The 60948-nt window shown below is 47.3% G+C and overlaps 1 protein-coding gene across 1 annotated transcript; it reads right to left on the bottom strand.

Annotated features, from left to right (window-relative positions):
• Positions 1-15857: 15857 nt before the first annotated feature.
• On the bottom strand, positions 15858-35202 carry LOC146178969 (membrane metallo-endopeptidase-like 1). Its single transcript, XM_084580087.1, has 8 exons — positions 34972-35202; positions 33441-33628; positions 31700-31925; positions 30120-30293; positions 20677-21005; positions 19972-20163; positions 17372-17606; positions 15858-16355 (listed from the first exon to the last, which is right to left on the bottom strand). The coding sequence occupies exons 1-8, from the start codon at positions 35200-35202 to the stop codon at positions 15858-15860; spliced, it is 2073 nt and encodes a 690-aa protein (XP_084436213.1).
• Between the last annotated feature and the right edge of the window lie 25746 nt (positions 35203-60948).

Below are 60948 nucleotides of genomic sequence, written 5' to 3'. Positions count from 1 at the left end.
ATAAACAAACACCAAATTGTTCACCGCGGGCACTGTTGCAGTCCGACGCCTCAAGAGTCACGATGTGGCCGCCATACGAGACGAGCGCCGCTCCATTGCAGGTCCGTGGGCTTGCCAGCAGCGGGTGATCCCCGGAAGTCCAGCCGAAGCACAGGCGAGCACGTCGCAAAACACTGACGAACTGACTGACTGACTAGCGGCGCGGTCTCTTTAAATAGGGCGCGCCGCGTCTGTCTGTTAAAACGCGCCAAAGATAGCGCGCACACACACTTAGCTTCGCTGGTTATAGCGCTCCTTCTCCTCCCGTCGAGCCGCGCGTCGTCATTGGCTAGGTCCCATAGAAGATTTTGGAATTTTCTGGTGTATTCCAGGCCGATGAACCCCCGTCCTCCCCGGGCAATGGGAAACAGGGTGACGGCAACGCGTACAAAGCTACGCGCTCTCGCGCGCGGGGAAGGAGGCTTTTCTCTCCACGCATTTGCACGCGACGCCGCGCGGGCCTCGCGCCGTACCGGCTTGATGAAAATGTGCGCCGATTTCGTGACAGTGAGACAAGGCTGCATACTGTCTCCCTGCCTATTTAACATATATGCTGAGTGCATCATGAGGAAGGCCGGTCTGGACGAGTCTTCAGCTGGAGTGAAGATTGCTGGAAAACGACGTATCAACAACCTTAGATATGCGGATGATACCACTTTAATGGCAGAAAGTGAAGTGGAACTCGAGACTTCTGATGCGCGCACAAGAAGAGAGTGAGAAGTTTGGACTTAAACTGAACATTAAAAAGACAAAGATCATGGCGTCTTGCGCCCCGATCAAGTCCTGGAGCATCAATTGAGGGACAAGAAGTGGAAGCTGTGACAGATTTTCTCTTCTTGGGCTCCAAGATTACGCCGGAAGGAGGCTGCAGCCATGAAATTAGGAGACGCCTGCTTCTGGGAAAGAGAGCTAGCCTTGACCGCCTATAATTAGTCTGCCAACCAAGATCCGTATAACTCGTGCTATGGTCTTTTCAGTTGTGATGTATATGGATGCGAGAGTTGGACTGTGAAGAAGGCTGACCGCCGAAGAATTGACGCGTTTGAATTGTGGTGCTGGCGGAGACTCTTGAGTTCCTTGGACTGCCAGATCAAATCAGTCGTTATTTGCGACCATAAACCCTGACTGCTCAGTGGAGGGTCAAATTCTAATGTTAAAGCTGTGCTACTTTGATCATCTGATGAGAAGAGAGGAATCGCTGGAGAAAGATTTGATGTTGGGGAAGGTTGGGTCACCGGAGAAGGGGTAGGCAGCGAACGCGATAGTTAGATGGCATCCTCGAGGCGCTGCAGATGAAGTTATGTGATGTTAGGAAGATAGTGAAAGACCGGAAAGCGTGACGTGACATGGTCCATAGGGTCACGAAGAGTCGGACACGACTGGACGACTAAACTGAACTGAACCGCCGGTTTATAGACCATCCATGACCCATCATCATCAACATCATCATCAAAACGTTTTATTTCCACCGAAATGAGACTCCTTTTTGGACCCCCGGCACGCAAGCCTAAGGGAGCCCTACTCAGGAGCATGGCCGCTCGATGGAAGCGCACTATAGTGGAAGCGTCGGGAGCCTTCTCGAACTAAAGTCTGGTGAAGACACATTGTTGCTTCACGGCCCAGCTGCCAGGCGGGTGGCTTGTTGCTGTTGAGCGCAGTTCTCGCTCCGCAGCAAGCTAGGTCTCCCAGGCTTCTCTATATATATTTTGCTCGCGGCGCCCGGGCTGCCAGCACATTCCCAAATTATGCGGTCTAGAGTGCCCCTCTCCTCGCATGTTATGCAATACTGGTCCTTCTCCTCTTTAGAAATGGTCACGTATACCCAGAAGGGGCTTATATGATTTCCCACAGGGTCGGTGCCATGCGAAGCATATTGCTAGAGGTAAACCACAACCCTTCGTGACGGTTACACGCCGTGCAAAGAATGTGGAATGCTACGTCACACCACGTGATACGCTGACGTCACGACAGAGGAGAGAAGGGGATCCAGCTCGCGCCGTCGGCTGCGGTTGCACGCCGTGCGGACCACGTGGTACGGTGACGTCACACCAAGACGGAAGATGGACCTCTTCTGCTACTAGCACAATACCTTCCTAGATAAATTAACGCATTTCCTATCCTATCCTATCCTATCCTCCTTGCAATCTTCTCCACTCAGTAACCTCCTCGTTTTCGAGGAACGGTCGGGCGGCGGATAGACCCTCCTGCTTAGCTTTCCGTGATCTCGTTGTATGTAATCAAGCTATCTTTCGTGTCTATGCGAGAGGGCTGCTCTACGAACCATTCATGACCCAGAGCTTCAGAAGCGTGACTGCGCCTGCATCGACTTCTGGATGAGTATTATTACATTCGAGTATAATGTCAATTGTTTCACTGGAGTTACCACATACAGCACATGCGTCATCTTCATCGTTAAATTTCTTTTTGTAGCTGCGTGTAAGGCACCCTGTTTCGCACCCTAAAGGCCTAAGCATCGTGGGCCTAAGGCTTGCGCGTGGACGTGCGAAACAGCGGCAACCCTTCGTTTAGAGTGCCGGAAGTATTTCTAGGGACCCTACTTCGTTGGTGTTATATCACGTGACGGCAACACCGGCAGCACTTTCGCTACTTCCGCCGGCGAGCTGGTCGTTTCAGCAGAGTACCTAGTTTAGTTTCAGCGATGACAGGAGAGAGGGCGCTGTATGTAGAAAAGCGCATGAGCGCTGAGCGGACAGCTGTGTGAACTGCCTCCGTCCTAGTTAACTATAGTCACGGCTAGTTCTTCGCACCCTGAAGGCGCGCAACAATAAATTGTGTCGCTTTAGCTGCCACACGCTTGTTTATATGTATTAAATTGATTTTGGGCATTAATAAATGAACTATACTTCGTTCCATACATCAGGTGCAACGTAGCGAAAGCTACGTAAGTAGTCCGCAAGACAAAAAATGGAGGCGTATCGCTACGCGCTCGTTTTGTGGCCGAGTGGTTCCTGCGGAAACGGGCTCTATTCCGAGCACACACATTTGCAATAACTTGCTTCGCATGCCTAGACATCTTCGCAGTGCGGATCTTACAGAAAAGATGCGTACCGAGGAACCATTTTCTCAAAAACAGATGCGCAGCGCGGGGTACAGCTATGGTGTCTAGTACAGCCATCGCCATCTAGGGGCACAGCTGGCAAGGTTGCGGGGCAGCGAAAACGCGACACGAACAAAAACGACATAAAAAGATATACAAATTCGCCGAATCCGATCCTTTCTCTCTAAAAAAGATGCTATTTATGAAGTTGATGGCAAATGTAAGATGTATTAAGCTTGCAGACAAAATAACTAATAGTTTCTCTCGTCAAGAGCAGACACTATTTTTAATCGGGGATGCGGAGAGCGCAAACAAGAGCTGTAGCTTTGGAAGTGTTGCACTTGATGTATGAAACGGAGTATAGTTCCCTACAAAAGCGTCCATCATCGGGGATCTTATCTGCAAGCGGCCAGACACATCCGAGGCTTCTCCCACAGAAATGGCTTGGGGACAGGGTGCTAGAAAAAACTGTGCCGTCATAATTTCAATCTGCCAGGAATCCAAGAACACACCATGAACATGCGTGATTGCGTTTAATAATGCTTTTCTGGTGTCGAGTCTGATACAGATTGCCGATGAACTGACAAGCAACAGTAACCCCTGTCACAGGGACAGTTTCGATCCTCATTGAACTCGATCTGCATTCAACTCAATGCAGATCGAGGTTGTCACACGGCAACTTTCAAGTGTAATCGAGCTCGAGACTGCTTGACTTCAAGCTGCTTCCTCAAGCGTTCTTGAGATTTCAAGCACACCCGAAAGCGGTTGTCGACACCCTCGTCATCAGTGAGCTCTAAAGCGCACACCAGGAAATTTTCTTAATGCTCATTGAAAAAGGGAATGGAGGGAGGTGGGAGAGAAATCGGAAAGAGAGAAAGGGGAGCCGTAGTGGAGGACTACAGCACACGTTAAAGATCCCCCACCGGCGTTCTATAATTCGTTTACAGGAAAGCAAAAACGCAGTATCTCTCACTCGCGGAATCTCGCTATTATCCTCACGGTAGGATCAGATAGATAAATTGCGACTGGTTACAGTCTACAGATTAATAGCGCTTACAAACGTTGAATACAAAATTTTTTGCTCGAAGGTTGTAGACCGCGATTAAGGACAAAGTTGGTCATCACCAGACGTGTGATATAAAAGGACGCTCGATGCTTTCCAATATTCATAAGGCGCGAAGGGTTCGTGTAGCGATGACTGGAATGGTCGTGTAGCCATGCTCCAGATCGACTTCGAGAAAGCATTTGACTGCATGCACACGAAATTCGCAGTCCATTTTGGATCGTGTGAACGTTGGTTCTGTTATGTGCAAGGGCGTGGCTCTGGCGTACCAAAACTGCACGACAAGATTGATCGTAAAGAAGAGTCTGGGGCCCCCCATTAGCATGCAGCGTTCGGTGCGGCAGGGCTGCCCCCTCAGCCCTCTTTTGTATTTATTTACATTGAGGCCTTTTGTATGAAAATAATGAAAAATGACACCATTAAAGGCCCACTGTCCACCCTCGAGCCGGTCGAAAATATTTTCTTCCCCGGTAACTGTGAGACTTTGCCCCCAGAACACAAGGCCGGAAAATGTTTTTGAAAAGAGTAACTAATAACGCAGTTACAGCCACCGCAATCACCCGATTCTGTCGTGTTTCTCCTCTCCCATTCCCTCGCAAAGGTTTTTCACTCTCCTGCCCGGTCGTCTAGCCTCCGCAAGACAAATTCCCCTTCCTCCTCGGCGTTTGGCGGGAGGTGGGGCGTGGCACTCCGCGTGCGCAAAAAAAAAAAAGAAAAAAGAAAATAGAAAAAAAAAAAGGCGAGGGAGCGCGCATTGCTGGATTCAGTCTGGCCGTGGCGAGGGAAAAGCGCGCAGCGAGCGAGAGACACCCATCCTTCACCCTCAGATAGCGAGATGGACCAATGGACGTCGTTCTCGATAAATACGTCATTGCTGCGGCTCGACGGGCCAGCGCAGGAAACGGGAAAGCTGGCTTCCCGAAGGAGAGCATGAGAGAGCTTTGATTTGTATTTTCGTTGCCTTGCGGTGCGTGTGTCACTCTAGCATTTTGCATAGACTATCTCCGGTACCTGATCTAAACACTGGGCTCCTTCGATTAAAAGGTCCTTTCTTGGACAGTGGCCCTTTAATAGGTTTAAGTTACAAGCAATCGATGTGAAGTTGGCGTACGGACGATGTTGCTGTTTATACGGTTGACCAGGAAAGCGTACTTGAGGCTGTCAAATGTGTCCGTGAATTTTCCCATGTTACCGGGTGAACTGGGCCAAGTGCCTTGGGCTATGGAATGGACAGTGGCCATCGAAGCCTGACCACTTTGCCAATGTGACGTTAGCGATGATCCCGACCAAATACTTGGTTATCGAGCTGATAGTTATCGCCAAAGCGAGCAATATTGGAAAGGGAAGGCGCGAGAACTAAGGGCGAAAGCAGAGAAATGGAAAGGCGCCAACATATCCATTTTCCCCAGAACTACAGTATGTAAACTTTTTTTCATCAGCAGCTATGGTACGTACTGCAAGTGTTGCATTGTTCGCGGGTAAACTTACAAAAGCTTCATAGGATTTTTGCCGTTTTCATTTGGGCGGCGGAATGGGAACGCTGCAGCAAGACGAACCTGTCCAGCGGGTTAAATATGGGGGTTTGGGGCTTGGGCATCTCTTTTGAAGCGAAAAGCTTCACTAGGCTAGTCAACATCGGGGTTAGCGTGGCATCGTCGTCAGAAAAAGCCACAGCTGCGCATGCGCGAAACTGCGTGACGTCAGATGAGAGGTGCACGTGGTCGAGCCGCCGCTGCGGCTGCCGCAGCATCTACCTTGTGAGAGGCGCATGCTGGCTCTGCCGGCTGACCTTTAGCTGCTGCCGCGCGCTGCTGCAGATACGCGGCTGTGGTCGGAGCGGTTGGTATATTGTACGAGCGCTCTAAGGGGAGCGCAGGCGGCCATTTAAGAAGACGATGCTGAAGTGGTGGCGTGGAAATTGAACGAGAAGGAGCGGAGAAATGCCAGACGTAGGGCTCAAAAAGCTACTGAAACGCCGGAAGAGCGGGAGGCTCGCCTTGTTACACGGCGACAAAGAGACGCTGAGCGTCGTTTTAATGCGGTGAGCACGACAACTAACGAAGATTCTGAACGCAGAAAAGAACGATATAATGAGAGGCGTCGAGACAAACGAGCAGTGGAGACCCCTAAGCAAAGAGAGGAGCTACTGGCGAAACGACGACGACAAGAGGTTCAAAGACGGCTTTCAACTACCACCAGTTTTAACAGCGAGCAGAGTGAAAGTGACGATGCCATCGATGACGAACGGAACAGTCGCCGGTGTAGAGACTACACATTGAAAGTGTGTGAAAGCGCTAGTGCTACAAAGATGTTTAAGACTGAGTTCGAGGACAATCCGTTTGATCATATATGTGACGTCTCCGAAAGACTGTGGCATCTACGAGATTTGAGACCGGTAAGTAATGCCATGCGCGTAACATGGCATCGCCGAAGCTTTTCACTTCTGATATCCGGGCTTAACCGAGCAAAGCCCACCGAAGAACATGCACCCGGAGTATAACAAAGGGAGGAGAGCAGCGAGAGCCAAGGCGCTGATAGACCAGCACGCGGCCGACACACGGGCACGCTACGTTGACGCCGTGAGTGTACGCCAAGATACACGGCTTCACGACGGTCGTCGTCGACGCGACCGGCACCGTTCGCACGACCACCAGCACAAGATGCACCAAGGCAGAGCAAGCGGAGGAGGTGGCCATCGCCCTGGCCAACGCCGACCGCAACTGCCACACAGTGCTATGCGACTCGAGGCAGGCGGTGAGAAATTACGCCAAAGGCAGGATAGCGAAGGAAGCGGTGCGCATACTGCAGGCAACCAAGAACGACGATGGCAGCAAACAAATGAAAATCAAGTGGTTCCCGGTGCACGCGGGCGAGGCGTCAGACCGCAACGCCAACCACAACGAGACGGCACACGCCGAGGCGCGCGCGCTAACGGACCACGCCTCGGTCGACTGGCCGCTGTGGTTCAGCACCAAGGACCGAATGACCGACTACAACGAAATAACCAAGGCGTTCCGCCTAGCTCGCAGAACTCTTCGACCCCCTTGCTCGGAGCTCAGTCGAGAGCAAGCCGTTTTATTCAGACAGCTACAGACGGGCTCACTCCCCAGCCCGTCGCTGATGCACACAATGTATCCCGAGACGCACCTGAAAGACAAATGCAGAGTCTGCCGAACGGAGACGGCCGGCTTCGCACACATTCTGTGGAATTGCAACAAGTACCAGGAAGAAGCTAAGCCTGGGAGGATCCCGCCGCGACTGGAAGCAGCCGCAGGGAGCGAACATCAAAAGGAACAACTCTGGGCCGTCCAGCAGGTCATCAAGGTGCTGGCCCGGCAGGGAACCAGCGAGCCGGCAACGGCGAGCGGGTACCCAGGCCGGGCGGCCGGTGCCCAGAGGACGACGTAGGCCCCGTCCGGAGCGCGCGTTCTACTGCAGGCCCCAAATAAACGTTTTAACAATCCAATTACGCGATGTTTCCGACCCATTCTTGAGCACCGTCTGCCAAGTTAGGCTGCGGCGCCTGTTGCCTGAGTTCGTTGTCTCCACCGAAGACGTAGCTTAAAAAATTACAAGGGTTTAACGCTGCTAAACCAAATTCTTCTTCTTCTTCCTTGATATTTGGCACATACCCACGAAGGGGGATTGGCCAGGGTTCAGTGTGGACTGCCAAATGTCCTACGCAAACTGAATTAGTGTATTAAAGTAATTGACAACTAATTGACAACAAAGTAATTGACAAACAAAAACAAAAGATTTAAGATCACAACAGTTATTGAATGAAAAGATATGAAGCAAAAATTTGGAGTTTTGTAACTCTCCTTCGGTGTGAGTGCGAAAGGATTTGCGTTGCCTCAAATTTGTTAGTACTTACATAACTACATCACAACTACGGACAGATTCCCTTGCTAATTGCATTCCAAATTGTTGATTGTTGTTGATGTTGATTAGTTCACAGGAAGGGAAAGGCGCAGTATCTGTCACACTTGCTCTGTGGACACCTGAACCGCGCCGTAAGGGAAGGGAGGAAGGTGGGAGTGAAAGTGGAAAGAGAGAAAGGGGAGCTGTAGTGAAGGGCTACGGAGTAATTTCGACCACCTGGGGATCTTTAACGTGCGCTGACATCGCACAGCACACGGACGCCACTTCGTTTCGCCTCCATCGAAACGCAGCCGCCGTGGTCGGGTTCGAACCGGAGTTCTCGGGTTCGAACCCGACCACGGCGGCTGCGTTTCGATGGAGGCGAAACGAAGTGGCGTCCGTGTGCTGTGCGATGTCAGCGCACGTTAAAGATCCCCAGGTGGTCGAAATTACTCCGTAGCCCTTCACTACAGCTCCCCTTTCTCTCTTTCCACTTTCACTCCCACCTTCATCCCTTCCCTTACGGCGCGGTTCAGGTGTCCACAGAGCAAGTGTGACAGATACTGCGCCTTTCCCTTCCTGTGAACTAATCAACATCAACAACAATCAACAATTTGGAATGCAATTAGCAAGGGAATCTGTCCGTAGTTGTGATGTAGTTATGTAAGTACTGAGTAGAAGCGGGACCGATAACGTAAATCCCAAGCGTGCAATTGGAGTTTCTAAATGCACCCTCCTCTGACGTGAAAACCTTCGGTAAGCGAGAAGGAAGTGATCAATATTTTCAATTTCACCGCAAGCCTCACAAAGGTTTGTGGGGCTGATCCCGCATCTACATAAATAAAGATTTAGGCGAGGAATCCTGCATCTCAGGAGAGTCGTCGTTACCTCACTCACTGAACCAAATATTGAGCAAAAGCATTAGCTGCGGGTGACCGAGCGTTCTTCTTCTTCTCTTTTTCTTCTTCCTCGGCCCACATATAAAGCCCCGTTTTAACCAACCCATATGAACGTGCCTTAGTTGCCTATAGGGGTAACGTAAATGCCAGGGTTTTAGCAAGCTGATTCTGACATAACCGTCCCACGTGAAACGAGAGACCCAAGTTGGCAACTCTTGCCAGCCGCTTGAGTTGGTGTCACGTGGGGTGTGACGCCACAGCGTCACGTGGGTAAGACGTGGCTACCGACCGCGATACGCTGAAGGCTCGAAACCTAGAGTAGTATTGCTTTCGCAATGAAAGGCTGTTACACCGTGAAAATTACGTAATACTAATGGCGTTTCGAGTGCGCATCAGTGGGCAATAAGTCACATATTTCATTTTCGATCTCAGTAGTACAGTCACCTTTTCGAGCTGAAGAAAAGCTTGTTGGGTTCAGTTCAGAGCGCTGAATTTTTGGCATAGCATGCGTGTATCTGCCGTTCTTTTTGAAGCGAAAAGCTTAACTACGAGGGTCGAAGCCGAGTCAGCCGAGCTTCGAGTATGCCGTATGCCGTGACGTCACATCCAAGACCAGCTGCGCAGCCCCCTCGCCAAGCTCTGTCGGCGTTGCCTAGCAACGCTTACGAGGTGTGCGAATCCTCCTCATTAAAAAAAAAATATTCCCCTTTCGGGAATAGAACCTCCATCCCTCGGATCTCCAGCCGAGCGCTTTATCGCTATGCCACGCCCCGCGTTTTTATTATCTTTTCAGCATGGTATTTATTACACGCGTTTACATAGAGAAGAGAGCTATATATATTACTTTTTTTTTGTACGCAAGCTTGCCATAAGGCATATTATATAAACTCATTTAAATGGTTTTCCGTGAGGAACCGGAGCAGACTCCCGCTCTTAGCGTTGTCGGTGAGTCATTTAGAAAAGTCCTCTTCCCTTGTTGTGGTTAGTCCCACTTCGCGCAGAATCTGCGTCCTTGATGCCCTTGTCCATGCACAAGTCCATAGCAGGCGGCGAACATCCACTTCTGCAGCTGGTGTGGAACACTTCGGGCATGTCGTTGGTCCGATGTCTGCTTGCGATTCCCATCGGCATTTTACCGACGGGGTAAGGGCCGCCCCAGCTCTTATCCTTCTAAGGGAAACCTCCTCCAATCTCGTTAAGTTACGAGGGAGTGGGAATGTACACGGGGGAATGAGGGCACGTGTACTTTTCCTTAAAGAGGATGCTAAGATGGGAACAGCGGAGCGGGCATCGAAAGGGAGCCTGGTGGGGGCGCATTAGTGTTTGGAACTTCGTATATATATTACTTACAAAGTAATCAGTGTGTATCTGAATAAATTCAGTTGAAATATACAACACCACACAACTAAAATACGTCTTAACACAACACTAAACAGTCTCTAAGAAAACACATCAATACAAAACACCAGCATAATTATACGACACCACAGAACTAAAGCAAATTTTAACACAACCGAACTAGAACGGCGGCAAAGAAAAGCAACACATCAATAATGGCAGCCAGTCTGGTTGAGTCACCATTTTCTGTGCCACTCAGCTGGTACACCATCTGGCTGAAATGAGTGCTAGGGGAGACTAGAGGCTCAGCATTCCGGTCCAGCATCCGCGTTTATCACAGGCTGCGCAGTCCAAGGAGCAAAATCATGTCAAAGGATTCATGGTCATGTTGGGTGGTCATTAGGTACCGCACACTGAGCATTCAATACAGTCTTTCTTCAGTGTTCTTTGTAGAACGTCTCAAAATAATATCGCATCTTTGCAGGCAATAAAACAGTGTTCGATGGTTTCAGTTTTGTCACATCGCCGGCAATTAATAGAAGAAACAAATATTTCGAGGACACTTTGGCGTCTAAAGTGATGAAAGGCGAAGAATGCTGCATTCCGCTATACGACTGTTCCGCATGTAGCGATGAATATTGCTATGAGAAAAGCGAGCGACTACTCTTTCATATTCTGCGAGTGCATTTATTCAGTGAATTCTGCTTGGCAGCGACGAGGCCGCACTCCTTGTATCTTCGCAGTTGTTCTACGTTTACTGTTGCGTGGTTGATTTTACCGGATGCGCGGAATTTAGTAATTAATTATTTGATTACGCAACTGGCACTAATTAGTAAGTAGGAATTAAGTAGTATTCGGTAAGCAGTAGTTGATTAATAATTATCCAACTGGCAGTATTTCGTAAATAATTAGTAAGCAGTGAAAAATGATTATTAGGTATTAGCAATTGATTGTTCAGTAATTGCTAATTGCTTATTGATTGCCATATGCCCCTATAAGGCACACATTCGCGCATGCTGTGGTGGTGCTCTGTGATTGGTCTAGACCTCCATGACGTCACCCGTCTCGACCAATCAGAGCCGCCGCAAAAGCGTGACATTTTTGCTGACGACAACGATGAGGCAATGAAGGCTTTCGCCTTAAAATATTTTTTTTTTGGGAAGCCACACTTCCCGTGAAGCTTTAAAAAAAAAACGTTTTAGTACAGAGCGAAATAGGCATTTTACTTACTCTTCTCAACACATTATGCCCCATACAATTTGAATAGAGATCGATATAATGAAGGCGGGGACAGCATAGATATCAATTCTTTGTATAAAATTTGCCTTGAAACAGAGAATAAGTACTCATAAGAAAAGCGAACTGCCAGAAAACGCACTGAGTTATAAACTTCCTTCATAAAGGGTCGATCGATAAAATTGGAGGAGACCTCTAAGTTGGGTAGAAGGTTCACAAAGTTAGTTTGCAGGGATGCTCTGATAATTGGATGTGCTTTTACGGAAGAAAGAAGAAGTGAGAAACTAACTGTCCGACATAGAGATATGTTAAATCCAGACCGTCAGCAGAAACAGGCCTCAATAGGTTATCGCACCGCATCGGCTCAAAACTGGAGCACCATATGAATGTCGCAAGCGTTCGGTGAAATCTTTAGAGCAGTGCCTCGCACAATGAAGTACTTGCAAAACAATAAATTTTTGTCGCCAGAAATATGTTGCAGGCCTGCGCTCGGCCAAAAATTGATAGGCGGTGTGGACTAATGTCTGAGCGTAGTTCTGAAGGGCTGGGACCCGCTCTCTCCAGTAGTGCCCACTAAACTTGAATGCATGAAGGGGAATTGCTAGGTATTTAGGGGGGACACGAGACCATTCAATTCCAGCATAATGAGTCGGCATTGATTCGCATGAACCGAACCACAGCCCCGAACCATCGTCGCTGGCGCTCAAATGAACAGCTCAAAAAGTGCCACGCCCCGCGTTGAGAAACGCTCTTCATAATTCCGCTTGAGGTTGATAGCGGGATTCCGCGACAGATACTGTGATTGGCACGTAATTTGAAAGTACCAAAGTCTAAAATAGTTGAGCCATTCAATTAGGGTGACATCAAGGATGTGACGTCACCCACCTGCCGTCAGCTATAAGGACCAAGCGGGAACAAGTGCGCTCCAACGCCGCCGGGCGGCGCTTCTTGCCTTCCGCGAGTGACACATGCTGCGCCTTTCCTTTCCTGTAAACGAATTATAGAACGCCGGTGAACTTAGACGCGCTCGGCCGGAAGCCAAGGAGAGTTTAGCTGCTGGCGAACGGCGCAGAAGACTGGAGAAAAAAATTTCTTCTGATACCGAGGTAGTCACTGCTTTTCGCTACGTATAGTCAGGCATAGCAGAGCTAAGCAGTCTTTCATTGTTTCTTCAGCGTCCTTCTGAAAGGACCGTGAAGAGCAAACGAAAATAGACCTCCTAGATATGGTACACCGTCCTGATCAAATAGCCTACTCTCACAGAAAAAAGGATATTGCAAGTAAAAACTAGAAAACAAAATTTGCAGCTGCTTATCATAGTTAAACATAGTTGTACGAGCTAAAGCTCTTTTATACCCCTGTAACACTGTCGTTTTCAAAGGCGATTGAGTCGATATCCTTCGCGATTTTTAATTGCGATAGAACTCGAAGGAGCTGTGCCGCTGGTACACGGCAAAACTCGAAGGCTGTTGAAATAGTTCTGGTGTTTGGAGCCAAACTTATATGGCGCCATTATCGATGCTTTCGGTTTTGCTTAAATAACTAAAATCTCTCTGTAAATGCAAAATAAAATATAACTGTTTATCTTTCTTTTTAACAACAGCATGGCTGTGCATTTCATTGTCTTTGCTTTTCTCGGCGGCGCAGGTTGCAGTGGTAGAGACTACATAAATAACACGCATTAAAAGGAGCGATGATATTTTAAAATTATTACGGACATTAATATTTGACCGCGTAAACTAATGATATAAAATAATAACACTTGTTCATGTTTTTGTATCTTAAACGCTCTGTGCACGTGTGCGCGTGATGCTCCTCGGGTCAACCCTAGCAACCTTGCACGGCGTTCGGAGGCCTTCGAGATCTCGATACCATAGAGTTCCGAGCTTCTCCGTTGACTCGATAGACTATCGACTTAATAATGGTCATTGAAAACGCTCGTGTGGCAGCTTTCGAAGGACTTCGAGTCGATAGAGAGTCGGTTCGAGGGCCTTCGAAATGCCCGTGTGACAGCGGTATTAAGTATGGTCAGGCATAGGTAGCTTCGTTTAGCTGAGCATTTTTCTCTTCATTGGTTTTGACTGCCAATTTAGCGCGCTTCTCTCTCAGTACTTTTTCACAGTGAGCTATATAGTCGGGAACGTCAGAAGCAGCCTGGCGCTACGCCAGAGAGTCGACGGGCACGGCCTGGTGCGCGCCTTATGGCGAGACGGGAGAAGCGAGCGCCGGTGAAGGAGTTATAACTCCCCTCCTTAGTCACGTGACACAACAGCGGCGAGGTTGAGTGAGCGTAGCAGCTGCGGCTCTCATGTAGAGTTACCTGGTATTACATCACAGGCACACCTCCTCTCCGCATACGGCTGAATGTGAAATTGCACCAAACTTGGCCTTGGGAGTTGTACCTTGAAAATAGTAGAGTCTTCGCTTCAAAATTGATTTCACCATGGCGGGCCCATTTCGCAAGTTAAGTCCATGCGTCGACAGGGATTTTTGGATGCGTATACCAAGGGTATGCCACCATCATTTTAAAACGGAATCAGCTCATCTTTATGGAGAATGGCAAACACTTGAATGACTGCCAAAGACGCAATTATTCCATGTTTCTCGGCGATAAATACATCGTTTACTGCTGGATAACTGTTCACATAGGCAGAAAAGTGCAAAGAATCAGTTTTTACTGAACGATATTTCCAATTAGTTGACCTCGGTGACAATTCTTGCACCCTCCCTCGCTGTGCCCTAACGCTTCCCTTATAAGCGTGCTTTGCCGTCGAAGAAGTTCTTATGAGGGAAAGCCAACATAACAAGTGGTGTATGTGGCACAGTGCTGAGGAACCCTATAACTTTAAGGCTCGTAGAAGTGGTGCTGACAAAAGCGATACGAACAGGTGAAAGGAACGTAATTGTCACCATTTGCAAAGCTTCACGCTAGACTGCAAATTAATTTCTAATTAAGTACGGTAGCCTTATCTCGCACTACAGCAACCACCTTCCTCTGTGGTGCGCTTTCTGACCGCGGTAGCTTATGTCGACCAGTTGGCTATTGTCCGCTGTACGGTAGACCATATCGAGGTCTTGGTTTTACCGCAAGTAAAATATTTCTTCCCCTGTCTCCCTATTTTAAAAAGCACTTACCTTACAAAATTTTAACTGCGTAGAGAAAACAGCGAATGCAATTTCTCCCTGTATATTCGCTAACTCGAAGCTAATTTTGCCCACTTTTATCAGGCATGCGAAATCCAGGACAGTGTTGCCATGTATTTATGTTTATTGTAGCATTAGTTAGCAATTTCTGTGATTAGGAGCAACCAGTCGAGGCGTGTGGAGAGGTTGAAATATACAACAAGGTGCATATAGGACAAATATAACTTGGCTTATATGGACAGGGCACCTTGCTGTAATTGCATAGAGGAACACTTTTATCGAAAAAGCAACTCTTACGAGCAGCAAAATGAAGAGTAAAAATTATTGCTGCCGTAATTCCTGGCAGATTTCTCAAGTAAACTGCACGTGTCAACTGGGCGAGCATGCGAGAAGGCACGCGGAACGTCATTCACTCCAGGACAGTGACAACCGGAAATTTCCGTTAACGGTGTAAGTTTTTCAACCGACTGGGGAGCAAAAAGTCTCCTTGCCGATAAATGAGTATTTTCCTCCTCCCAGTTTTCGGTTTGGTTTCGGCTCAATACCCTCATTTCATAGTCTTCTTTTGCTGTCTTTTCATGGCAGCCGCTTACCGGTTTCTCTCACTATTGCCTACAAGTAAAGAACACACTATTTCGTCACCTGACATGGAAGGTGGTCCTCGCCAGCTGGTATGTGAATGTCACCATACGCTAATACCGAGTTTTTTCTTGTAGTGCCCTCTAATTTTAACGAAATGAGAGTACAATAGGAAGGGGATGAAAGAGAACTGATGCCGGTTAAGATTACATTGACTTGTGCTATAGTCGCTCGCTTTTGTTGTGTTATGGTCGCTTCAATTAATTTTTAACATGATCGCTGAGGAGAACTATTACCACATTTGGAAGCAGCTTTACTCAAGTTCTATTTTCCTACCCGCGTTTGGCTGCGCTTTAGTACCATAGTAGCCTGCCGGCTAGACTAGATGTCTGCATGCCATTATCGTTAACGAGTGCCTCCACTTCCTTATGTGAAAGCAGTCTTGTTCATCGTAGCCTATAGCTTGTTATTCATCTTGATGTTGTTCCAAGAGTGCATGGAAAGCAGGGATAGAATATTCACCTATACCTACGTGACCACGCATAAACTACACGCTTTATATGACCACGGAGAGAGCGTACGTCGCTTGAAGACATTTGTGGAGTGAATGTTTTTTTTTTTTTTTTTTTTTTTTTTTTTACTATCCTTGTCGAGTGTGGTTTGCGTATGAACAGCGCTGTGGGGGATTCATGTACGACCCTTCAGCGCACTCGAATGCCTGGGCGAAAAGAGGAGAGTTCCTGGCGGCCAGGTTACAGCGGTGGGAGGCCGCTGGGTCGTTTTTGGCACACATGCCGGCGCAGGCGCTGACGAAGAACAGCGCCTCCTCGCTGATCTCTTCCAAGCCAGGCAGCGAGATCGGACGGCCCACCTTGAGGTGGCGGTCGACGAACGCCAGCACTACCTCAGCGGCGAGTGCCAGCCGTGCTGGGGCGTCGTTTTCCCCACGCAACGCCAGTCGTGGCTCGAGCCGCTCGAGGCATTCGAGCCACGATGCGTCGAGGGGCACTCCCCGTGGCAGAGCAGCAGCCAGTTCGAGGCCGAAACCGCCGTAGTTTAGAGCAGGGGGCAAGTCGGCGCCGAACCGTGGAGGCAGCAGCCACGTAAGGGGAACGCGGCTCTCTCCGTCCTGGGTGACCTGCGCACGTGGAAGGTTCAGGTGTTTGGCTAGAAGATGACCGTGCATTGAAGAGGTCTAGGAATAGAAGGCTTGGCTACACTGGAAGTTAGACGAACACACTGTACAAAAAATACTCGCGAAGTTTGTCATTAGCTAAGGACCAACTGTGGCTGATGTATTTTTTTTAGGTTGGAATCTCAGGGAATATGCGTTGTTGTACTAGAGACTAATGGGTCGTAATCAAAGCAGATATAGTTTGCAAAGGTATACCTCCTGAGCACTTTCCCCTTAATATACGTGGTCCGCCGAGACCAAAACGTGTGCAGGTAGTTCACGAAGAAGCGTGGGTGTCCGCGAAATAAGGTCAGGTTATGGCAAGATTCCTTATATGGAGAAGAATGCGTTTACTATATTCTCGGAGATAAACATTTCTGAGAAGTGTAGGCAGTGAGGTGTTTATGTCGATTTTGTTTACAATGATAGTTACGCCTGGAGAAAGCGGCGTCGGTGCTCTAAGTCTACACTGTGATGGAAACCATCGCCATTAACATGTTCAGCGTTATTAATTTTAATCGCGTGGGCTTCGGTCGTAACAGCTGCATGTGACAGGGGAGTGGTTGTTAACGCGTGCATTTGATTCAGTCCGCAAGTTTTACTTGTTTCCTAAATTCAAAACGTGTGACAAATTTAAAACTCCCAAAGAAATAATTACGTGCACAGGCGTATAAGTAGAAGAAATGCCTTTGTATGGTATCCGGGTGAGCTCGGAAGGAAAGAAATACGACAATCAGAAAGGCGTAGCAGACGAAGATAGTTTCAAACACGGCAGTGTCTGGAGTGGTCGATCGGTTGAAATGTTTTTCTGTAGTAGCTACAGACAAGTTTTTGCTTCTGCAGCTTAACATTTAACGCGAAAGCGTTAACGTAGCGATTACCGATAGACTATGCTATCGCATCATACCCTTAAAGGCAGAGCTTAAGTGCCCGCCCCAAATTTTATCCACGAGTTCTATCGTGCAAAACACAGAACTCGCCTGCACTTGCCGGCCTTGCGGTGGCGGTACAGGGTAGAAGGCGTTGGCATCGGCGTGGTCAATGCTGAAGAGCTCCTTGCTGCGTATCTGGGACAGCGAGGCCAGGTACGCATGCAAGAAGGGCCGCTTCTCGCCCCTCTCCTCGGCGGTGGCGTGATCGTCGTCCACCTCTAGCTCCTCGTAGAAGCTGTCCAACTGACTGGCCGTGGGAAGGCGCAGCCGAAAGCTGGACCCGCTGCATCGGCGAACATGTAGAAGTTTGCCGAAGTCGGTTCATCAGCGTAGTCCATTGATAAGTTGTACTTTAGACTAAAAATGGAGCTTTTAAAAGGTGGAAAGTCTGAGCAAACGAAATAAAATTGTCACTCCCATAGCCAGTTTTCCCAAGCGAGCTGTGAAGATGCAATTGCCACTTTTTCCCTTTTTTATTAACTTCGACTGTTAAAAAAAATCACCAAGACAACCACAATAAGTGCAAGTATCGAATTTTATTCAAAACAAAAATAACAAAATTGCACTATGTGTCCCTTAAGCGAACGATGGGAGCGTACTTACACCTCAACCGTAATACGTACGTCGACGTCTTTTGTCGTTGATGCTAATCTGCGTATGCAAGCTGTTAAGTAGCCTCGGACATCATATTATTAGTGATAGAAGTAATAGTAGTAGTCATAGGTTGGCACTTCACCTCAAAAACATCGACCTCACCCCAAATAAAATTTTATGACCTCACTCAATTACAACCTCAGGAGTTGATGTATCCTGAGGCAACCTCAATTTTCCGCATAGTACTAACGACGTAACTAAACCTCGCGTAAAACTCATATTGTGAGGTTGAGATCGAATGCTGGACGTCAAAAGAAGAAAAATCAAAATGCCAGTAAATGATCTATGTTCCGAAAGTAAAAATTAAAATTCATCTGTCCTAAATGGTGATTCAGCCACGTTGTTGACGGCCCCATTATAACGACTTATTACTGCTATAATTGCGTTTTTGTCTATTTTGTTTTTCATAACTACAGCCAAGGGTTTAAGGCATTCTTATAACCCGCTTCCATGAATAATTAACAAAGAATAATTACGCATTAAAAAAAAATATTCTTTCTAGGACGCAATGTGTTTCATTAGGTGAACGGTACAGGTTAAGAAACAATGAATCCCCATTTTCCTACCTGTACCGCCCACGTGGCCCTTTTTTTTTTACATTTAAAGCACTCCCGCAAATTATGAAAAAGAAAAATAGCCCGCGACCGCGGACGATTCGTTTATTCATAACGCTTTTTGCAGCACTGTACTGCAGTACATTACACTGCACTACAGTACAGTAGGAGAGGATAACCGGCGGTCGCCAAGGCTAACAAATCGGATTCCAAAGGAAGGAAAGGGCAGCAGGGGGCAGCAAAAATTTAAGTGGGTGAATGATGTTAAGAAGTTCGCTGTGGTCAAGTGGATGCAGCTAGCACAGGACCGGGTTAATTGGAGGAATATGGGAGAGGCCTTCGCACTGCAGTGGGTATAGTCCGGCTGCTACTGCTTCTGATGATAATGATGACAGTACGGCAGCGCAAAAGTGCAATAAAGTCGTTTTTTTAATATTTCACGGATTTTATTAAAATCCTGGAATCATGTATGAGATATATTAGCGTAAGAAATTCTGTATGCATTTTTTAACCCTCTCTAATAGTGTTGATAAAGTATTTAGGGGAATACCCCAAGGTGGAGTAGATTTGTAAAAAGGGAGTAATTACTCATTGGCATCCACCCAAGCGCAGCCATACGGCTGCAAAGGAAAGCTACACAGCTTTCTCAGAAACTTCGTAATTAAAGAAAAACTCGTCCTGATCCGGGGATCGAACCCCTTTCCGGGGCAGTCGCTCTACCAACTGAGCTAACCTGGATGGTCAGCAGATCAGATAATAGCAGACACTCAATACACGTATTGCACCTCTAAGGCCTCTCAATACACATAGTGCAGAAAACTAAAAAAATCATTGCAGCTTTTTTTTCTATATTTTTGTTAATGCGTGATTATCAGAAGCCCCATCGTCAATAAACAGGTGCCGTATGAGCAAACAAAGGTGTTTTAATTTTTAGAAGGATTTGGACAGTTTTCTTTTCAAGTTTCTATGGCGGAAATTTCACTGTGGTTTTGTCTCTCCAAGGCGTGAGGTATATAATTCCATCACCTGTGCAGTTCGACATAAATCCGAATGCTTACAAAGCACAAACTGCTCTATTTTTAAACTGCCATATTCACAAACATTCACATCATGCCCAAACGCTTAATTTATCAACTGATATGAACTGTCATGAACTGATATGAACTTAATTAATCAATTGAGCTGTTATCACTTTTTCATGCTTGTTTTTCATGTTTCATCAGAGAGCACACTTTGCCTACCACAGATTGTAGTCGCTGTGCGCTAACAGGTTCTAAGACAGGCAGTTCCCTTTTTATCAAGAACAAAAGCCTGCGCTCAGTAGTTTACCAGACACTAATTTTTTACATATCATTTCACGCGAAGGACCTATTGGAATGAGAACAGTATGAAAATCCTGCGCACATATTGACGACCTTCGGCCAGCGTAAACGCACTCACATGGTCTGGAGTCTGATCCCTTGCTTCTTCATGAAGCTGACCATAGCTTCGGAGACGTCCCTGAAGATGAGCTCAGCCTCCTCCCAGCCGCTGTAAGAATCCAGTTCCTCCATGTACGGCAGCACGCTGGGGTACGGCATCAGTCGATACACGGCCTCGAAACAGCTCGCCTCAGAGGTGCCGTACGAAAGCCTGCAATTTGTAAGCGAAACACGAATTACTTCGGTGTTACAACTGCGGTGGACAGAAAGGAGCAGCATCTGCGCTGTCCGTCATTATCATAAGCCCATGTGTGGGACAAATACGGTTCTGTGTTTCTTTAATTAGGCCTGACCCATGCTTGCTGCCACCCCCTTATCTACGTAAACTTTTATCTCTTTCCTGAACCTGATATTGGCTACTGTTCTACACAACGTCACAGAAACACTGTTTTCTGTGCATTCTCTGCCTACCGTTGAGCCTGCTTCGTAGCCGTATGCAGTAAGTACTATGATTTATATGTTCCAGTTAGTCCAGAATTGCCGACTTCAGTTCTTACATTCTCTGCACTGCAGCTTTGCATCATTTCGGTTATCGTTTGGAAGTTCGGGTCCAGGTATCTGTTAGTTTTGGACAGGGCGCTTCCAGTGCTGTTAGCGTCGTCGATAACAAGCTTCAAAGTGCGTTACAATGACCACCTGCGCCTTCAGAACAGACGCGCGAAACACTCCCCTTTGGTCCGTGAGTGGTCCGAGGTATCGCACCAGCTCCCAGGTGATGTAGGCGGCCAGGTCCGAGGCTTCTATCTCAATGATTAAAAAGTCCTGGTAGGCCAGCATGGCCGGGTGACCCACCGCTGCCTCACTCAGGTTATTCAGCGTCAGCGGGGACGACATCGAGGTTCCGCTGTGCGCAATCAGCGGAACGATGGCATGATATCGGTCGGGGTCTTCGTCGGGGATGACCGCGGACACCGCTAGAACTGAGTCTTCGGTGATCATGATGCGATGCACGGTGAAGTCGACGTCGTGGGCGACCTCGTCGGTTACGTTCTCCTGCGGCGACAGCGAGGTGCAAGAAGAGCCGAGTTTAATTTCCATGGTCTTTTGTCGTTGCTGGTTTGCAATCTTCGACATAAAATAACGCTAAATTGTACATGAAATTAGTGTTCTCAAATTGTGTGCATCGTTCGAAATGAGCAACGATGCAACACGACGCTAATTAACTAGTGCATATTGAAACGTTATTCAGTTTACACTTTATAACGTTGAGAGGTTGGTAGACACAAGTAATATTTTACGACTTGGTTGCCGGGTAATACGATATATGACCGCAGTTGTCGAGGTATTTTATTTGTGCAATATGGGGTGAAGTAAAACATTTCAGTGACATCTTTTTATACATACGCAGTTCGATCCTACTCTATATTATCCCCTATCCTTCAGCTCACACTCGATGCTTTCCCAGTTCTTGATTGTCATAAAGGAGCCACTTTAACGACTCCTGCCGCCGCCGTATTTTTACGACCTTGCTTTTGAGCGCCGCGTGAGTGACGTGGAGGCGTTTCTCTGCTTCCCAACTCATTTGCGCATTCGTTTAGCCTTGATTTTAAGAACATGATGTGACCGTGCTAATGGGTCCCACCCGAGACTCTTTTTTCCGATTTACGTCTCACGTTCATTCACTCTGCTGCTCGCTGTATCGCTACTCTCTAAATATTGTCATATCTCAAAGATTCACAGCACACACACCCGTAAGCTGCAACTTTGTGCGAAAGACTACTGGACATAGATATAACAAGATCACTGCTTTACCTAGCCGTCCTGATGTGCCGGCGTTGCGTAGGGGTTACACGACTGACTCAGTCCCCATGCTACCTTCCTATCTGAAAGCTTTCATCGCCGGGGTGGTGCAGTGGTTAGGGCGCTCGAGTACTGTGTCCAAGTGTGCGGGATCGAATCCCGGCCTTGGCGGCCGCTTTTCGATGGAGGCGAAAAGTTAGGTGCCAGTGTGCTGTGCGATGTCAGTGCACGTTAAACAATCCCAGGTGGTTGACATTTCCTGATCCCTCCACTACGGCGTCTTTCACGTTGTGAGTCGCTTTGGGACGTTAAACCGCAAAACCAAACCAAACCCTCTTACAGCTGCCGAGGTGGCGGCTAGGTACTCGGGTATAAATTTATACTACGTCCATGCTTGCAATCCGTGTGCCCTGCCAATTTTTTCACGCACGCAAGCGTGCTCGAGCATCGCCCACCGCTTTCTCTTCTCCCGAGCTTTCCACCTTACACTTCCACCTTGCCCACTTTCGCCGCTGCCCACCTCACTCTCCATCGGGCACAGCAATATCGTTCGCCATACTTGCAATAGCTTACAATAGGATAGCCACTCAGAGTACTCCATCCCATGCACATTATGGGACTTTTCACAAGCCTCGGCGAAACCGACTTTACTGGGCTGTGCGGCGGGTTTGAGGGAGATAATCCTCATCTTTCCCTATGCTACGAGCACAGTCCAGTATGCAGTATGGTAGCGTCCACGACCCCTTTTTGAAAAAGTCCAAGTGTAGGTCTCAATACCATTAAGGGGTAACTCTTAACGTAGTCATTTACCACACTGCCGAGATGTCTGTGCTATGAATGAAAATAGCGGGTTGAGGAATGCCAATCAGAATCCTGCGGCCAACGTTGGCCTGTGCCAACTTTGATAGGGTGGCCCCTTGGGCTACCCTATAGCTGCCCACCAGTTACGCCGATGGTACTCAAGCCAGGAAAGGGCGCTAAAAGTTGCGCTTTCAAAGCGAGACAGTTTCAAATAGAGCGCTAGCCTCCCTCTATATGGGATAAAGGAAACAAAAACCGTACAGTTATGATTACAATAATAATACTTGTCATAAGCTGCTAAGAACAAAAAAGTGAGGTAAGGTGCACTAAAAATGGTGACTCGCTCTCCTAGAACAAAGCTATAATAGGAATCGATGATTGTTGCAACTCGAGCAGTTGTTTTCAATCTGCTCGTCGAGGCATCTCAGAGTGGCGCCGAGTATGCAAACATATGGCATCCGACTTGAACATCGTACAGAAGGTCTTTACTGATACCGTTAACGTATAAAACAACTTATAGGCTCTAAAGGTGGCTATTGCGTGGAGGACCCTCCGGGATGGCAAACTGTGGTTTAATTATAAGAAGCGCTTTGAGATCATTTGGAACGTATCAGACAAACATATGCAAACGAAGAGGCTACGAATGCAGTAACAGTAAGTTTACGAATATTTAATGTAATTTGGGCACGGTATCTGTCAGTTCATACCATTCTCTCGGTGTGTAAGGTTGCTTGGAAGAATATTTATTATTTTAGGCGGTAATACGGAGCGGGGGGTTGTTAAGATTTCGCACTTTGGAGTTACCTTTGCATTCATAAATGTTATCAAAGGAATGAGCGTAAATGGATTGCAGAAGATGATTGGTCTGAGTAACTAGAGTTATGTGTCCGTTACAGATACAACGACAGTCTCCTGTCCTACTGATGGAAAACCTCGGATACGCCTGTCTGCTGCGACCGTACGCAGGAGTATTGCACCTAGTTGCAAACACTGCTCACAATCGGCCACATTCATTCACATGTTGTGGACATGTACACGACACAACGCAGACAATACAGCTACAGTGGATGCGTGGAAGTCCCTCCTGCGTACCACCGAGCTCGCCCAACAGCGCCAGCTAATTTTGCGCGCATTGGAGGCCGCAGAGTCCCAAGGGATCCCTGCTGACCTTCTCTAAGCAGTGCAACCAATCTTTCGGCTGGTTGCCCTTCTTTGGGAACAAATAAAGAGCTTATCATCATCATGGAGCGAAAGTATGAAGAGTACCGGCGAGAGCGGGCACTCCCCGCGCACTCCCTGCGTAAACCGAAAGCTGCCAGTAATTTGGCCATTCAGTACTAGTTCACTGCTAAGGTCTGTGTAAAGGCCGCGTAGGAGCTGAATGAATTCGTCAGGAAAACCAAATGAGCGGAGCACGGCGAACAAGTAACCATGTTCTACGCAGTCTAAGGCCTTCGCCTGTCCAAGGAAACGAAAGCTCTAGTTATCCGTTTGGAACAGGCGTATTCGAAGACGTCTCTCGTCAGTGTCAGCGAAGCGAACTCCGACCGTCCAGGTACCGTGCAAGACTAGTACGGGCTAATCAAATCCTTCAGGTAGATTCGCACCCTACGGAAGAGCAATGTGACTACGGGTTTATAGTCGGTGTTAAGGAGAATAATCGGTCGCCACGATGAGGGAGGGACTCGACGGCGTCATGCCCTACTTCAGAATTAAAACAATGCGGCCGACACTGAACGAGGGTGGCTTGGCTCCACTATCGAGGAAAGAATTTTACGAAGTTAAGTTGTTTTACACCGAAGAGAAGTTTATTACAACTCATATACATATATATACTGATATACTCGCATACATGCTAATATACACACTATATACTATACACTCTGTCCAACACTATATCAAACAATGATATACAAGATGCAGGTCCGTCCTGCACAACGACCATTGCACTAATGCCAAGCTAGAAAGCACACAACTTGTACGCGTTAAGACTTCAGCATCCCCCCTCCCCCCAAAAAAGGGGGGGGGGAGGAAGGGAGGGGGGATGTTCAGAAGAAACACCACACGACACTTTATAACACTGAGTAAAGCAGTGCCGGCATGGCGAGACCATCCGGACGAGCAACAAAGAAACGTGTATGCCAGCGCTGCAGGAACCGCGCCTCTTCATCTGTTTCCAGACGCTCGGACTGGTGCTTCCAGATGAAGAGACGGAGATTTCGAAGCGCTGGAGACATTGCGCGTGCCGGTTGCCTGAACATCCTGGACGGAGCACGCAGGAAATGGATCCGACGCCTGCTGGGAGCAACGCAGTGCTCTAGGATTGCGGCAACACTGGCGGAAGCCGGTGTCTACCCCCTGACCCTGCAGCTCCTCCAGAGAGGCCTCACTCACGTGGACCGCCTTCACCATGCCCCTGACGGAGCTTCCCTCCTGGCACGGCTGTGCAGCGCCCCCCATTCACGGATGGGGCAACTGACGGCTGTATACAAGGACTTCATCGGAGATGTCCCAGGGTATTTCATCCTCCCTCCTCCACCAACACGTCCTCCTTTACAGGTCATCCTTGACCTGGAGGGGGTCAGCAAGCGCCGCTCCCCAGTTGCTGCCCTGGGCCAGGCTGCCGCAGCCCTGATTGAAGAGTGCAAAGGGAGCACCCTCCTCTTCACCGACGGCTCGGTCCTGCCTTCCACGGGCCAGGCTGCAGCGGCTATGACGGCCCCACAGGTGGGGGTGTCCAGCTCTTGCAGGCTTTCCTTTCCAGGTAGCTCTACTGCAGCCGAGCTGGCAGGCCTCCATCTGGCAGCGGACTTCCTGGAGACTGGTCAGCCCCCAGACTTCTACACCATCCTGTGCGACTCGAGGTCGGCACTGCAGCTCCTGCGCAAGCCGTCCTGCTTCCAGCTATCGGCTTGCTACCTACGAGCGCGACTCCAGGCCCTGGAGGATGCCGGCTTCGTCATCTTACTGCACTGGATCCCGGGCCATGCGGGCATCCAGGGCAACGATGAGGCCGACGCACTTGCCAAAGCGGCCCACTCCGACCAGGTAAGTATGACTAATCATGTATCTGCCTTTGACTTTTCCAGGCTCCCCCTCAAGAAGGCCGTGAGGGCCCTGCACCCCGATCGGCGGATCGCCGAGGGGAGGACTTTCCACCGCCTGTCCGACAAGCTCGCCCGCAGGGAACGAGCTCTCCTCCTACGCCTCCGCACCGGTGGTTCCTGGACGCCCACGGAGATGTATGTCCGTGGCCGGGCCCCCACCCCAGCATGCCCCTCCTGCGGTGATGCAGGAACGCTGGGGCACCTCCTCTGTGTGTGCCCGGCACACGCCCACCACCGTCGCAAGATGGAGGCAGGCTACCGGGCTCTCGGACTTCCTGCTGCCACCGAGAAGCACCTGCTCTTCCCGGCCAGGAGCCCCCTGGCAGCCCACCGGCTCCTGCTGGCCTTCCTGGAGGAGTCCGGCCTGGCTGCAAGACTCTAGCCCTCCACCGGGCCTTCTGACCTGCTGGCCACAGCGCTGGCGACGGAGCCGATGACAAGGACGACGAGAGCGACTCCACGACGACGATGATGACCCCCCTCCCCCTCCCAACATCCCATCTCCCCTTCCCCCGGACACCAAGAGTGCCGCCGCGAATTAAGGCCGGCATAACCCGTGTCCGGTATCCCCCCCCCCCCTCCCAAGAATAACCCAAATACCCCCAACCAACCGTCAGGCAGCAGCGACGCCACAAAATAAACATGACACAACAGACAACCAGGCGCGAACTCCACGCGGGCGACGAACGCCTGGCTCGTAGTGTACAGAAAACATACGTCTCACGAGGCGCCACATGACTCGCGCCACTGAGCAAACACAACATAGTATATTGTTTCCGCCGCGCCGCAGTTGGGACAGCTGTCGCTAGGCACGACGCCCCATGAAGCTAGGCGCTGACGCGTGGGCATAACTCCCCAGCGCCGCCGCCACTCAACGTCTCTGACCTCGGGGGGCAGGCGGCTGGCTGCCGAAGGCCTCCATCTATTATTTGAGGTGCGCCGCTGATCGTCCAGGCTAAGTCGCAAGCTGGCGACTATCTCACTAACTACCGTCGGTGGAACCGCATCTATGTCCACCTCGGGTAATGTAGGTAGGCTCGGGTAGGTCGGCGTTTAGGGTCTGCCTGAAACCAGCTGCGACGCGATATAGAACGGGTGTGGCCTTTCAGCCTGTGGGCCACTATGTCGATCCCCTGTGAACACTCGACTGGCTGTGCTCATCCAGTAGAGTAAGAGCGATCGCCCCGGATACCAATCACTATCTAGCAGGTTCGTAACTAATCTAGCCATGAGGACTCGAGCCACTGTGTTGATGCAAGGCAGCCCGAGCCCTCCTCTGCTAGTAGGTAAGTGCAGGAGGTGGCGCGCGACGAGAGCCGTCCCACCATCCCACACGAAAGCGGCTATCAAAGACGCGAGACGGCCAGCCGTACGGCGCGGCAAGACGGCCACTCGCGCCACATAAAATGTGAATGCGCACGCCCGAGATTTAACTAACGCGACCCTGGAGTTGAGCTACAGCTCGAAGGGCGCGGCGTCAGCGAGCATTCGAGTCGTGCGTGAAACTGCTTCGTCCCATGTGCGAGCCGGTACTCCGCTTGGTTCAAATAGCACTCCAAGTACGCGGACCGCGTCCACAAAGAGGACCTCGCCTGGCAATGAACCCTGAAATGATCCAAATCGGAGCACAAGCTTACAAAGATCAACTCCAAACGTAACTACATAGCTATGTTGTTGTGGCTGCAGGAAGAAAGAAAAGAAAATCCACGGGCCTACTACTGGCTCTGCAGCTGAGCCACCTTCGCTGCCTCGTGCGGACAGAAGAGAAAAATAGACAAGAAAGAAAAAAGAAGAGGAAGAGAAAGACGCATGCCGCAACAACAGCCGTCGTCCACCACCACCGAGGCGGTGGCGGGTGCAATGACGGCCTACACCCGATAAAAATCAGTGGCTGGCTAGTCCCTGCGGCAAGCGTCGTTGACCTACCGTTCCAGCCCCGTAGGGCCAGGAACTGCCAACCTTAAACAACTTCCCCTACATAGCTATAATGCATACGCCAATAACTAAACCACCAGCGATGTATTTTTCTGCACACTTTAGCTTGGATAGAAGTCATCGTTGAAAGCGGATTTATATTTCTGTAACAGTTCAATAGGTAAATTGCATACGCCAATGACTTTCAAGCAAACGCGCAAAGCTAGGCAAGGTTATTTGAATCCGCTTGAAACGAAAAATTATTTGCCGAAATAAATCGGCGTAGTTGCTCTATTTGTGTAAAATTTTATTCTGATCACCCTTATACCAAGCTAAACAGTGCAGAAAAATACATTGCTGGTGGTTTAGTTAGTTAAACCTAGTGTGTACGTGATGGCTTCATTTGCGTTCCTCTCCTCGGGCTCCATGCTGCAGTATTGGCCTGGCGCTGTCTTTGTTGCGATTGTAGGAAGAAAGGAAAGACAGGCTGATAAAATTATTGCTAATAAGCGTGGGCGAATAGAGGGCAGCTAGCTAGCGTGCCGCAGGCCGTGGAGACCTTTGGCGACGCCGGCCCATTCGACGGCCTTGAACTGAATGTCAGGATCATCGTTGGACATTAACTTATTAAAAGCTTCTTTAGAGGGATCAGACAATTGTTCTGAGGGAGGCTTATGGGCTCTTCACTCCCAGTTCATATGATCGAAGTTGTCTTTCTCGCTACAAAGTCGGTAGAAGAAATTTATATCCTTATTTATGAATTTTGATATGTAGTTTGGGTTGGGGAGGGAGCCCGTCTTTAGCTATCACCATATGACTTGCTGTTGTCTGGTTAGTGTTTTATGGTGTGATGTAATGTGCAGTAAGTTCGTGGTATATTACTGGCTCATCTAAGGGCTCCGGTTCCTGATTCCTGGTTCCGGCCGGCTAATTCTCGGGCGTATTGGTGGGCAGCCTCATTACCCGGATTCACTGCATGAGCTGCGGTCTATATTAATTAGTTCGATATCTCTAAGAGAGAAGATTCTCTTATTTCAGCGAGTATTTTTCTGGCGAAATTGGAAACCCTGACTCTAGCCAAGTTACTGATCGCCAAAGTAGAGTCACTTACTGTGGTAGTTGCATTAGTAAAGGTGATATTGTTGTTGTGGCTGTAGCAAGAAGGAAACGAAAATGCACGGGCCTGCTACTGGCTCTGTAGCTGAGCCACCTCCGCTGCCTCGTGCAGACAAAAGAGAAAATAGAGAAGAAAGAAAAGGAAGAAGGAGAGAAAGACGCGCGCCGCAACAACAGCCGTCGTCCACCACCGATACGGTGGCGGGTGCAATGACGGCCTACAACAGATAAACATTCGGTAACAGGCAAGCCCCCGCCGCAAGCGGCGGTGACCTACCTATGGTCGAGGCGATGGCGGTCTCCACCGCGACTAGCGGTGTAGATGTTGAAACCATCTCCGCCATCAACAGTGAGTTAACGCTGGGGTTTGTCTCTCCACATAATGAATATTTATTAAGGTCTTCCGCGCGCTTCGTCTGCGGTGTCGACGCTTGTGCAGGCTCTTAGCTCGTGCTTCTCTTCGGCCATGATGTGCCTGGAGCTTCATGCTTCGAGGAAGAGGTTTGATGATTATCCTCTTTCGGAGGTCGCGCCGGATAGCTTGAGGGAAGTCTAACAGAGGTTCGCCCCCAATTCCTAGTTTCTCAAGTATTCTTCTACCGTCGTAGGAGAATACAACACAAACAAGGCAGGCGCCTTGTTTTGGCAGTTCGTTGTGCTTCTTTGAGTTCCGCGTAGGCATTGTGGACCCCGCGTTTGAGTAGCTCTTCGTTAATTGGGAGTCGAGCGAACCAGGCCCATGGCTGTTTTATAAGCCATTCTAATAATGGCGTCGCCTCTCTCCACTTCGTTTCTTCGGAGTTTTAAGTACGGAAGGAAGTACGTAATCCTGCTTATAATTAAGGCGTCTATGAGTTTAAATTAGAGTTCGTTTTGCTTCATGCCTCGTTTTCTGAGTAATTATTTGTATTAGTCTGACTGTTTGGTGAACCGCCAATTTGAGTTTCTTGACTGTTGGCGCGTTCCCGAAGTAAAAGTAGCCGGTGGCGGCAGACACTTGGGTGGTAACATGGGATTGGGGAATCTGCTGAAGAAGAGAGGGATCAAGATCACTGTCCCTGCGCTATTTACTTCATTGCCCCTGCGATTACTTGAATGGCGGCCGCAGTGGATTTGTTCACGTGACTGCTATGGTATTCGTGTCTATAACGGGCTTAGCATGCCAATGTAGGTTGTTTACACCGAATAACTTCTACTTTACATTCGAGGAAAGTTGTATTATCAACCTACTTATGTCCACTGAATTTTATTTTGAGACAAATTAGTTTCTCATTTGTCTCAAAATAACGTTCTCCCGCACGAGTCGCGGCCACCGAATCTCCAGCAGATTCCCCAATCCCATGTTCCAGCCCAAGTGTCTGCCGCCACTGGCTACTTTTACATTTTGTTTCCTTGAGTCTGTTTAGTGGCCCTACAGACTACCACTCACGTGTGCCACGACGGCGACGACGTATCTCTGGACGAACTCCATGTAGGCCTCATGGTGGCGCATGCGGTCTCTCTCGCGCCGCCAAGATGCCTGGTCCGGTCTCCGGCCCATGGACAGCAGTGGTCGGCCGTCGGGACGCCGCCACGTCGGATGCCGGCGTAAGTCGAATAGCGTCTGCGGGTCGCCGGAGATGGCGTAAATCCTTCTTGAAACGTTCAACGTCGATCATTTTCGCGTCAAAAACTAAAGAGAAGCGACGCCGCGGATCACTTGTTCGCCGAAAACCCGGAAAACAAATCGCATGAAGCATGAATGCCGCCGATGATCTTATTTGGAGACGAAAGGGTGGACATTAAATTCGGCTGCAACACTACCTGTTGCGAAGCTTCTCATAGGGCCCACGTGTGAGAAAGCGGTGGTTTTAATTGATCAAAAGTAGAGTTTATGGATAGTGGCGGAGCCTGCGGCCATTAAGGAAACTGCGTCTAAGTTGCGAACTTTCATATAAGTTGACAAATGCACTACTACCAAGGAAATTAATTCATGTGAAGAGGAGTAATAACGAATAAAATTAAAAAGTAAAGGCTGTAAAGATAATTCAGAAGAAAACAAAAAAAGAAGCGATTTTTCAGAAGGTAACGGCAGAAATAGCGGTAAGCTTTTATTAGTCGCTTCTAGATGACAGCACAATTTATAAGCACCCGAAAAATGCGCATACTAGAGCTAGCCACTTTTTTAAAGCGGAGTTTCCCAACTGGTCTAATCAAAAAGCTCTCATTTGGCTGCGGCCTATATAACTTAGGCGACGGAAAACTGCATTACTGCGCCATCTGCCGCAATCACGCCTGACGTCGAGACTAACAGGAACTGCGCCTGAAACCCGCTTTACGCACGTCTCTTCTTCCTTCGCTATCAGGCATGCCTCGTCGCTTGCTTCCCCGGATCCGATTTTGATGCTGTACATCAGATAAAAGATTGTAGTTTACTACGAAATTCCAGTGAATATGTAGGGAAACAGAGGCACAAATTAAGTGGTTAATGATTAAGCGATTAGCAGATTGGATTTAAGCGAATGAGGATCCATAAAAGGCCCCACGGAGGGGAGTCATGAAAGTATAGCTCATACCCATGGAGCTAAAGTGTCCCGAATTTTTTTACTCTGAGCTTTCCTGCTTACGTTCTCATCTTTGCTGTTGATGGCCCAGCGCCAAGGGGTGCACAGAGCGGCTTGCAGTGGTCGCCATAGCGCCAATACCGCCATCTAAAGATGTAATAAACGACTTCGTCGATTATTGACGGGTATCAATGAAATACTCAAATAGACTGCGACATTACCTACGCACTTTCGTGTCTCAGGTGATTAATGAATTCGCTGCAAGCACCTACAAGAGACGGTTCTGACTCGCTTCTGAGAATGTCATTGTAGCAATGACTGACAATTCAGTGTACAGTGATTTTTTGTTTCATGCTGAAGTAAATGAGCCATCCGAATGATTTCTCAAAAAGTCAACTAGCAGCGAAATATTGGTAAAAAGTGCCGGTGAAACAATGAAAAGGCAATCCAGCCATAAGAGACTTGCCTTTAGGTTGTAGTAGAGGTCGATCTTGATGGCTAGCTCGACGGGCTTCTGGACGTGGTTGGAGAATCCCAAGCCCACGTCCTTGAGGAAGACAGCCAGGGCATCGGTGCGATGCATCATAGAGGCTTCCAGGCAATCGTTGTATAACGCGGCCGCCTTCGTAGAGCTTGGCGTGGGTCGGTGGTCACCAGTGACCAGGAGTTCCTGCCTCTGTGACGCCGTAGTCCTGCACAATGGGACGAGCTACTGTGACAACGTCACCACTTGCAACATTCTGATGACAGGACTATTGAAGGTGGACTCTCCGTGTGAGTTTATATACATTACCCAAATGACAGGCCGTGAGAGCAGTGTATACTTTGGTATAAGGTGAGAAGAGGAGGGAAGACCGAGTAGATAGGCGGACGAGACGCGCTGCCCCAACTATTCTTTATTGTTTTGTCCTACGCTGCTCCATGGAACATTTCTTGGGTGTCTACCCCCCAATTCAGGCTATTTCTATTCCCTTACTCAGTTTGTACCCACCCTCCTTGTAAGCCAGCAGTCGAGGAAACTGTAAAAGCTGAATTTATACAAGTGAAAAAACAAAACAAAAAACGAGCAGAGCGCTTGAACTTTCGGCTCGTCAGAGCGGCCGAGTAGTCCAGCGGCTCAGTGGTGTCTAAGAAAGATGTACAAACAGTGCGCTACATAATTGCACCATGTCTGTGTTTAACGTAAGTTATACTGGTGACTTTCGGCATTTGATATTTTGGGTTATCATCACTCAAAATACCCTCTCTACGTACTCTCGACTGATACGGTCTGAACCGAAAATGCTCCGAAAATGATTAAAATCGATTCCCATTAAGCGCTGGCACGAGATGAAACAGACCGACAGACTTCGATGGCCACACGGACGAGACATGAAGTTTTCCCTCCTAACTGAGCGAAATATATGCTAGATGATGATCATATATTGATTACTTGCTTTTTGTTGCATTAATTTGCAATTATTTTCAATTACAATAAATTCTTCTAGTTACATGTTAACTTGCTAAACTGTGAAGCATGAAATGCTTCTGGTGAGAGGGACGACGCGGCCGCCTCCGAAGTGCGGGAGAAGACACAGGGGAGTCGAGCAGAGACGGGCGAGCAAGAAAGACGTAATATTACGCTGGTCGAGTCATCGTCTAGTAAATGATATGTCCTTTCCAGTGCGACATGTTCGATATGGAAAAGTATTTTTTTAATGGGGTGTGGGGTAATAGTCTGTTCATATTTCTTTTGCACGAGGCAGATACGTAAGCAAAAGCGCACAGGAACCACGAAACAAACAAAAAGCATTCTTATACACACCGCACGCGTGCACGTAAATCGCTGCGGGGTGGCACGCGACGCGAACACGCATCCACAATCCACACTGGGTAGGGTTCGCCGCTATGTCACTAGGTGGCGACTCTGCTCGATATCGAGGCCAATAAGTAGCCGTATGGCTGCGCTTAGGTAGATGTGCAGTGAGCAATTACTCCATTATTATTAGGGAGTAAACGTGCGAACATGTGAGTACCTGGCTGAATTAACATGTTTAATCAGCCTAACATTTTTGGCATATGGTTTCATGGCCGTTTGTGAATGTTACTAGCTCGCACTTCGCTAACTAAACTATCCACCAATTCATTTGAAGAGGAAACGGCTCTCTGACTCCTTGCATCAAGAGCGAACGAGGATGAATGAGTGAGAGAATGCGCTCTGTGCTCGCCTTGTGCCGGTGCGTGGTGCCGTCGTCACCGAATGCCGCGCGATTTCCCTAAGCCTCGAGCGTGCCCGCCAGGAGAGCAGCGCCGCCTGCGTGTCGTGGGTGCTGTCGAAGGATGACCGCCGCAACCAGCCGGAACACACGAAGGCGTAGAAGTCGTCGCACGGGCTGCCGCTGTCGTTGAGTGTCTCCTGCGATCAACGACAGGAGGCAGAACGAGTCACCAAGATTCGCGCATCGGGCGGGTAGACAATATTTCAACGACAGAGAACAAACGGAACACACAGAATGTGTACGCTGATTTCAGCTCTTGCTGTTTCTCTTTTGAACGTGTATTACGTACTGGAGCATTATTTGCCTTTTTTAAATATTTTCTCCTGTAGGACTCGATGTGACAGTGCATTGAACGTACTAAGGGCGCGCCTAAGGGGCCATATTGTCACGACATTAGGAAAGCCTTCATGCCACAGTACGTCCATACCGGTCTCTCTAAGTCCGGAGCAGAACGGCAACTCAAGCGGCGGCGACACTTGAACCGATCGGAGCTGGAGCGAGAGCCAGCGACACATTCGTCATCGGTGGCAGGCTGCTGGCTGACACGGGACGATATGAGCACTGTTAATTGTGTATGTGAACGTATGCAAGGGCTATAAAAGCACAACGCCTTTTGCCATCGAGATAAAGTTGGAGGACGCGAACAAGGATAAGTGCCCAAGTGCCTACTAATAGTCATAATGAGCTCGACTTACTTCCGCCGGCGGACGTGGCGGCAAGTAGGCTAGCGATGTAATATGTTTCTCTCGATTCAGAGAGAAGCGCACTAATCGACGGTGTCATCATTCAACTATGCAGGCGTGGCGGACAAAGAAGGACAGTGCTTTAACGTATGAGGAGAAGCTCTTGGCTGAGGTAGCTAAGTTCTGAGATCCGGAATTCGCAAAGTATATGGTCGGTGTCTCATTTTTATTTCTTACACGACGTGATGTCTGCTCACAGGTAGGGAAGAGCGAAAGCACAACGTACTTCTAAAATGTTTGGTTTGGCTTGGTATGTGCGGCTTACTTCCCAAAGAGACTCAGGCTATGAGAGAAATAACGAACTGCGTAAGTAGAAGTTTGTTTTGCCACATACTCACAATTATATTGACAGAGCACGCTTTACAGGGGAAGCTCTACTCGCCAGAATACTAAATTTGAAAGCAACGTGGATCTTTAATTAGCTGGCTATACAAATGAGGACGGAACGGAATAACAGCATTATAACCGACAGATGCGTCAACATGTGTTAGCCTTTATATACACCTCAAGTGAAAATTTTGATAAAAACAACAGCAACAACAACGTTGTGCTGCGAGCTGGCTGCTGCTTCGAAATAAGCCTTTAAAACAAAACAAAAAAACAAAAAACGTTTCACATAATTGTGCCCTACTACGCCATTGCGGTTTTAAATAAAGTCTATACAGCTGTCCTAAAACGGCTAAGTAAATAACACCACGCCAGCTTCTGAAAAGGCTCAACAACAGCAAGCATCTCGCCTTCAGCAGTGCTGCGGCCAAGCGGCACGAGGTGGCGTTGCAGAGCTGCGCGGGGTGACGGGACGAGTTCCTAGTGGCCATGTGGGCCAAGGCCAACCCGTGGTGGCTGCGGGTGAGCACCAGAAGCACGGTGGTCATGACCACAGCCAGGGCGAGCAGCACCAGCCCGGTGCGGACCAGCAGAGTTTGCTGCTGAGGGCTCAACCGCGGCTCCGTCAGCTGGAAGTCCATGTCTGCGACCGGAGGATAAGGTATTAGTGTAATTACTGTTTTTTTTAGCTAAATTTATGCCTTGCTAAATGATTATGTATAGAAGATGTAGCCTGCGTTTCAGTGTCAATTGCAAGCTTTAATTTGTATTTCAGTTTCTTTGCAGGCTCTAGCAGGAACGATTCAAGAATTGTTTGACAAGGTTTCGAATTTTCTTTGTTAATCGGTCTCGTATATGGCGAGTGCTCCCTAATGAGCTTATATTCATCAAAGCTCGTCCCGTGCGTCTTGTAATTTATTTATTTTATTCTTTTTAGTACCTACATCGTCTGTTGGGGGATACAGAAGGTAAATTATGACTTACGGCTTGCACATTTTATCTCCACTTCGGCGGCAAATTGTTTAAAAAGAGCTCATCTGCTTTGCATAAAAATCCCTGTGTGAGTATACAACATTTGGAGGACGCTAATGTTCCGCCTTTAAAAGTACGACGCGACAGCATTATGATTCCGTATGCGGTTTTTCTTACTCGCATGCATGTAGTTTGTAAGTCGCTTTATCACTAATCCCTTAATTTGAGCCTCTATGATCTCAGGTAGTAGACGTCAGGGATAGAGTCTAATATGGACAAACGCACGGAGTTCTCTAAACGCCACTAGCGTAGCATGGTCCACGGACGTTTTCGCATTTTGGCATCGTCCACATGCACATTATAAGTTCACTTGGACGGCAGATTATTGATCAATATTACTTGGCTGGCGTTCCATTCTGCGGCTTTGTGCTCAGCGGCCCAGCGCCAACGCCGCTGAACTACAGTGACAATTTCGAAATTATCGTGAGATGCCCGTAGCCTATTGAATATGAGTTGTTGCTGTTGTTGCTGTCGAAATGCATTTTCAAGGCATCGGTTGCATGCGAGAGCTTCTCCCAATTTCAACAAGGTAAAATCTCTACTCCCCTTCATGGATCACTGCCATGTCGTGGCAGAGGGGCTTGCGAAACTCGATGAAGTCGTGAGCTCTGCTGTGTAGGGCCACCCAAGATAGACAGGTCACGGCAGAGAGTTCTGACAAAATGTGATTCACTGGAGAAGGTAATGGCAACCCACTCCAGTATTTCCTGCCAAGAAAACCCTATGGCCAGTCACAATACTCTTGAGAGTTCCTTGGACTGCCAGAAGATCAAATCAGTCAATATTGTCGACCTGTCGAAAGAGTCGGACACGACTGAACTGAACTGAAAATCTCTAAATCATCTATGTTGAAGTGTTGACCACTGAGGGCAGCATCCAGCTGAGCCGCAAGCGGGTGCGCTCGACAACATGCTCTGCTTAATACTGCGACCGAGATGGGCATATCCAGGAGTCTCCTTCGGAGTTTAGGACAGAAGCTTTTGTACACAGTATCGCGTGGGTTGACCTTACGGCAGCTTCTCAAATTTTGGTCTCGGAGTGGGAGTTCTGAACGTTGAAGTTCTGTGAATCATGCGGTATCCAGGTGGCGAACGCTCTGGCCTCATAAATCCGAAAAGGGCTGCATGAAATGGCCAAGCTAGTAGGTGAACAGGGGAGCTGTAGCGAGTGTTGTGTGTGCGAAAATTGGATTGAAAGAAGAAGTAAAAGGCACTTAGGTGGACGCCTAAATGGCTCTGCCAGCGGGTGTTGCCTGCTGTGTGCGGTTAGCCGCTGTCAATGCATCGGCTCGGCGAAAGACAGTTAAGCCTGGTAGCTTTCGTGCGTCGAAGCCCTGGGTGAACTATGGATGAAGGAAGGAGGGAAGAACTCGGCTAATCACGCCGATGTGCTGTGAGCTCACCTTGCTGCGATTTCCAGCGATGTGATCGTTCTCGCTATCGTCGTTGCAGTCTGAAAGAAACAGCAGTGCGGTCTTATTGTTATCGTGACCTGACAGATCAGAAATCGACTCTAGCAGCTCACGCCTCTTCTTCTTTTCATCGCGGGCACTTGCTCAACCTGAACATTTCTTTGCGTCCTAATAAATGTTTCTAATTGTCGCATAAACCTTTATTTACTTCAAATAATTTTAACCACACTACCTCATGCCGAAAGGGTATTTTAAAAAGGGGGGCGGGAACCATATCATTACAAACGCACACTTGCAAAACTACGTTCGAATGGCTGCTCCGGTCTAACCACTGGCACGACTTACTACGAGATGCCGTAAGGGCTCCGTGCAAAGCTGACGTCGGCGTTGTCGCAGTTGTAACGCGACAATGCGCACGTGATATCGTATCAAAATGATGACGTCACCGTTTTTTAAAGCGAAAGCCATGCTTGCCTCATGAGCTCCGTGGCAGGAAGGATCCTGTGAACGAAAGCTGTGAACGGATGGGACGTTATACATTGCGAAATCATTCTTAGGGACAAACGTTCCTAGATCTAGAGACAGGCTCTTAAATCCCAAGATAATTTGTTTTACATCTTAGCAACAAATTTTCTTCCTCAATGTTTACACCTAAAATCTGATCTAGGGAGTTTATTTAGACTTAGAGGTAAACAAGAAGATACATCAATGTAAAGATGAGCTCGCTCCCAGCAGACACGAGATAGCGTCGCGATGTCTGAGTCGCCAGGCAGAAGTGAAGTTGCGCTAGGCTGAAACTTTCAATCCAAAGAGCGGTGACAGCCACAGTCGCCAAACACTGAGCTAGCCGCCCCGCCGTGGTGGCACAGTGGTTAGGGCGCTCGACTACTGTGCCTCACGCTCCGTTCCGCCCGCGTCACTTGGGAGATTTCAGTGATTGGGCGCACCCAGTAAGCTCCGATGACGTCACATGGAATAATCCAATGACTTGATACATCTTCGGATGAGAGAGTCTTATTTCCTCTTTTCATCCGCTCTAAGATTTAGGAAGGGTGTAGCGCAGCGCACTCGGCTGAAGATGTAAGCCTGTACTAGCTTCAATAGGCTTCGCTCTTTAAGGCCTCTGCCCCTAAGGGAGATTCTCCTAAAGATGCCTAGAACTTGCGACGCGTAGACGTCTAGCTTTTTTCTGACGCCGTCATTGTATTCGTTTTGTGCACCTCTATGAAGAAATTCCTCTCCATTGGGGTGCATAAAAATTGGGAAGGATGCGCAGAGGCAATTCACATGTCTCAGCTAGAGAGATTTAGCAGCACCACCACTGGAAGAGCCATCTTGCAGATGGCAGGCTTGCAGTCTGACCGCGGGCTGCATCCTAAAACTAACCCCCCCCCCCCCCCTCCCCCCTAAATGTAGGGAGAAAATAGTGATGCTGCCACTCCCGAGGAATATGCATCCGGATCATAATACCGAGAGGAGGAATAAGAAAGTCGAAGCGCTAACAAAACGCTTCGGAAAAATGGATCCCGAAGAGGTTGCCTACCTGGACGCAGCTAGTGGGAAGTCTGGCGCGGCGGTTGCTTCAGTAGTCAACGAACTAGGAGCCCCTAAGTACCCAGCCACTATTCGCAGCCGAAAACGGCCGAAAAAGTTGCTATAGCGCTCGCTTGAGTTGGAACGGAAGCAAAATTTGTAGTCAGCGATAGTAAAACTGCTATCTGAAATTTCATGAAAAGCAGAATCTCGCCAGAAGCGGCGAAGATCCTGGGTGTCAAAGAGTTGACCCGCAAAGTCAACCTACTAGGACCTCAGCGCGTGCGTCAGTTCCTGGCAATGAAGCGGCACACGAGTTAGCCCGAGATATCTACTTCCGGGTAACCATAGAACCGCTAGATTGCCAGAACCTAGATGAACGCGCGCAAACATATTGTGAAATCGTTGAGAATTATAGAATAAACAGAAAACTACTGCCACCACCGGATCAGACACTAAGTAGTAGAGAGGCGACCGCATGGCGGCGACTGCAAGCTGGAAATTTTGTTAACCCAGTATTCACAAACTACAGGGTAACAGGAAAATGATCTTTGCAAAGAATGTGGGGAGAGGGGTACTCTCGACCACATTATATGGGAATGCGTCGACTCCCCTGGAGTCGATGAAAATATCAATAGCAGAGAGAGCTGGGAAGTCCTGCTGCGGAGCGAAGACCCTGTTCGGCAAATTACATAATTACATAACTTCTCTAATCAGACATACACTCATTAGTGTACAATCGCAAGATAACATTTTACTTGGAAGGCAACACTACGTGCACATAAATCACCGCTTGTGCCACAGCCGCACAAGAGTGCAATCGTGGCCTCCCCATTCTTATTAGTGTGGGTCCCACATTTTTTTTATAGTTTTTTGGTGCGCTACAGGAAAATAGGCAGACACTGCTTGGACCCATAGCCAGCGGCTAGTAAAGGGTCCAATGGAAAAAGTTCATAGCATGCAAATCTAAGCTGTCCGTCGTAAGCGTCCAACCAACATAAAGCCCCTTTAATAAGCGTGGCCTCTGCGTGCCTGGCTCGGGAAACAAGAACCCTGGATGATAGATTCCTATCCCACCATTCAACCTGAAATGTGCAACAAGAAAAAGGTGGCTCCTCTCGACGTTGTGACAGTATGCGGTGTCGTCACGGTACACAAGGCGTCGACGAATCAGTGCTCGACTATGCCACCTGCCAACTACCACCTGTCACCTGCAAAGGATTTTACGTCCTCAACAGCGACACCATTAAAGACGACAACGTCGACACTAGAGTTTCTGGAGAACAGTGCCTTCGTTTCTGTGGCGTTTATTATGCTTCCTGTGGCAAAACATTGTCGCCAACTACGTCTGCTCCCTCCGGAAAAGGAGTCACGTGATGCTTCTCGCGGTAGAAACTCGACGGTAGCGCTATTCGCTGCAACGTTGAAGCTCGTGCTCAGTCCTGTGTTAAAGTTTTAATAAAAATAAAACAACCTACATAATTTAGCCCAGCTGCCCAAACAGTATTTTATACAGTATTTTAACGGGCTGGGAACCGCTAGAGGTAATAGCACAGGACTTGAACCTCGCCACAATTATCAGCTAAGCGCACATTTTGTAAATCCCTGGATCCTCTTTTGTAGCAGCTTTCCTCCACTTTGTATGACCTCTTTTGCTTAACAATGATGTAAGCGCCCTATAGCTGCCATTGCCGGCAGATGGCGTAAAGAGCAGATATCCCGAAAAGCCGGGCATTATGGATCACGGCCGATTTGGAGGGGTGTTGGTGGTGAACAGCTTTTTTTTGTATGATAAACAGAGGTGCGAACATTCTAGTGGGGCCACAGAGTAGGAACACCTAGTATGTGAGTCTCGAGAGGCGTGCGCGCTCCCCTCGGCCCTGTATGAATGATATATATATATATATATATATATATATATATATATATATATATATATATATATATATATATATATATATATATATATATATATATATACTGCCACCTAAAGTAAGCTTCGCCATCCAGCGTGTTTGCAAGGACGTCCTTCTCTTACGCTTGTCACCAAATTAAACAATTGAGGAATGCTTGTTTTGCTGTTCAGTATGTACATTGTTTATTTTCCAACTTAAGCGAAAGCCTAAATGCGATAAATCAAAGGATCGTAAGAATTTGGGTAAGGCGAAAGTGTTTCTCTGCAGTTGCTCTAAGGATATACTTCCGAAGGTATCATAGGCGGACCACAGCCTAGTCTTCACGGTAGGCAGAAGAGGCAGAAGAGGAAGATGTGCGTCTTTTTCCCTCTTGCTGCTTCTCTGCCCCGACTCGGTAGCTTTCTTCCGGAGTGGCTGTGGCTACGTTCTCGAAGGCGTTATATCCAACGTCGTGCTTTCTGGAAGGAAACCGAACACAAAGTCGAAAGTCACAAGCGCGTATCGTTAAGAAGGTACACTTCTGAAAGATTAAGTTGAATAGGCATGAAAATTAAATATTCTTGAAAGGCTGGAATAACTGGAAACAAGATAGGGTGACAGAATAATCCGGGTAAAATGGGCACCAGCCCACTCCCAGCTTCAGGGAAATGAGGGAGCTCATAAGCTTGCACACGGTGTCACCTTCGGTGTAGACTCTGACCCTCAGTACACTGTTACCAGGGACATGCCAGGCAGCTAAAAGAGATTACTGATCACAATCGTCTAACAGGGTAGAGCACCCCCCCCCCCCCCTCCCCGTAGATAGGATACTGAATAAGAGACAAGAAAGCATCTGGGGGCGCTTGCAAATAAGAACTTTTCCGAATCCAGCTAGCTTTAGCCAGTGGTACCCGGAACAGTTCTCAGATGGATGTAAACTGTGTCAGGGTAGTGTGGCTGTGCTACGTATGATATGAACATGTCCAGAAATTGAAAATATAAATCAAGAGAAAGAAAGAGAAGAATTTTGGGAGACTACTATTGGGCTCGCATCCTGACACTCAGCCATGCCTAATCCGACTGGCCGAACACGCCGTCCGGGTCCAAGGGCTCCAGGCAGTCGTGTAGGCGGATAGGCCCATTCTGCACATTCTTCATTGTGAACAAGGGACCCGTAGGGGTTCCGAAACGTCGCACAGCACACGGACGCCACTTCGTTTCGCCTCCATCGAAACGATCCCGGCCTCGGCGGCTGCGTTTCGATGGAGGCGAAACGAAGTGGCGTCCGTGTGCTGTGCGATGTCAGCGCACGTTAAAGATCCCCAGGTGGTCGAAATTACTCCCTAGCCCTCCACTACGGCTCCTCTTTCTCTCTTTCCACTTTCATTCCCACCTTCCTCCCTTCCCTTACGGCGCGGTTCGGGTGTCCACAGAGCAAGTGTGACAGTTACTGCGCCTTTCCCTTCCTGTGAACCAATTAAGAATTAAGAATTAAGTACTTGGCGAGTGTACGTTTTCTTCTGTTACTTATATTTACACTGTATCACCGTATCTCTAGGCTAAGGAATAAAGATATTAAAATTTTCTGCACTGGAAGCGTGCAACCACGGGTCGCTAAGGCAACCAGGTGCGGCCAATGATCATCATTCAATAAACAAAGATTTTGAAATACAATTATAAACTTTTCTGAGAGAAATGCAGTGATAAGGCGCAGGAAAGATTGATCCTCTCGCCTTTGCCAAATAACACCAATTGGTGCCTTATTGTGGTGGCATGGGCAAGTGAAATGCGAATATATAGTAGCGTGGTTTCATTTTAGTTACATCCTCCATTTTGCGCTGAGAGTTGGGCTTGTGCGCTTCATGTTAGAGAAGATGAGTGATAGTGGAAAGGTTCTAGAGCGTTAATGCAAAGTTTTTTTCAGCAATATTTTTCCGTACTGTACTTCCAGAATGTCCCTTGTTGTAGTTTTGATTACCTGTCGTACAACTTAAAACTAAACTGCTAAACCTGCCTATCATGGAGTACTGATGCTTGTAACTAAAGCCTGTGTGCAGTTGTCCCGTTCGTACTTACCACAGACGAAAGCAACGCAGAGGAAGATCGCAAACAAGGCCACTACTTTCTTCATTGGGTCCAAATAGCCTGCACAGGAGGCAGCACCCACCTGGAAGTAGGTCGTGAACACGCAGACAAGGCTATGGTGTGCGCAAATACTCGGCAATGAAGTTACCCAACCAGTCCTTTTGTTTTCGAGAAAAATGGCAAACTACTTTCAGATTCATTAGCCCGCATCAGCACTGACGTTAGTAAGATGTTCCCTGTCACCAATCTCTAAAGCCGTGCGTTACTGCATACTAGGGGCTACTAGTGAGCATAAGGTGTTCTGCTTGGTGACAGCATTTCTTCTGTGCAGACCCGGCTGGGTGTGAACCAATAACATAACTTTTCCTCCTGAGGTCCATGTCGTGGGATCGAATCTCAGCAGCCACGTTTATATGGAGACGCAATACAAACACGGCCGCTATCTGCACTATACCAATGCACGTTACAGCGGGTGTTAGAAATGCTTGGATACCTATTTTCCTTTTCAAAGCCGTGTAAAAAGCATCAGTGCATATCTGAAGGTTAATTGTACGGTAGTTGGCTGTAGGAAGAAGGAAGAGAAAATGCACGGGCCTGCTACTGGCGCTGTAGCTGAGCCACCTCCGCTGCCTCGCGTAGATTTATTTATTTATAGGAGGGGAAATGCGCGGTAACTGTCTCACTTGATTTCTGTGGACACCGCAACCGCGCCGTAAGGGAAGGGAGGAAGATGGGAGTGAAAGTGGAAAGAGAGAAAGAGGAGCCGTAGTGGAGGGCTACGGAGTAATTTCGACCACCTGGGGATTTTTAACGTGCGCTGACATCGCACAGCACACGACGCCTCTTCGTTTCGCCTCCATCGAAACGCAGCCGCTGAGGTCGGGTTCGAACCCAGGTACTCCGGCACAGTAGTCGGGCGTCTTACCACTGCACCACCCCGGCGGGGCAATCCGCTGCCTCGTGCGGACAGAAGAGAGAAAGTAGAGAAGAAAGAAAACGAAGTGGGAGAGAAAGACGCGCGCCGCAACAGCTGTCGTCCACCTCCTAAGCGGTGATGGGTACAATGACAGCCTATCACAGGTAAAATTTGATAGCAGGCTAGCCCCCGCCGCAAATAGCGTTGACCTACCAGTCCCAGCCTCGTAGGGCCAGGAGCAGGCACCCTTCACCACCTCTTCTAATTGTACGGTAGGACGAACATCATTTATATGACTGACTGCATCATAAAGACGATTAATTAACTAAAATGGTGTAAGCAACTCGCTTGCTTTTGGCATTAAGGCGCACAGTTAAACGGCCTACTTCAAATCTAGCAAAAACCGAAGGTGAGGGCAATTTTTCAAACTTCACGATTGGTATTTGTATTCAGAACATCGAGTGCTAAAAAAAGAAGAAAAAAAAAAAACTCTTCTGAAAGCTGTTTGGGCTTACTTTCCCACGATCCGCATTGATGAAGGGCTTAAACAGCTTACACTTGTTATGGGGAATCAGATGTTGACTGGTTCCCGTGGTAATACCATGCTCTGGGACACCGTTTTAAGAATGCACACAGCCAAATCAGAAACTTTTGAACTTGGCTTTTCACTTCTAAGGCCTTCATTTTCGCAATAAAATACAGCCCCTCAAAAAAGAAATTAAGAATTTCCAATAATAATTTTACCCTATTAACAACCATTTTAATGTACTCTGCAGCAAAAATAATTTCCACATTGTCATTCAATCTACCAGCACCGGCCGCACCGACGTGTCTGTAATTGCTTAACGAAACATCTACATTCAAGAACTTGAGACACATCGTATAATATCAAAACAGGCAAGGAGGAGGGTGAGACAGGCCATGCGCACTCCTTGGCGGCCTCTTTTATAGCCTGCTTGCAGCTTCTCAACTTTGCACCGTTCACAATACAAAGCACAGTCGGCTGCCATGTCTCTCTTCAAAGAATCCGCATTGGGGTAAAAGTCAGCAAGCATACCGGGCTCAACGCAATCAAGGGAGCCGCTCATGGTGATGAAAAGAGCATTGTGAGCTTGTTTTTCATTGTTTGAGACTTCAGATCCAATTCTAAGCTTAAGGGCAAGATAAGTGTTTAAAAAAAGAACATAACAGCTGAGGTCACTTCTCGCGTGTAACCTTTTGTTACTTTGCTTTTGCACCAGAGGAGCAAGAAGGCGGTCTTGCCAATGTTATTATTCTCATATGTGCTACGTAAACTCTGCTTGATTTAGTACTCAACAGCAATGCCCAACTAAATAGTAATACGACCATCAATCTCTATCGAGATATCTCAGAGCACTATTATATTGTAACAAACCTCCCTAATTTTCTGTAGTGTCCCTATAGATAGTATTGCGAAGGACGGAAGCCACGCGGAAAGATGATTTCTGTGTCCTGTGTACAAGACCATTTTGGGCATTTTAACTAACAAAAAGTATTGCACAGATTGCAAAAACACTTTCCAAGAATTTTCAAGGAATGGAGTCGGTTGCCAAGAAGGCGAAAAGTGAAAAAAGATGCAGCGAGTCATTGCGAGAACTCCGGTGTCGAGTGCTTGGCGCTGAAAGTGAAATAAAAATAATCATGTCTTTGTCCATTCCACAGAGTAAAAACTAATAAAGACGGCGCCTCCTTTTTTGTTGCAGGGTATTTTCAAGGTCTTATATTCGCTTTTGAAATCAACAGAGTTCAGTGATTTGGTAAAACAAAACGTCATTGAATTGGTAAAGGCAGCACGGTGACATGTATGTCGGTTGACGTTGAGGATATATTCCTAAACATTCCAAAACCAGGTGCCATGGTTGCGGTGAACGCGACAGGGTGGTTTGGAACAGCGAATTTCTAGACTTACTGTAGGACTAGTTTAGATGAATTTTTGTAATTGCTTCGATTGTATTTAGATTGCCTGCTTGTTGGATTCCAAGACAGCCTTTTTGCGCAGAACACTAGGATTGGCTCATGTTTGGAGCTAATTCTGTCGGACTTATACGTGACAAACGTAAATAGGTCTTTTAAGCATCGGCGTGCTGGCCTGTTGCTGCTATGTTGATAATGTTTTGCTTCCTTGGTGACGTTCCCAATGCCGTTAAACCAAGCTTGATTTGGAACGTATTTAAAACGACGGTCAAGTGATTAAACTGTAGCTTTGAATTGCCTGATCAATGTTTTATCACGATTTTGGATGTGGAAAGAATGAGGAAGGCAAACACATATGCTGGATTTACAAGACTGATAGCGAGAAAGGAATTTAAGTACTAAGCCCTCTATGACGAAAAAAAAAATGGTCCACCACACAAACACGAATGCCCCAAAGCATCATCAATTCTTGGGTGCGCAAAGCAGAGATGAGGCCTAACTAGTAAACGACGAGGTTAAAGCATGGCGGTTAAACTGATATCCTCTTAGCCTTGGTACTGCTCAAATTGGTGCTACGCGCAGTGACAGGGAAAAATGAAACTGCTTTGATGAAACCAAGAAAAATCACATCTGGTCGTCATTGCCTGTATATATACAGTGTGGCATGACCATGTTTATACCGTCGCGCTTTGATGTGTCATCAAACATACAACCTGTGCAACCATATATTTGGTTTCTGACAGGAAGTTTGGGCTTTGAATAACTTACCTTTGTTAGTTTATTGAGAATGTCCCTGTGCTGCTGAGCGCAAGGTTCCAAGATCGAATCGAGGCAGCATGGCCGCACTTCAGTGGAGGTGAAATACGAAAGCGCTCATCTCCGTACAGTATTAGCGCACGATAAAGAACCCCAGTTGTCAACATATATTGGAAACCCTCCACTATGGCGTCGTTGATGGTTCATGTGGTGATTCGGACTTCCATTAGTAAACCGAAGCCTAATATGCGAAATTCGGGAGATCGAGAAAAACATCCATGCAGGAGGAACGTCTAGAGCCTATGTCTTCTCCGAAAATGCAGTGTTTGTTGATTCAGAAAAAAAAAAAAAAAGAGAACTGTATACTTTTAAAGTGTTTCTTTATCTTACGGAGAAGGGTGCAAGAGTTAGTTAGGATATAGCAATAACCTAGTCTGCATCTGAATCTAGATTAGACTTTTAGGTGCCGTCTTCTTTTCCCTTTAGCGCCATTGTTTGAGCGTCCTGATTCGCTGGGGGCATACATTAAAGGAACAAAATGCTTTTCAAAAGTCGTCAGATTCTGAAGCTTCTCATTACCTTCCACGTCTAAACCAAAACAAGCGATCCAGTTAAGAGTCCTGAAGCAGATATGCAATAATTACTTCTTAGGCTACTTCGCCCACATTTTAAACAGGAGTGAAAAAAAACAACAACGTGAAATTAGCCTAGAATAAAAGAAATCTGTACGATTGCTGGTAATTCTGTGATCCCTTTATTTGCATTTACTTTTGTTTGCGAAGTGAAAGTTTTAGGTAAGCAAAAACCGAAAATATTAACGAAAACCGTCCACACATGCACCGGCCTAACAGACGGGTGGCTGTACGTAATTTGGTGTGCTTGGATGCTAATACGCATTCTAAAGATACGCGTTAAATTTGTTACGGCCTTTGCATACATTTGCGTAAATAACAATTGAACAATTACATCAAATACTACCGCTTTTTTGAGGGAACAAAAGAACACAGCATGAATGGCCTTCCACCAGGCAATAAAATATACCACGAATGATTTTGACTGTGAAAAGAGCCAGCCAAGATGCAGAGTTCTCATCAAACGAAACTCTTTGTGTTCTGAGGCTTCTAGGAAAACGACTTACAACGGTAGAAATTTGCAAAAAACTGCAATTCGTTTGTTGTCTTGTGTGCGTGCAATAAAACTTGTCTATTCTGAGAGGCGAAAGTGCCTAGATTGGCATCTTATGTTTTCTTGCTAAAGAACGGATTCGAGAGACGCAAAAATACGTCTATACTTACGGATAGATGAACTGCAAAGGGTGTGAGACGTATAATGAACTGCCGTTGCCTTAGGTCCTTTTATTTCGAAATTGCGTCGTCAGTCAACGCTTCAGTAAAAGTATTAATACGCTCTCGTGAACACCAGGCTCATGTGCTTACGAGTAGGAGGACGTAGACCCGCAACTTAAAAAAAAAAACAAAAACAAAAAACGGCGCAAAACTGACAAGCATAAGAACGCGGCCGCATCTGTTGGCACCCCTTTCGGTTCAGCGTCGATTATCTGCTGGTTTCCGTTCAGTAGACAAATATTGCGATAAAAGACCTGCGTAAAGAGAAGAACAACCCGAAACCAAAGAGTGAGACGCCTCGCTCAACGTTTACGAACTGCGTAGGGCACAATCATAAATATATATTTTTTAAAGCCGCCTTTTGTTGAAAACGCCACATAGCTTATCAGATGGTTGAACTCTGGCAGATCGGGATATTTTTGACCTGTATAGAGTTGGAAACCGCGAGGTGCGCGCCATGTAATATATATTTTACTTTTTTTTTAAGAGCACACGAAAAGAGAGAGGAAACGACGACTGGGAATTTTAAAAGTAAACATAGTAATAAATTAAAATAAAATATTTAAAGAGAACAAGGACTTGCAGAGGATCGTGTTTGAATCTATCCTGTCATGGCGTCAAACAAAACATTTCACTAGAATGGCTCAATCCGCTAAACGCGCATATTCACTGTGACTACTGGGTAGTAATATTTTTTCTATAATAATGTCAGAAAGATCCATGGGAAATTTATATACTCTTCTGTAGAGTGATTACCATGTTGCCAGATGGAGCTCAGGTTAAAAGATGTTGAAACAACTCTATTTTTGCAGGACAGCAACGTGGCAATACATGATGGCTCATTGTAACGTTGCTATGAACGGACATATTCGGAGTGTTGGCAATATTCCTATGTTAGTAAGAGATCATTCGCACTGGTTATCTGCAAGATACCTATTCCAGTACGTAATATTACGACTGGAGAAAATCATTGCCGGCTAGAAAAAATTAGTAGACGGCATCAACGGTGTTGCATCGCACGAGGCTCCCACAAGAAAGGAAAAAATGACATTTTTATTGTTATTTATTTAACGGTGCTGTCAACTCTCTGTCGAGAGTCTTTACGAAGAGGGAAATAAGGAATCATGGGTCAAAAACAGAGCAATAGTGAAAAATAGTAAATCCATCAGCATTACATGAAACAGTGACCCAAATAGTCATCTAGGGTTCATTCGAGTTCCGACAGATCGACTTGTTTCCTTCCAACAATAGGCAGTGTGATACACACTTGAAGTGCTTAGGGAAGGAAGGAATCTCTGTAGGGTTGAAAGCGGTGTAGGGTTGGATCGTGAATATCATTTCTTTTCGTGCTATGTTTTGCGTATGTTTTTAGTGTGTATATTTCACAATGCTGATTTGTTCTCGTAGTAACTGGAATAGTACTTTGTATTCCTTCCACGAGTTTTGTTTGGTCTAGAGAACAGAAGATGGCATTTTTGCGACTGAATCTTTGCACAGTTTCAGTTTAGTCGTTCAGTCGTGTCCGACTCTTCGTGACCCTATGGACCATGTCACGCCACACTTTCCGGTCTCTCACTATCTTCCTAACATCACATAACTTCATCTGCAGTGCCTCGAGGATGCCATCTAACCAACGCGTTCGCTGCCTACCCCTTCTCCGGCGACCCTCAACCTTTCCCAACATCAAATCTTTCTCCAGCGACTTCTCTCTTCTCATCAGATGACCAAAGTAGCTGAGCTTTAACTTTAAAATTTGACCCTCCAATGAGCAATCAGGGTTTATGGTCGACAATATCGACTGATTTGATCTTCTGGCAGTCCAAGGAACTCTCAAGAGTCTTCGCCAGCACCACAATTCAAACGCGTCAATTCTTCGGCGGTCAGCCTTTTTCACAGTCCAACTCTCGCATCCATACATCACAACTGGAAAGACCATAGCACGAGTAATCTTTGCACAGCCAGTGGCTATTTCCATGGTACCATCCGCTCCACCTTTGATGCTAAGCTGGTTGAACGCATCAACACCTGGCGAGCGGTACTGCCATTACGGCGGTGGTCTGCACGTCGACGCATGAGGAGGGATATTATAATAGCATGAGTGCAGTGAACTCTTGCCTAAAGGTTACAAGCTTGTCTATTTCCATTTCACAGATAGAAAATATTAGTTTATTGAACCATCTGACAATTCACATCGATTTCAATATATCTGGATTTGACTGGGTTTGTGTTTTTGACCTGTTGCTTAACGCTCTTTATTTCTTCGTCCTTGTGACCAGCATACTTACTGGTCAGTTTCCTAGTTTTTTTCCTCCATTGTGAGTCAAGGCTTTTTAGGTATAGGTATTTAAATACTTTAGCAGCCCATCTGTTACTGTCCCTCAGGCGTTCCTCATATAATATTTTACTCTGAGCTTCCCGTACTTCGAAAGATGCCCAGCCCATATCTCCCTGTACCGCCTCATGTGTAGTTTTGTCGTAGGCACCTAGTGCTAATCGTCCAACGGATCTCTGATTTATTTTTAATGTCGACTGTACCTCTAATTTTAAGCACAAAACCACATGTCTGCGCCGCCGCCTGTCGGCAGGCAGCGGAACTGCGAGACTTATGGCACAACGTTCGGCGCACAGGACAAGCGGCGCCGTTGACACACCTTTCTATTCTTACACGGTCGTGACAGAGCGATGCCAGGGTGGCCCGACGCGCTGGCGCAGTGGTTAAAACGCCCGACTACTGTACCGGAGGGTTTGAACCCAACCGCCGGAGACTGCCTATAGATGGAGGCGAAACCAAGTGGCGTCCGTATGGTGTGCGATGTCAGTGCACGTTAAAGATCCCCAGGTGGTCGAAATTTCCGGCATCCTCCACCACGGCGTCTGTTATAGCCTGTTCCGCTTTGGGCCCTTCTCTACAAACCAAACCAACTGAAAATCGGAGATCCTGAGGTAGTCTAAATTGGTTTGGTTTAGTTTGTGGGGTTTACCGTCCCAAAGCGGCTCAGGCTATGAGAGACGCCGTAGTGGAGGGGTCCGGAGTAATTTATACCCCCTGGGGTTCTTTAATGTGCACTGACATCGCACAGCACACGGACCGGCACTTTCCACTGCGGCTTCTGTTATAGCACACGCGTCGCTTCTGCACGCTAAACGACGCAGTTGACATTTATTAATCGATATCTTATAATGCTTGGTGTTAGAAGCTAGTTTAAAAATATTTGCGTTGCGGAGAGAACTGATGCCTTGGTTTGGTTTTGAGGTTTAATGTCCCAAAGTGGCTCAGACAATGAAAAACGCCGTAGGGGAGGGCGCCCGAAGTTTCGACCCCCTGGGGTTCTTTAACCTGCACTGACGTCACACAGCACACGAGTGCCTAGCCTTCCGTCTCCATCGAAAAGGTAGGCTCCCGTGTGCCGTGCGGCGTCAGCGCACGTTACACCGCCATTGAAAAGCGGCCGAGATTTGATCTCGAATCCTTGGGCACAGAAGTCAAGCTAGCGCCCTAACTTCTGCACCACCGCGGAGAGGATTGATAAAATAGCTATTGCTCATGCGCGTTTTCTAGTTTTAGTAAATTGCTTTTCATGGCAGGCGAAAAGCAAGACGCCCGTGTGCTGTGCGATGTCAGTGCCGCGTATTTGGGTTTGCTCGGTACGGTGGCCCCGCAAGGTACAAAACGACAGAAGAGACGAAGAAAGCGGGCTGTTCCGACTAGCATCTACCGCCCCTAGGAGCCGAGCAGCCTAGCGATTAGCGGCGCATGCTTTTTCAATGGGCGTCATGTTGGACGCGGCACTAGCTTGAGAAAGCCTATACTATTATTATTATTATTATTATTATTATTATTATTATTATTATTATTATTATTATTATTATTAGTAGTAGTAGTAGTAGTAGTAGTAGTAAAGAGGAAGACTCGTTTCACTAAGTTGGCACTTAATTGTCTGTAGGTAACGGCCAAAATAACTGGCTAAATATTATCTTCACAGTTTTAATTAATAATGATAATAATATTAATCGGCTCACAGGAAGTGAAAGGCGCAGTATCTGTCACACTTGTGTCTGTGGACACCAAGGTATAAAGGTGTCCACAGACACAAGTGTGACAGATACTGCGCCTTTCCCTTCCTGTGAACCAATTATTATTATTATTAGTAGTATTGATTAAAACTGTGAAGATAATATTTAGCCAGTTAATTCGGCCGTTAACTAGACAATTCAGTACCAACTTCGTGAAACGAGTCTTCCTCTATACTACTGCTACTACTAATGATATAATATTAATAATAATAATTAGCAGAGAAATAATACTATGTATTATTATGTACATAGTATGTACTATGTACTATGTATGTAAAGTCGGAAATCGGAGTGGTCACTTTGTGAATTCGACGGCAGAGCGCTTCACTGATGACGGAGACGGCTGCGCCGGTATCGACGAGAGCGAGAACTGTGGCGCCTTCTACAGAAACTTTGATAACATTAGCGGGACGACACGGAGGACTTGAGGAATTCGAAACAAGCGCAGTTCTTGCCCCTGGAACTGCGACTGTTAGTTTCCCTCAACGGTGCTAGTAGAACGTCGCAGCATTGGAGAAAGCGATCGGCGCCGAGGAGAATGTGATCGACGAGTGGCATAGGTTTGGCGATCTTGTGAGACAAATTGAGAACCGGGCGGAATCATTTGCGAGCGTGAGTCGGTCTCGTACGGGTAAAGTCGAATGTTAGGCTGTGAAGGTTGGAGGCGCTGGCGACAAAAGCGTGCAACATGGCCCGGCCGACCGCAGGCATAGCAAATCGGAAGGTTGTCCGTAGTACGCCAAGGTTTCATAGGATGTGGGCGGAACCTTGAGGGTGGGGCTTGGAACGAAGGCTCAGCATGTGGCGGTGAACGGTGGGCAGGGACCTGCACATAGGAGCCAGACGTGGGCGAAGGTGGTGGCCTAGCCGTTACTTGGGCATACGTGAGAGGTGCCGTCACAGGCGGCAGCACGGGGTTGGACGGCAAGACATCAGCGACGTGTTCTTGCACGACACGGCGTATAGTAGGGGCCAAAGATGGAGCGAGTTCAGGAACGAGGCGGCCCGAGTCTTGAAAATGGGGAAGGAGTGAGATTTGACGTGCGACCTCTTCACGAATAAAACCTTTGATCTGTTGACTCAGCGGGCTCCCTTCAGAAGTTGGCGAACCACCCAGGGCTAATGCGGATACGCCTTCGTCGCACACACTGGAGCGGCGCCTAGAAGCGCGCCGCTTGCGGAGCTCGTCGTAGCTCTGGCAAAGCTTCACGAGTTCACTAACGCTGGTGGGATCTTTCGCTACCAGCATCTGGAAGGCGTCCTCAGAAATACCCTCGAGGATGTAGCGGATTTTGTTCGCTTCCGGCATGGCCGGGTCGACTCGTTTGCAGAGATCAACGATGTCTTCTATGTAGCTGGTAAATGTCTCATCAGCGCGCTGAACACGATCGTGCAAACGTTGTTCGGCACGAAGCTTACGCACTGCCGGGCGGCCGAACACTTCCGCGAAATTCTTTTTAAATGTCGACCAAGATAACAGGTCAGCCTCATGGTTGCGAAACCAGAGGTTCGCCACGTCCGTCAGATAGAATATGACGTTACTGAGCTTGTATGAATCATCCCACTTATTGTAGCTGCTTACTCTTTCATACGATGTCAGCCAGTCGTCGACATCTTGGTCGGCCGTGCCACTGAAGAGGCAAGGGTCACGCTGGCGCACGACGCCAGAACACATGATCGTGGGTGGAACGGCCGGCAGCGTAGAAGTGGACTCGTCTTGCATGGCGGTTGTAGAGGGTAGTGTACGGCTTCGCAGTTCCAGTTTGGATGGGTTCGTTTCCGGCACCTCCGCCAATTGTAATAGGGCGTTTATTGACGCTCAGATGGAGAGCTGTGAGGAGAGGACCTTGTTGTTGTTGTTGTTCTCCTCTAATGTGATGGCACATACCCACACAGGGGGATCGGCCAAGAATTGGGGTGCAGAGATATTAGATTTTGAGGTGTATAACTACATCGTGAAAAAAAAAAATAATAATAAATGCTAGGGAATAGAAAAGGAAATGTAGATATGATAAACCAAAATATATAATAGTAAATACTAACGCACGCAGTAAGAGAATAGTAAGATTTATATGTACAGAATAAAACTTCAAAGCATATTAGTCAGGTAGACGTTTTGTTTCTATTAAGAAGTTTTGAATGGCGTTGAAAACATACCTGTGGCTGTACCCAAGCATGGTGGCACCGAACGATAATAAAATTTGGCTGCTCAAATTAAGACCCAGCTGTTGTAACGGCTTCTCTAAGTACCGTTTTCTCATCATGGTAAAACGGCGGCAAAATATCAAGAAATGGTCTATTGTTTCCGGTTCCCCGCAGAATGCGCAGACAGGAGAAAGCGCCAAACCAGACCTGTGCATATAGAAATTTAGGGGCGGAATACGACAGCGTAGCCTTGTTAGAGAGACCTCAGTCTGCCTTGATTGACATGATTTCCTATTCCACGAATACTTGAGGTGCAGGAAGTCATCCGAGGATAAAATAGATCCAGACTGCGTGCTTAATAAGGCACGCCGCCGAAATCTTGCTGCTGTTATGTACGCTGTTGCCGGGAGGATGGGCAATACAGGGCCGTTCAGAGAATCTTTGGCTAGTCTGTCTGCAATCTCATTGGCTGTCACATTGCTGTGTCCTGGTACCCACACTATATGTATGAGCCTCAAATGTGAGGGGAGCAATGAAAGAAAGGTGTTTAAAATTTGCGAATCCATATTCGAAGAAAGCGACAAGCACAAAGAATAAGAGTCTGTAATTACAGCCACTGTTGAGTATGTTGTGTCTAGTTTGCGCAGAGCAAGCACCACCGCCAGCAACTCCGCCTGGAAAATTGGAGTAAAATCCGGAAGACGGACTGAAAAAGCCCAGTCTAAAAGCGGACAGTATATTCCAACGCCGGCTTTTTCATTAAATTGAGAAGCATCCGTTGCTATTGTTATGCTAACGGGAAGACTTTGTAAATGATCTTCTAATAATCCATTTAAAATGTGAGGTGCTAAGTGTTTCGCATTATTTGGGAAAATGTCATCAAAGATAATTTGAACCGACGATGCACTTACTTTTGTTGGAAAGATGTTAGAAAGGACTACGTGCAAAGGTTGTAACAGATTTTGCACTAGAATTACCTGCGGGGTATGAAACCGAGGCCATAAGACTCTAAAAAAGGAGTCTGGCTCGCAACAAAAAATTGATATGGAGCGGTGGAATTGTGATTCATATATTTTCAGATACGTCTGGACAGTCAAGAATTGTAATCTAGTTATTAACGGTGGTATTCGGGCTTCAAGGTATAATACATTATTAGCCACGAATTTGGGGAGCCCAAGGCATAATCTAAGCGCTTCCCGCTCTAAAAGAACAAGCGGACGAATTTTGTAAGCAGGTGAACCAGAAAATAACACAGATCCAAATTCTATAATTGGGCGGACATACATAACATAAATCATTAATAGTGCGTCTCGCCGCATCCCAGACCTTGGACTGCTTAACCTGCGCAACATACCCACAGCACGTGCCCCCTTCGCTGCAACATGTTCAATGTGATCCCTCCATGCCAGATGGTCATCGTAAATCACCCCTAGATATTTCAAAGACTTAACTTGAGGAATCATTTCCTGCTTAAATGTTAGAGCAAGAGTTACCGGATCCTGAATTTGGAAAACAAGGAACGCGCACTTTTTAACATTTAATTTAAATTTTAAGTCATCTAACCAATTTTGAAGGAAGCTTAGGTACGATTGCAGGCGCCTGTTGAGGGATTGAATGTCAGGTGCAGCCGTAAAGAATGCGATGTCATCCGCATAGACATACGTGCGGATCTCCTGATGAGTGGGAATTGAACTCATTAAAATGTTAAAGAGCACGGGCGAGAGAACTGCCCCTTGAGGGACACCTCTGGTTTGTTGATATTTGCTAGAATGTACTCCATTCAATGAACAGTAAAATTGTCTGTTTTGTAGGAATGTAGATATCCAATCAATTAAGTATTGTGGAAAGCATAGCGATTCTAATCTGTGCAATAAAATTCGGGGCTCTACACTATCATAAGCCTTCTCTATATCTAGAGTCACCAATGCAGCATGCATTTTTTTGCGCCGCGCAAGAAGAATTCGACTCTCAAGGTCGGTATGTGCATTCCATATTGAAAATTTTGCTCGAAATCCGATTTGACAGGGACTAAGAATATGTTTTTGTTCGACAAACTCGGTAACACGTTTGAGTACGACCCTTTCAATTAATTTTACCAAGTTTGATGTTAAAGATATTGGTCTGATATTTTCCAAAGTATAGCCACCGCCATTGTGTTTCCGTAAAGGAATCACTTTGGCTAGTTTCCAGTCACCAGGTATCCAAGAATGAATAATTGAATAATTTACCAATTCTAACAAGGAATTTGGAGACACTTCAAAGAGGATTTTTAACATTTTTGACGTTACTCCGTCAGGGCCAGGCGCAGCAGTTGGCAACGTCATTATAATCGAAGAAAGCTGAGAAAAAGTAATTTTAGGAACATCCTTAACCGTATATACTGGGCCTACTAACGTAGGGTATTTGGGAAGTGTTGACAAAAAACGCTTTTCTAAACCTTTAGCGATGTTTTCTACTGTTCTAAGAGCTTCTTGAGGAGTCGAAACACATGAGGGTAAATTTTCTGAGACAGGAATCTTTTTCCGCGATTTTAAAAACCTGAAAAGTGCACGTCTGTTATTAGATTGTGAAAGGTAATTGAAATACTCATTATCATAATTATCTTTCGCTTGTGCGACTGTGCGTTTAAATGCAGCTGCAAAAAATTTATAATCATGCCAATTTTTGGGGCACTGGTTGTGAAGGAGCTTCTTCCATGCAGCCTTTCTTCTTCTATAATTGCGCGAACAATCTGCATTCCACCATTTTGGTGATCCATTGCCTTTAGATGTACGTACTAAAAATTCACACTTCTTACGACAGGATGCAATAGCCTGGCATAATGTTTGCGATTTTAACTCTTCCGTAGACTCAACCACAGACTCAAGAGACGAAATCAAAAATGAGTGAAACTGGTTATAATTTACGTATGATCTCAACTGAGATGTCGGCAGAGTTAAGCGGCAGTTAACCTCAAAAACAATAGGTATATGGTCGCTAGAGGTGCCACCATCAATTGTCGACCAATTTAGTATAGAAACACTAGTGTTTGAAAAAGTTAAATCTATCACAGATTGACTGTGAGCACGTACAAAAGTTGGTAAGCCAGAATTCATGCAGTGAAGGTTATTGTCTGAAAGCCAATCCCACAGACGCTTGCCGCAGGGATCCGTCTTGTAACCCCACGATACATGGTGCGAATTAAAATCTCCAGCCAAAATAACCGAATTTTGACAATTAACTAGTAGGTGGTCTAGAGATCTGGTGTCGTGAACACCATGAGGGAAATAAATATTCGCTAATGTAAACGGACTGAACCCTGGAATTTCAAAATCTAGAGCCAATAATTCTGAATCTAAACTAGAATATTGAAAGGAAATCTTAGCCCTATGACAAAATTTTGAAGAAACTAGAATTAGTAACCCACCACCTCTTGACTGGCGATCTTGTCGAAATGATAGATAATTTTGTAAGTGAAAATGTTTTTCAGTTGTAAGCCAAGTTTCTTGTAAAACAATTATTTCTGGATTATGTTTTAAAGAAAGATAAACTAAATCTGTAGTAGCTGAAAGAAGAGATCTACAATTCCACTGAAGAACTTTTAACTTTCCTATGTTTATGTAATCCGGGCAGCAGCAACAGCCTGCCCCAAAATGTTTTCCTTTGGTTTAGATCCTAGCTGTTGCTTTTTTGATTTTGCTTGTGGGCGAGGTGATGACGGGTTTGACAACGGGGATCCACTGCGTTTTAGAATTCGCGTATCTGTCTCATCCATATCTGCATCGTGAGCCTCGTCCGACTTGTTGGAATTAAGCATAGTTAATGCGGAAAGAGACTCATTTTGCGAACAAGACATTGCAGCTAATGAGTGCTGCACTGATAGTGAATGTCCAGGTGCCGTAGAAGAAACCATAGCAGGTTGCACAGTCTGAGTATTATTAGCTGCTAGAACATTGGATATGCATTCTGTGACTATTGTCACAATCCTATCCACCATTTTGGTCATGGTTGCTTCCATAGCAGTTATTATGGTTTTAGACATCGTGGAATCTAATGGAGCTCCTGAACGGGCCGACACACCTGCATACCCATGAGCTCTGTCTTTAATTTCCTGAATTGCCTCACGCCTCGAGCAACGTTTACGGTCAATAATGTCCAGAATTTTCATTTCATGCGCTCTAGAGGGACATTCCAAAGAATTTGCTGAGTGAAGTTCGCCGCAAAGACAACATTTGAGAATTTGACCAGAGCATAAGTGTGTTTTATGTGCTTCACCGCATTTGCAACACCGCAAAGTGGATTTGCAACCGCCTGCAGTATGGCCATAACGCCAACAGTTGTTGCACTGCAGAGGCTTTGATGGTAGGTGATCAACTCTGAATATTAAAGGCCACGCTTTAATCTCCGACGGACAGACTGTGCCTGCAAATGTAGCAATAACCGATTCTGTCGGCACACGAACATTATTTAGCTCCCGGCTACAGCGATAGACCGCAACAACGCCTGCCGCGGAAAGAAGGTCAAGGGTTTCTTGTGGACTTAATGAGGAATCTACACCTCGGACTAAACCTCTTGTGCAAGCCAGGTGTGAAGGGATAAAACTGCTTACCTGATGAGAGGCAAAAGAGGAGCATTTTAGCAGGTCCTTTATGCATGATAGTTCTTGCGAACGGCAAAGAATCCCGCCGCGACCAAATTGGCGCACCTCGGTTATTCCTTCGTAGAAGGAAGTGATTTCCTGAAGGGCAGCTCGAACAGCTCCTGGGTTGTTCATTTTAATGGTGCCCCCATCCTTAGGTACGAGTGCCACAGGGATGTTACGGACACCGGAGCTCTGAAAAGCTTCCAAGGGCAGATCATCGGTCAGGAGGGAAGCCGACCAAGGGGAGCGCCCTTGGCCGGGGGACTGCGTCGACATTACCTTAAATTGACAATGTCACCGCGTGCGTTAGTCAACAGAGAACAAAAGAAGCACAGGAGAAAGACAAAACCGGGACTAGCAACCCAATACTTAGCCGATCGTCAAGGAGCAAAGGGCGTCCGACGCTCACGGGCACGTCTGTTGCCAGGACCTTGCAACGGCGAGCCCAGCGTACTTCTTCTTTGTCTTCGTTGCACAACGCACTGGTGCATGTCGATGGCTGAAGTGCTGACTATCACAGTACATTATTATTATTATTATTATTATTATTATTATTATTATTATTATTATTATTATTATTATTATTATTATTATTATTATTATTATTATTATTATTATTATTTAGTAGTAGTAGTAGTAGTAGTAGTAGTAGTAGTAGTAGTAGTAGTAGTAGTAGTATAGGCTCTCTCAAGCTAGTGCCGCGTCCAACGTGACGCCCATTGAAAAAGCATGAGCCGCTAATCGCTAGGCTGCTCGGCTCCTGGGGGCGGTAGATGCTAGTCGGAACAGCCCGTTTCCTTCGTCTCTTCTGTTGCTTTGTCCCTTGCAGAGCCACCGTACCGAGCAAACCCAAATACGCGTCAGTGCCCGTTAAAGAACTCCAGGTTGTCGAAATATCCGGAGTCCTCCACTACGGCGTCTCTCATAGCCTGAGTCGCTTTGGGACGTTAAACCCCACAAAACCAAACCAAACCAATTTAAAAGTTACTGAAATGACTCTGTGGGTTCACAAGAGTGCCACCAAACATATTTATTGCAGCTTGACGCGGGCTGTGTCGCCTATGCAATAACAAAGACCGTGACCCAAGTTATCGTTGTCGTTACGTCCGTGTACTTGAACGATGAAAAGGCGATATCAGTAAAAACCAATAAACAAAGCTTCAAAAATCACCGACGGCCGATGATGCCGCTTCGCTGTGCCCGTCGGTGCAGCCTTTGCACAGCTTGGCGCAGGAGCATGCCTATCCTTAACCCCTCCCATCGAGGCGCTGTATACGCCTTACGTAGTGTACACAAACTGTTGTTGTTGTTGTGGCTGTAGGAAGAAGGAAAAGGAAATGCACGGGCCTGCTACTGGAGGAAGAACATTTATTTCCGCCGAATATGGTGCAGCAGCCACCTACGTGTCCGCACGCAGGCGTCCGGGGAGGCAGTCTGTCACACCGCGGCCAGAGGACACCCGGCCTCGTCTAGGAGAAGAGGTCTTCAGCCTCGGCCGCCAGGCGGACGGCGAATCGCTGTGTTTTTTCGTCGGAGCTTCTTAGCGTGGTCTCCCATTCATCGCTAGTTTTAATCGCGTTGCGCCCTGGGGCACGAACGCATCTCCATATTATATGATCTAATGTTGCCACGTGGCCGCAAAATTTACAAATTTCGGTTTCTGCACCGTCCCTCTTCCGCCCTCTGGCACCCGTCCAACTCCTCCACAGGGGCGAAAAGAAATTTCGAGCTTGGAGTCTTCTCCAGTCGTACGATTCCTTTTTACTCAGTGATCTAACCGGTGGCGGATATATCCTCCGGTCTTTCTTCAAGTTGTCGGTTACATCCCTAAAGGTACCTATACATTCTTTGGTTTTAGATGTTGTGGAGGCGTCCGCAGCACCCCGAGGTAGGGAGGAGCGGGCGAGCATGAGGGCAGCCTCGTTGCCGGCGAGACCGGCGTGTGCTGGGGTCCAGATTATGGTCACGCTTTCGGCGAGAGACGACTCGTTCAGAAGTTTTGCAGCACGATTGCTGACTCTACCCTTGCTAAAATTTCTAACCGCCGCTTTGCTATCGCTGATGACGTGTTTCACGCCTGGTCGTGCAATGGCAATGGCTATTGCAATCTCCTCCGCCTCTACCGGCGGTAGATCTCGATTTCTTTCTATTCCTATGGCGATCCCAGTGTCCAATAGGGCGACCAAGGTTACGTAGCCTTCTTTCCCGATCGCTGCATCGGTGTAGGCGACCGATCCCGGCGGGAGTTTGTCCAATTTGTTAGCGAGGTGCTTAGCTCTGCTTTTCCTTCTCCCCTCGTCGTGTACGGGGTGCATGTTCTTCGGTATGGGCGAGACGTATAGATGCTTTCTGATTTCTCGATCTATGCTTTCTCTGACACTTTCGCCTTCCCCGGGCGCTAGTAGGTTTACCCAATCGAGGATTTGCCTACCCGCCGCCGTTCCTGCGAGTCGCTCTCTCTGGAACAGCCTGACCGCCGCAGCCAGCTCTTTCCACTCATTATGCAACCCCATTTTCTCTAGAATGTCGTTAGAAGTAGTTATGGGGAGTCCTAGAGCGCACTTCGTGCATCTCCTAATTATGGTGTTTAATTTGTGTTCTTCGGTCTTGTTGATATTTAGGAATGGAGTCGCGTAGC

The sequence above is a fragment of the Amblyomma maculatum genome, chromosome 9, assembly GCF_055883805.1.
Source record: "Amblyomma maculatum isolate TAMU_Amacu chromosome 9, ASM5588380v1, whole genome shotgun sequence".
Classification (NCBI taxonomy): domain Eukaryota; kingdom Metazoa; phylum Arthropoda; class Arachnida; order Ixodida; family Ixodidae; genus Amblyomma; species Amblyomma maculatum.
Note: the sequence above shows the minus strand (reverse complement) of the source record. Positions and strands in the feature narration are given on the sequence as shown.

Excerpts from the sequence above, each read along its gene's own strand:
- LOC146178969 (XM_084580087.1), bottom strand. The coding sequence starts at position 35,202 with ATGGACTTCCAGCTGACGGAGCCGCGGTTGAGCCCTCAGCAGCAAACT. Across the intron at positions 30,294-31,699 it reads ACCTCTACTACAACCTAAAG|ACGCTATTCGACTTACGCCG; the intron begins GCAAGTCTCTTA and ends GGCGACCCGCAG. Across the intron at positions 20,164-20,676 it reads CTCACGGACCAAAGGGGAGT|GCTTTCGTACGGCACCTCTG; the intron begins GTTTCGCGCGTC and ends TACAAATTGCAG.